The sequence below is a fragment of the Martes martes genome, assembly GCF_963455335.1.
Source record: "Martes martes genome assembly, chromosome: 3".
In the NCBI taxonomy this organism is placed as follows: domain Eukaryota; kingdom Metazoa; phylum Chordata; class Mammalia; order Carnivora; family Mustelidae; genus Martes; species Martes martes.
This window is the reverse complement of record NC_137890.1, coordinates 86637266-86709354: the sequence shown is the minus strand read 5'-3', so window position 1 is coordinate 86709354 and position 72089 is coordinate 86637266. Positions and strand designations below refer to the sequence as shown.

The 72089-nt window shown below is 43.6% G+C and overlaps 1 protein-coding gene across 1 annotated transcript; it reads right to left on the bottom strand.

Annotated features, from left to right (window-relative positions):
- Nucleotides 1–30805: 30805 nt before the first annotated feature.
- Nucleotides 30806–51554, bottom strand: CYP27C1 (cytochrome P450 family 27 subfamily C member 1; the record flags this gene model as incomplete). Its single annotated transcript, XM_080799654.1, has 9 exons — nt 51258–51554; nt 45265–45455; nt 43670–43869; nt 42156–42365; nt 40196–40359; nt 36655–36821; nt 35370–35448; nt 34877–35080; nt 30806–30922 (listed from the first exon to the last, which is right to left on the bottom strand). The coding sequence occupies exons 1-9, from the start codon at nt 51537–51539 to the stop codon at nt 30806–30808; spliced, it is 1614 nt and encodes a 537-aa protein (XP_080655780.1). The 5' UTR covers nt 51540–51554.
- Nucleotides 51555–72089: the final 20535 nt, after the last annotated feature.

Sequence of the window (72089 nt, the reverse complement as noted above, 5' to 3'; positions counted from 1 at the left end):
ACACATTCTAGAAATCGTAGGCAAAACCCCAAAACAGAAGAACAGGAAAGAACCACAAGGCACTCAAACATATTTCATGAATTAGGAAAAGTTTTCAATTAGCAATAATGGCACGTCGGATAAACGTCATTGGCTATGATACTGTCACTGCGCAAAGCTCATATTTCATGAATTAATATGATTTTCTTTATAAGTTCGATACTGAAATACTTACCTGTTGTGCTGCTAAGGTGGTGGGGCTCTGGGGCCCCCAGTGGGAGGCCTGGAATGGGGCTGCCAGGGAACCCAGCTCGGCTAGGCCCAGACTCCCAACCACAGGCACTGGGGGATAATCAAGGTGTGTTGTTTTCCTATTAAGTTGGACTTAATTTGTAATGCAGCAATGGATAACTAAGACAGAGATCCTCTCTATATGATCCTTATGCAAAAAAATATTTTATTTTTAATTCTTTCCATTGTCAAATTGATATATACTCTTTAAGAACATTTTAGGAGGAAAGACAAATTAAAATCACCACATTTGTCACCATGCAACTGTCTTCATATTAATCATTTGATTCTATATCTTTTTTTTTTCTACTTAGAAGGTATTTTGCCTAGTTATCAACATTCAGTATATATTACTTACCACTTAGGGGTTATTAACATTCATCTTTATTAATTTTATTTTAAATGAATATATGAGGTGTTCTGAATCTGAGACAGATTTCTCACTAATGATCTTACAGTAAATAACAAGCCGGTGGCCCCTCCCTGCTCCAGCCAGTTGACACGAGGAGAGCCATATGGAAGATCTCCAGGGAGCAGGTGACATCCTTTGGCTGATGGGTGGAGAGTGATGCATCATCTATAGGCCCTCTTCTCCTACAAGGAGGGGAAACACCCTTGCCCCTTAGAGATTGTATGGTGGGTAACCTGGAGTGTAAATATAGCTGAGCTTTGCACAACACCAGTGTTAGGGACACTAACTCCCAAACAGTTAACAATCACCATATAATTTTTGACTCCCCCAGAATTTAACTAACAGCCTACTGTTGGCTGGAAGTATATTTTATATACTATATTCTTAAAGGATATAGTAAATATACAGTAAATACTCCATGTACAGTATATTATAAACAAAGTAAGTTAGAGAAGAGAAAATATTACTAAGAAAATCATAAGGAAAAGAAAATACATTTATAGAACTGTACTGCATTTCTTGGAAGAAAACGCACACATTAATGGACCCATGCAGTTCACACCTATTTTGTTCAAGGGCCAGCTGTTTACCCCTCCAGGGCAGATAACCTAGAGTCAGTTGTCTCCAAGCCCAGGCCTCATTCCTGGCTGAAATGTAAACACATACCCCTAGCTTAGAGAGGTAAGCCTCTCTAAAGTCTTCTCACTACCTTCACAACTATAAATTAACTTCTAAGGCTTGTCTTATAGACAGACTGCTTGCCTACCCTCCAAATTCCTGTGTTAAAGTCCTAACTCACAATGTGATATTTGGAGATGGGGCCTTGGGAAGCTGTTTAGGGCCAGATCAGCTTGCTCGGGTGGGGCCCCAGGTTAGCATTAGCACCTGTATAAGGAGACACCAGCGAGCTTGCTCACTCACTCTGCCCTGGGAGGACACAGCAAGATGGCGGCCATCTGCAAGGAGGAAGGGAGCCCTGGCCAGAGACCAAATCAGCCACCACCTGGATCTCTGACTCCTAGCCTCCAGAACTGTGAGAAATACATTCTTGTTGTTTAAACCATCCAGCCTGTGGTAGTCTGTTACAACAGCCTGAGCCCACTAAGACAACCAATTCCAAGTTTCAGCAAAATTTGTTCAGAAAGCCTACAGAAACACAAAAATGTTTTCTCTACATGCCACAACATTATAAAATAATGCTAGTTTTCTTACAAGCCCATTCTGCGATCAAGAAACTTGGTCCTCAAGATTTCATATACTTCTTTGGCATTGATCACAGAAAGACAAACATAATCAATGAAATTGTTAGCCAAATTTTAACTACAGTTCTGGCTTACTGATCTATATAGGTAAACTGCATAGAAACATACTTGTTTGTTTTGTTTTGTTTTGTTTTGTTTTATTGCATAACCACATGTGGGGTACATATCTCTGGTTTCCACCTGGATCTCAAAATAGCTTCCCTAGTTTTCCTACTGAATAATCAATATTGAAGAATGAACAAACAAACACACAAAACCAGGTTCTCCCCCTGGCCACGCATTAGAACCTGGGAAGGTTTTTAGACATGCAGCCCCAAATTGCTCTCTGAAGGGCACAAGACACTTGCAAAAAAAAGAAATTATAAGCATCACCACGAACAAAAATAGCCTCTTCACAGCCACAGAAATGCGCTCAGGAGGGAGGCTCAGAGATGTATGGTGGAGTCTGCAGGGCTCCAGGCCTGTGCTCGGACAGAGAGTGCCCAGGGCTAGAGAGCAGGGATGCTGCCCTGACGTGGGACAAGGACACAGAATTAGAGTCACTCCCACTTGGGTGACTTGCTAAGAGTCCCTTGGGAAGAAGTAAGGCCAAAGAGATGGTTCTTGGACTTTTGGGGAGAACTTTCTCAGAATGAGAAGAGCAGACAGACCCCCAGCGGAGGACTAGAGGGCAGAGCTGCATAAACAGCACCTTGCCCGGCATGGCTCCAAAATCTGTGGCAGAACCAAGACATCTGCCCTGGGGCCCCATCCGCTCCTGGTACAAGATTCCATCCGCCTGTGATTCCAATAGCACCCTGAGGAGCCAGCACCCCAGTCCCTCCAGGGCCTCTGAGAGCCCACCTTCTTCCCTCTTACCCCTCTCCACCCATTCTGCAGGAAGGCCCTGGAAGTCACCTGACAATGTCCAAGACTGCATGGTCCAAGGTCAAGATGCTCTGTCTTGTGTTAAGCAGAAGGGAAGAGATCCCTATGGGTTTCTGCCCCTTATAGTTAGGTTGCCTTTCTGCTCTTGGCCTGACAGTCCTGGAGTTAGTTCTCTTGTTGCAGGATTTTTCAGTGTTTTAAATATTTTAAAAATATCAATGCCTGGGGTGCCTGGGTGGCTCAGTGGATTAAACCTCTGCCTTCAGCTCAGGTCATGATCTCAGGGTCCTGGGATGGAGCCCCGCATCCGGCTCTCTGCTCAATCAGGCTCTGGGCATGAATGACATGTACCCCCACGACAAGTACTTTTTTTTTTTTTTTTTCATTTTCTAAAATATTTATTTTATTTTATTTTTTTTTTTTAATTTTTTTATTTTAATAAACATATAATGTATTTTTATCCCCAGGGGTACAGGTCTGTGAATCGTCTGGTTTACACATTTCACAGCACTCATCATAGCACATACCCTCCCCAATGTCCATTTCCCCACCACCCTCTCCCGTCCCCCTTCCCCCCCGCAACCCTCAGTCTGTTTCTTGAGATTGAGTCTTTTATGGTTTGTCTCCCTCCCAATCCCATCTTTTCATTTTTTCTTTTCCTACCTCCCCCCAAACCCCCCCACCTTGCATCTCCACTTCCTCATATCAAAGAGATCATATGATAGTTATATTTCTCCGATTGACTTATTTCGCTAAGCATGATACCCTCTAGTTCCATCCACGTCGTCGCAAATGGCAAGATTTCATGTCTTTTGATGGCTGCATAGTATTCCATTGTGTATATATACCACATCTTCTTTATCCATTCATCTGTTGATGGACATCTAGGCGCTTTCCACAGTTTGGCTATTGTGGACATTGCTGCTATAAACATTCGGGTGCACGTGCCCCTTCGGAGCACCACGTTTGTATCTTTAGGATATATACCCAGGAGTGCAATTGCTGGGTCGTAGGGTAGCTCTATTTTCAGTTTTTTGAGGAACCTCCACACTGTTTTCCAGAGTGGTTGCACCAGCTTGCATTCCCACCAACAGTGTAGGAGGGTTCCCCTCTCTCCGCATCCTCGCCAGCATCTGTCATTTCTTGACTTGTTAATTTTAGCCATTCTGACTGGTGTGAGGTGGTATCTCATTGTGGTTTTGATTTGTATTTCCCTGATGCCGAGTGATGTGGAGCATTTTTTCATGTGTCTGTTGGCCATCTGGATGTCTTCCTTGCAGAAATGTCTGTTCATGTCCTCTGCCCATTTCTTGACTGGATTATTTGTTCTTTGGGTATTGAGTTTGATAAGCTCTTTATAGATTTTGGATACGAGCCCTTTATCTGATATGTCGTTTGCAAATATCTTCTCCCATTCTGTCAGTTGTCTTTTGGTTTTGTTAACTGTTTCCTTTGCTGTGCAAAAGCTTTTGATCTTGATGAAATCCCAATAGTTCATTTTTGCCCTTGCTTCTGTTGCCTTTGGCGATGTTCCTAGGAAGAAGTTGCTGCGGTGGAGGTCAAAGAGGTTGCTGCCTGCATTCTCCTCAAGGATTTTGATAGATTCCTTTCGCACATTGAGGTCCTTCATCCACTTTGAGTCTATTTTCGTGTGTGGTGTAAGGAAATAGTCCAATTTCATTTTTCTGCATGTGGCTGTCCAATTTTCCCAGCACCATTTGTTGAAGAGGCTGTCTTTTTTCCATTGGATATTCTTTCCTGCTTTGTCGAAGATTAGTTGACCATAGAGTTGAGGGTCTATTTCTGGGCTCTCTATTCTGTTCCATTGGTCTATATGTCTGTTTTTGTGCCAGTACCATACTGTCTTGATGATGACAGCTTTGTAATAGAGCTTGAAGTCTGGAATTGTGATACCACCGACTTTGGCTTTCTTTTTCAATATTCCTTTGGCTATTCGAGGTCTTTTCTGGTTCCATATAAATTTTAGGATTATTTGTTCTATTTCTTTAAAAAAAAATGGATGGGATTTTGACAGGGATTGCATTAAATGTGTAGATTGCTTTAGGTAAAATAGACATTTTCACAATATTTGTTCTTCCAATCCATGAGCATGGAATATTTTTCCATTTCTTTGTGTCTTCCTCAATTTCTTTCATGAGTACTTTATAGTTTTCTGAGTATAGATTCTTTGCCTCTTTGGTTAGATTTATTCCTAGGTATCTTATGGTTTTGGGTACGATTGTAAATGGGACTGACTCCTCAATTTCTCTTTCTTCTGTCTTGTTGTTAGTGTAAAGAAATGCGACTGATTTCTGTGCATTGACTTTATATCCTGACACTTTACTGAATTCCTGTATAAGTTCTAGCAGTTTTGGAGTGGAGCCTTTTGGGTTTTCCACATATAGTATCATATCATCTGCAAAGAGTGATAGTTTGACTTCTTCTTTGCCGATTTGGATGCCTTTAATTTCTTTTTGTTGTCTGATTGCTGAGGCTAGGACTTCTAGTACTATGTTGAACAGCAGTGGTGATAACGGACATCCCTGCCGTGTTCCTGACCTTAGCGGAAAAGCTTTCAGTTTTTCTCCATTGAGAATGATATTTGCGGTGGGTTTTTCATAGATGGCTTTGATAATATTGAGGTATGTGCCTTCTATCCCTACACTTTGAAGAGTTTTAATCAGGAAGGGATGCTGCACTTTGTCAAATGCTTTTTCAGCATCTATTGAGAGTATCATATGGTTCTTACTCTTTCTTTTATTAATGTATTGTATCACATTGATGGATTTGCGGATGTTGAACCAACCTTGCAGCCCTGGAATAAATCCCACTTGGTCGTGGTGAATAATCCTTTTAATGTACTGTTGGATCCTATTGGCCAGTATTTTGGTGAGAATTTTCGCATCTGTGTTCATCAAGGATATTGGTCTGTAATTCTCTTTTTTGGTGGGATCCTTGTCTGGTTTTGGGATCAAGGTGATGCTGGCCTCATAGAATGAGTTTGGAAGTTTTCCTTCCATTTCTATTTTTTGGAACAGTTTCAGGAGAATAGGAATTAATTCTTCTTTAAATGTTTGGTAGAATTCCCCTGGGAAGCCGTCTGGTCCTGGACTTTTGTTTGTTTGGAGATTTTTGATGACTGTTTCAATCTCCTTACTGGTTATGGGTCTGTTCAGGTTATCTATTTCTTCCTGGTTCAGTTGTGGTAGTTTATACATCTCTAGAAATGTATCCATTTCTTCCAGGTTGTCAAATTTGTTGCCATAGAGTTGCTCGTAGTATGTTCTTATAATTGTTTGTATTTCTTTGGTGTTGGTTGTGATCTCTCCTCTTTCATTCATGATTTTATTTATTTGCGTCCTTTCTCTTTTCTTTTTGATAAGTCTGGCCAGGGGCTTATCAATCTTATTAATTCTTTCAAAGAACCAGCTCCTAGTTTTGTTGATTTGTTCTATTGTTTTTTTAGTTTCTATTTCATTGATTTCTGCTCTGATCTTTATGATTTCTCTTCTCCTGCTGGGTTTAGGCTTTCTTTGTTGTTCTCTCTCCAGCTCCTTTAGGTGTAGGGTTAGGTTGTGTATTTGAGACCTTTCTTGTTTCTTGAGAAAGGCCTGCACTGCTATATATTTTCCTCTCAGGACTGCCCTTGTTGTGTCCCACAGATTTTGAACTGTTGTGTTTTCATTATCATTTGTTTCCATGAATTTTTTCAATTCTTCTTTAATTTCCTGGTTGACCCATTCATTTTTTAGAAGGATGCTGTTTAGTCTCCATGTATTTGCGTTCTTTCCAAATTTCCTCTTGTGATTGAGTTCGAGCTTCAGAGCATTGTGGTCTGAAAATATGCAGGGAATGATCTCGATCTTTTGGTACCGATTGAGACCTGATTTATGACCCAGGATGTGGTCTATTCTGGAGAATGTTCCATGTGCACTAGAGAAGAATGTATATTCTGTTGCTTTGGGATGGAATGTTCTGAATATATCTGTGATGTCCATCTGGTCCAGTGTGTCATTTAAGGCCTTTATTTCCTTGTTGATCTTTTGCTTAGATGATCTGTCCATTTCAGTGAGGGGAGTGTTAAAGTCCCCTGCTATTATTGTATTACTGTTGATGTATTTCTTTGATTTTGTTATTAATTGGTTTATATAGTTGGCTGCTCCCATGTTAGGGGCATAGATATTTAAGATTGTTAGATCTTCTTGTTGGACAGACCCTTTGAGTATGATATAGTGTCCTTCCTCATCTCTTATTATAGTCTTTGGCTTAAAATCTAATTGATCTGATATAAGGATTGCCACCCCAGCTTTCTTCTGATGTCCATTAGCATGGTACATTGTTTTCCACCCCCTCACTTTAAATCTGGAGGTGTCTTCGGGTCTAAAATGAGTTTCTTGTAGGCAGCATATGGATGGGTTTTGTTTTTTTATCCATTCTGATACCCTGTGTCTTTTGATTGGGGCATTGAGCCCATTAACATTCAGGGTAACTATTGAGAGATATGAATTTAGTGCCATTGTATTGCCTGTAAGATGATTGTTACTGTATATTGTTTCTGTTTCTTTCTGATCTACTACTTTTAGGGTCTCTCTTTGCTTAGAGGACCCCTTTCAATATTTCCTGTAGAGCTGGTTTGGTGTTTGCAAATTCTTTCAGCTTTTGTTTGTCTTGGAAGCTCTTTATCTCTCCTTCTATTTTCAATGATAGCCTAGCCGGATATAGTATTCTTGGCTGCATGTTTTTCTCGTTTAGTGCTCTGAATATATCATGCCAGTTCTTTCTGGCCTGCCAGGTCTCTGTGGATAGGTCCGCTGCCAATCTAATGTTTTTACCCTTGTATGTTACAGACTTCTTTTCCCGGGCTGCTTTCAGGATTTTCTCTTTGTCGCTAAGACTTGTAAATTTTACTATCAGGTGACGAGGTGTGGACCTATTTTTATTGATTTTGAGGGGCGTTCTTAGCATCTCCTGGATTTTGATGTTTGTTCCCTTTGCCATATTAGGGAAATTCTCTCCAATAATTGTCTCCAATATACCTTCTGCTCCCCTCTCTCTTTCTTCTTCTTCTGGAATCCCAATTATTCTAATGTTGTGTCGTCTTATGGTGTCACTTATCTCTCGAATCCTCTCCTCGTGTTCCAGTAGTTGTTTGTCTCTCTTTTGCTCAGCTTCTTTATTCTCTGTCATTTGGTCTTCTATGTCACTAATTCTTTCTTCTGCCTCATTTATCCTGGCAGTGAGAGCTTCCATTTTTGATTGCACCTCATGAATAGCTTTTTTGATTTCAACTTGGTTAGATTTTAGTTCTTTTTTTTCTCCAGAAAGGGCTTTTATCTCTCCGGAGAGGGTTTCTCTAATATCTTCTATGCCTTTTTCGAGCCCGGCTAGAACCTTGAGAATTGTCATTCTGAACTCTAGATCTGTCATGCTACCTATGTCTGTATTGATTAGGTCTCCAGCCTTCGGTACGGCCTCTTGTTCTTTTTTTTGAGGTGAGTTTTTCCGCCTTGTCATTTTGTCCAGGTAGGATTTGCTTTCTCCTGCTGTGGAATTCCGCTGTTCTTGGTGACTGAAGTTGGTTTTGGATGGTTTCTTGTTGATCTTCTGGGGGAGGGGCCTGTTGTAGTGATTCTCAAGTGTCTTTGCCGCAGGCGGAATTGCACCGCCCTTGCCAGGGGCCAGGCTAAGTAATCCGCTCGGGTTCGCTTTCGGGAGCTTTTGTTCCCTGAGCGCTTTCCATAGAGTTCCGGAGGACGGGAATGAAGATGGCGGCCTCCCAATCTCTCGGGCCCGGAGGAGCCGAGAGCTTGGGGTTCCGCTCCTCAGTGCACTCTCAGAGCAAAGCGCCCAATAGCCCCGCCTCCCTGGCTTGCGGTCGCGCCTCGAGGAAAGCAGTCAATTGTTGGAGCTGGAGAAAAGCGCCGGGTCGCTTTTGTCTCCGTGGCCTCCGGCCGCGCTCCGAGCCCACCCAGCCTGCGACCGGCACAAGGTAACCCCGGGCTTAGAGCTCACTCCTCGGCTTTGTCGCTATAGCCGGCTTCCCCGCTCTAATACCTGCGAGCTCTGCGGCACTCAGACATCCCCAGTCCTTCTGTGACCCTGCGGGTCCTGGGGTTATGCTGACCCCGCCTGGGTTTCCCCCCAGTTTAGCCTCTGGAGCGATGTCTCCCAGTGGAGCCGACTTTTAAAAGTCCCGATTTTGTGCTCCGTCGCTCCGCCGCTTGCCGGGTGCCGGCCCCTCCCCCCGGGGTCTATCTTCCCGTCGCTTTGGATTCACTTCTCCGCAGGTCCTACCTTTCAGAAAGTGATCGATTTTCTGTTTCTGGGATTGTTGCTCTTCTTCTCTTTGATTTCCCGTTGGATTTGTAGGTGTTCACAATGGTTAGATAAGCTATCTAGCTGATCTCCTGCTACCCGATGTCGTCTCAGCCTGCTACTTCTCCGCCATCTTGACTCCTCCCCCACGACAAGTACTTTTATCCAGACTCTATTCCCTAACCTTGCATCACAGAAATGCCAAACATTCAGCCAGCAAGCATTAGTGGAACTTCTGCTGGGTGCCGCCACAGGGACTTGGAGCCGGGGTTAAGAGAGATGGAGAGAACATACCCATCACTGGCATGAAGATGATTCCATCTACAGGTGTTCAAAGTACAGTCCAGGCGGGCTGGAAATCCCACGAGACCTTTATGAGTGTGCAAGAGGTCAAGATTATTTTATCAGCATTTGCGTTGATGATCACAAACATTGGTGGGTAAAGCTGCAGGGCCTTAGCATGACTCACCCAGTGGTTCTGAACTATAGTCATTTCCTTCTCCACCACTCACACTCACAAATTTTTTAAAAGTGCCCATTCTCCTTAAGATTGTCCTTCATAAAGCAGTAAAATATATCAGTTGTATTAGGTTCCGTTTGGCACAGAACACCTGTAGCACACACACAAGGGTGGTTGTTGTCCTGAGGAAAGCACCTGTGGGTTTGTGTGCCTTGCAAGTCTATTCAGCCTCTTTTTTTGCATAGAATACCATTTTTACTTGAGAGAATGAAATCTCATTTTATTTGAAAGAATGACAAACAAACAATGGTTATTCAGAGTTGGGCATTTGACAGACATTTCTTGGAAAATGAACAAAGTAAGCCTGTCATTTCCAGGGAAACAATGACAGTATTTGTTGCCAATGATAAAATTTGAGCATTCATGCAAAAATTAGAATTTTGCAAAACTGTAACTGCCATCCTAAGCTCGTCAGCCTCCGAATATAGGAAGACTTTTCTGATCCGATCAGTGGCCGTGTTATCCATTTTGATTTTTTGATATTGCGTGACGGTTAAAAAGGTCAACAGTGGGGAAGCACTGTGTAGCTCCATGAATGTTTCCAAGGACTCATGCTTGACGGTGTGTGCCTGGGTAAGAGATCCTTTCACAGAGCCAGTTAGACCAGTGGGTTAAAGGCAAACAGAGGATAAATGGTTTCAGATTCCACGTGGAAATTAACCTTTAAGAAACCACTACGTGTCACGTTTTGGCGCAGTTGCAAGGAAGCAGATCTATAACTACCTGGAAAGGCTATGAAAGAAAATCCACCCCCAACTCCAGTGGCACATTTTTCTTGACACCTTCAACCGGAACAACCTACCACACCGTATTGCCTGCAGAGGCTGCTGGGAGAACCCAGCTGTTTCCCATTAAGCCAGATATTAAAGAGACTTGGCAAAACTATTTTTAAAAATGCCACTAAATTTATTTTTGAGACATGTAGTTATTTTTCACAAAAAAATGTGTTTTTTGTGTTTATATGCAATGGCTTTGTTTTTTTATGGATTAATAAGTAGATATTTGAAACTTGCTCAGGTTCAAATGGGAAAAATACGGATATAGTCCACACACAAAAAAGCTCATTGGAGTCTTGAATCATTTTGAAGATTGAAAAGGAACCTAGGACCAAAAAGTGTGAGTCCTGCAGCTTTAATGCAAACTGAAACCCATGAGGCAAGAGGTGAAGCCTGGCTGTGCCCTCCTGAGTGTCCTGACTTGCGACAGGCACTTGGTTCGTCCACTTCCTGGCTTAGGTGTTGGCATGGTGCCGACGGCAGCACATCCATTCATGACTAGACACACTGGGGGCTCCAGGCCCCAGTGGGGAAAATCATTTTAAAAGGGCTTAAAGTGGAAAAGTAGAAGCAGCTCTGAAGAGCAGAAAGGGTCCAGGAAAGTGGAGTCTGAAGACGCCCACAGAGGTGGGTAGAATGTTCATTCCATTGTCCTATTGCTGGAAAAGCCAAAGAAGGAGAGAATTATTTGTATTAACCTGACCCATTTTCTGATCAGGTTCTTCCTAGAAGGTCTGGTGGCTGGCAGTCACGTACACCTTAGTAAGACTTCCTGAGGAAAACCATAGCTTTCCCACCCTGAGACCAGCTGCACTGGCCGAGGGAGACTTTTGCTACAGGCGCTCACGTGGAGAAGGGGCAGATCGTCTTGCAGCCTTCAGCCTTGGACCGGGGAGCCAAGGTACCGAGCGCCAGAGAATAAAAGCACTCGATGGAGGGATTCATATTTCTAAATGTTCTCTTTTAATTCCTAATATGTTAAATACTATAAATACGATCAACAGGAGCTGACGCTCTTCAGGCCTTTTATAACTTTTAAGAGTTGAATAAGCTCCTGAGACCAAACAGCTGGAGGACCGCTCCTTTACGGTGGGGCCAAGCACCCCTAGGTCTCACTTTGGTGCCATGACCAGCTTGCTCACCAGCTTCTGAGCGAGCATCCGAAGGGGAAGACTACCCTTCCCAGCAGTCAGTTCCCCACCGGACCCGAAATTCCATCACGGCCAGGCTCACCAATACATGGATGCAGGAAAGCTTGTTCGTGAGCTCTCTGCTGGTCGGCCCATCCCACGTGGAGGGCAAGAGTGAACTGCGGTGTGTTTCCAAAGAAGTTAGGGCAGGTCTGCAAAGAAAAGGCAAGACACCAGCTGCTCTGTGTCCCTGGGACTATTTCTTACAGAAAGGACCCCGGAAACAACCCTGCGTCCAGAGCACAGGGGGACTCTGCTCAAACGGCACATACCAAGAGACTCAGGCCTGTGTCCTTACAGGGCGTCCCCCAGGAGAATACCAGGGTGGAGAGGAGACCAGTGAAGGCAGGCTGGGGCATCGAAGCAGGAGGACCAGGTACCCCAGGGCACTGAGAGTCTAGTGAGGCCCATGAGCTGGGCACACAGGCCCCTTCGTGCTGTGCACTCTGTGGCTGAGACACCTCCTAGGCCCCTCCCCACATCTGAGGTGTGGGATCTTTGCCAAATATCTATGCTCTATTAGTCTGGAATAATTCTTGACAGTTTTATAATACCTGGGTGCTGGGCTGAGAGTATCTATGTGTTCTTTATTTTGAGAACAGTTTGAGTGTGTGTGTCTTCCTTCCCAGTGTGGCAGGGCCAGAAGAAGCCTGGTATGTGTTCAGATGTCAAGACAGCTGAAAACCAAGCTTGGCCTCATGGTGTGCAGTCAAGCACTGCCCAAGATAGCTTGAGGGGTGTGGGCAGAAACTCAGAGATCCTTCCAAAGGCCACTGAACATGCAAGCAGCAACCTAGAGAGGGTTCCTGACCTCCCAAAGTTCTGCCTGTCCTCCAACAAGGACCAGCTTTCTGTAATAGACAGTCTTCTTGGTAGGGCTTTGGGCAGTGGCCCCTAGAAGCTTCCACACAAGCTGGGGTCTACGTGTTCTAAATGGAAGTTTTCCTTCCCAACAAACAGCAGCTCTTCCCTGCCCCTCATGTGCAGGCCAGCAAGAGCTGAGTCTGGAACAGTGAGCCCTCAGCCCAGCTCTGCACCCTGCCTTCTCCCCCATCCTCTCCACAGAGAAATGTGGTGACAAGCCCCCTCTCCAGAGCTCCCACTCCCTTAAGGAGAAGCAGTGCTTGGCATGCCATGATCCCAGTTCTCTGCTTTGGAAAAAGACCTTTCCTCAGTGCTCTGCCCCAGCCTCCACTTCTCTGAGAATCACCCTTCCATGTGCTTTTTCTGGAATCCTGGGACAGCTGAGCCGCTTCCTGCTCCTGGAACTCTCAGTGGCTGTGCCTCTGCTTTCAGACCTCCTGGCCTCTGGGTCTGTTGGCCATGTGGTAGGCCAAGGCTGGGCGGCTGCCATATCCACCATGCACAGAGCTCCCGCTTGCAAGGCCCCAGGGGCTGTGTCTTTTGTAAATCCACCTTTTGGTTTGGGTGGGGGGTGGTCAGGCACAAGCCTGTCCTCGGGAACACCCAGTCTAATCCATAGCCAAGCCTAAAAATTTCTCTCAAAGCACGTGAGGGAAGGCTGAATCTTTAATCTAGCTTCCTAATGTACTCATTCTTGGCAACCAGATCTCACTAGGGATTATTCAAGTTCTTAAGCCAAGTACATTTTCCCTTCTTAAAAAGTAATACCACCAAGAACAGCATCAGGGTCGTGTCAGAGAATGTCCTTGTCTTTGTGGGAGGCAGGTTGAAATGTTCAGAGTAGAAGTCCCATTTTGGCAACTGACTGTTGTGTGGTACACATAAACAGACACACACACACACACACACACACTCACACAGTATGAGAAAGAGACCAGCCAGGCGTGGCCACATGTTACCAAGTAGTGAATCTTGATGAGATAGAAATGGGTGTTCACTGTACTACTCTTTAAACTTTTTCTATGGCTTGAAATTTTTCAAAATTAAGTCTGCAGGAAAAAAAAAAAAAAAACACCTAAAAAAGTAATCCCACAGTTCCAGGGTCATCTCTGTTGACCTCCTGTCAGTAGAAGTGTAGCTCAAGGTCTATCCTCCAGCGTCTTCTTGGCTCACCCACCTTCCGGAGTCTTCTGGAAACTTCTAGAGCTGCAATTTATGAGAAATCAAAATGCATGTCCTGAGACAGGGGACTCCAAGTCCCCTCAGCCTCCAGCTTTTCAGATGCAGTAACTCTCTTGGTGGCTTCCTGACCGCTTGAAAGTGCTCTCCTGGCATGACTGGAGTGTCCCTGCTTCCAAGAACAAGGAGGGCAAAGGGAGGGGTTGAGCATGGACCGCAGTTTATCCATCCTTAGCCTCGGCCGGTTGGGCCACCAGCTCCACCTAGTGGTGAGACCGGGCCAGCGCCTCCTTGAGGGCGGGGTTCCCACCCCAGGCCTCCCTTCCCCAAGGGTCCTGCTGTGCTGCGCAGACAAAGAACGTGGGCTTTGGAAGGAGCCTGCATAGGTGCCCAATAAATACCTGTTGACTAGACCCTCGACTTACCGTCTGTATAATTTTTGAGCAAGCTATTTAATATCCCTGAGCTTCTGTTTTCTTCTCTGAAGAGTGGGGATAATAAACACATTCCAGGTGGCAGTGGTGAAGACTAAGAGAAAGATGGAAGCCCTGGAAAAGGCAGTCATTTTTCAGCCGTGATTGTCCAAACGAAGTACAGCCAGAGAAGCCCCCAGACAGTGAAGGAGAAAGCTTGTGCAGCATCCCTGGGGACAGAGGCAGGGGAGACGTGAGCCCGGTGTCTGTGCACCATCTGCAAAGGCTCAGGGTGAGGGGCCAAGACAGGCTCTGAGTGGGGGAGAGGAGCCTTCTCCCCAAGTCCACACTAATCCTGGTAGAGCTCTGCACAAAGGGACAGCTAGAATGCAGGGTGGGGTCTCAAAGCTCAGGCAGCCAAGGGAGATGACATTTGAGGCAGATGGGGCTCGCTGTGCAGGCCAGCAGCCCCCTGCGCCTGGAAGCATCCAGAGGGCAGGGAACCTAAACTGAGGTTGGAAAGAACAGTAACCCCAGAGAACTGGAGACAGAGGAGAAGTGCAGATGCTCACGGGGTCTCCAAGCAGTGAAGTGTGGGGAGCCATGCACTAGAGCCAATTCCCACCCAGAGGCTGAGGATGTCTACTACAAGCAGTTCCATGTGTTTTTGTCAGTGACTTGCACGAACACAGGGTTTGTGGTGGCCAAGATTGTGACCCACACAATGCCAGCCCAGCCATTAAACATTTCAGTTAACAAAACCAGGATATAAAAGTGATCCAATGAGCTAAACAGATTAAAACCAACAAAGATCAAATCTGTCAGGGACAGATGAGTAAGGGGTGAGGGGAGGACTCCTGGTGAAGGGTGGTTCCTGTAGGAGGACAGACTGGGCTACATCTTTTTCAGTCTCCCAGAGGGCTGACAGGGACAGGGTATGGAGGAGGCTAACCACATTCTGGCTGGATCAGTGGGTGTACCGTACTCCAAACAAGGTAGGTATTGGCCATCCTGATCTTGGAGTTGGCCACATCCCAGGCTTCCCCTGGGTCCCAGGCCCAGCTCTGAAAACCACGCTTTATGAAGGACAGGCACGCATCAGATGGAACATATATGAAGGAAGAAGGAAGGGGCCATGGTGGCAAAGGGGCTGAAAAGCTACAGCATGTGTCATGGACAAGAAAAGACCTGGAGAGGAAAAGACTTCTCAGAGACAGAAGTGACAGCATCCACACATGTTGAAAAATAGGCAGAAGACATGAACAGACATTTCTCTGAAGAAAACATATAGATGGCTAACAGACACATGAAAAGATGTTCAACATCTCTCATTATCAGGGAAATGCAAACAAAACCTCAATAAGATATCACCTCACATCTGTCAAAATGGCTAAAATCAGAATTTCAAGAAATAAGCAATGTTGGCAAGGACGTGGAGAAAAAGGAATCTTCTTGCACTCTTGGTGGGAATGCAAGCTGGTGCAGCCACTGTGGAAAACAGTATGGAGATTCCTCAAAAAATTAAAAATAGAACTACCTATGATCCAATAATTGCAACTACTGGGTATTTACCCCCAAAATATAAGAACACTAAGTCAAAGGGATACACGTGCCCCTGTGTTTATTGCAGCATTATCTATAATAACAGAACTACTGAAGCAGCCCAAGAGTCTGTCAACTGATTAAGTGGATAAAGTGTATAAAGAAGATGTGGGATATATATATATATATGTGTATATATATATATATATATATATATATATATATATATATATATCAGCCATAAAGAAGAATGAAATCTTGCCATTTGCAATAACATGGATGGAGCTAGAGAGTATAATGTTAAGCAAAATAAGTCATTCAGAGAAAGACAAATATCATATGATTTCACTCATATGTGGATAAAAAAAAACAAACAAATGAGCATAGGAAAAAAGAAAGAGAGAGACAAACCAAGAAACGGACTTTTTTTTTCCCCAGGGGGTGTAGGGCAGAAGGAGAGGGAGAGAGAAAATCTTAATTAAGCAGGCTTCACACCCAGCATGGAGCCCAACTCTGGGCTTGATCTCATGACCCTGAGATCATGACCTGAGCCGGAATCAAAAGTCAGATACTTACCAGACTGAGTCACCCAGGTGCCCCAAAGCAGATTCTTAACTATAGAGAACACACTGATGGTTACCAGAAGGAAGGTGGGGAGGGCGTATGTAGAGTAGGTAATGGGGATTAAGGAGTGCACTTGTCATGATAGGAAAAAAAAAAAAAAAAAAAACAAGTTCCCAGGAATGCTGGTGCTGCTGGTCTGTGGAACCCTACCTTGAGTAAACATGGCTCCGCTGTGGAGTGCTAAATAAATATTTAATGAAGAATGTAAGAAATAAAGTTAAAAAAAAATGTGGAGAAACAGGAACTCTCATGCATTACTGCTGAGAGTGCAAAATGGTTCAGCCACTCTGGAAACAGTTTGGTAGTTTCTTATAAAGTTAAAATTACAATTACCATATGACCCTAGAATCCCACTTTTAAGCATTCACCTAAGAGGAATTAAACTTCTGTTAACACATACACACACACTATATATAGACATTATATATACGTGGGTGTGGCAGGAAGCCTAGAAAGGTGTTTCCCATCTCTCCTTTAGATGTTCTGTAAAAAAGATTACATGGTCAAGTACATTTGGACATATCCCACTTTTAGAGATTCATAAAGCCTAATATGCTTACATATTAAGGTCCTGAGAAGTCCTGCAGTAAAGAAACCTGATTGTTCCCCAAATATATTTGATCGCCGATAATTCTGATACATTAACAAGCTTATACAGACAGTCCATGAAGTGAGCTAACTTCAGGGGAGCTAACACACTGGGAAGCCTTAGCCCATACAACAGACACTGGTCTTTGTCAGCTGGATACAAACTTATGATTTCCTCACTAGAATTCTGGTCAAGCTGGGTCAGGAGCCAACTTACCATCTTCATTTGTGTCACTGCTTCAGGTCTCTGAGAACAGAGAATAAGCTATTTATTAATCATCTGCTCCATGCCATGTGGAATCTCATTTACCCCTCCCAACCATTCTGTGTAGGTATTTTTATCTATGTGCCACTGAGGAAGAAACAGTAGCTCTGGAAGACTGGTAACTTGCCAGGAAGCAGTGGGGCATATACACACATGTACAATATATGAAATATAACATAAACACATTAAATATATTAGAATACATAGTATTATATATTTATAATATATAATACATATAATATATAATATATATCTATATATATAATACATATAATATATTTATATATATATATACATATATATATATATATATAAAATAAACATGTAGTTGTGTTTCTAGTATGGCAGCCACTGACCACAGGAGGTTGAGCATTTGAATTGGGGCTAGTCCGCACTGATAGAAACATTATTAATGTGGTATTTCACAATTTTTTTCAACAAAAAATTTTTTTCACTAAAAATTGTAAAATACGGGTGCCTCGGGTGGGTGGCTCAGTCAGTTAAGTGTCTACCTTCAGCTCAGGTCATGATCTCAGGGTCCTGGGATCGAGCCCCATGTCAGGATCCCTGCTCAGTGGGAAGACTGCTTCTCTCTCTGCCCCTTGCCACCCCCCCACCCGATGCTCTCCTTCAAAAAAATCGATCAATAAAATCTTTAAAAAATTATAAAATACCAGATTAGTAATGTTTATATCAATGACATGTTAAAAAGACAATATTTGGGAATTAGTATGTTCATATCAATGTTCTTATCAATGACATGTTGAAAAGATAATGTTTTGGGTATATCAGGTTAAATAAAACACATTATTAAAATTAATTTTGCCTGTATCTTTGTACTTTTTTAGCACAGTCATAGAAAATTTTAAATTGCTCGATAAGTTTTACCAAAACATCTACTTAACTTCTTTCATTTGTACCATTCCTTCAGATGTAAATGGTGCCAAACAAAAAAATCCAAAATTGCACGCATGGTTCACATGTTCTTTCTCTCAAACAGCACCATTCTGGAGTTTTATACACCTCTTCCTCTGTGTGACCTGCTGCATAGCAGGTAGTTCATAATATTTGCCATTTTTGAGACTAATGTTGATTGATGTCTTGATTTCTGAAAATACTTTTGGTCCAGTCTCCTTGGCCTGGTCCTCAGAAGAGTGAACGGCAAGTAGGAAGGAGGCCTCACAGACCGGGCTGTGTGCAATGTGCCGCAAGACTGGGAACACTCATGAAGAAATTTTTAAAAGAAGGACATGTGCACACACTCACACTCACACACATGCAGGATCAGCCTCCCCTGGGAGAAGAGTGTGATGTCAGAGCCCTTTAAGAAGCCAAAATGAAAACCACCCCCACCTGATCCCTTATCTGACATTTCTTCCCTAAAGCAGCAAATACACCAATCAGGGAGCCCTAGTGATGGGGAACCAGCCACTCCGTAGCTGGAGCTGAAGACAAGGGCCAGGTGGTCACGGTTTATACCCTATGACAGTCTTCCCCTCTCCCCCACTCGCCCCCCTGATTGAACCAGTGACACCTGGTCAGAGGCTTGCTGCCAGCTTGAGACATTGCCTGGTGAGGAAAGATCAGTCTGGTCCGTCCAGTGCTTGCTCTTAGAAACACGGGTGAAGAACCACGGAAAGGGGCAGTGGTTGGAGGGACAGGCGGCACTAACTGGGAGTGTATTATAGGTAATAAAGAAATGGGCTGGCCTTTCTCTCCAGTCCCCGAGAGGCAGCCCCTAAACACTTGGAATTTCCCAAGCGTTATTCATGGCGGATCCCTTGGACCATGCCTGATGGTTTATGCTAACAAGGTGGCTCAGGAAGGAGGCTGGTCACCTCAGAAAGACCAAGCACATGGTTACAGGATTGGGACTTTGAGCAGTGTGATATCAACCTCGCCTTGGGGCTAAAGGAGTAGGAGACGGAGTCCTATGGGCCCCAGTTCAATCAATCATGACTACATAATAAAATCCCAATAAAAACTCTGACACCAGAGCTCAGGTGAGCTTCCTCAGTGGGCAGAGCTCTGCATATTGTCACACTTCTGATTAGCATCCCTGTGTCCTAATAAAACTGTAACGGGAGTACAGCACTTTCCTGGATTCTGTGAGTCTTCTAGTAAATTACTGAACATGAGGGGGTTGGTGAGCGACCCCAAATCTGTAGCCAGCTAATCAGAAGTGAGGGTGGCCTGGGGACCTTTGAACTTGGGGCTGGTGTCTGAAGTAAGGGCAGTCTTGTGAAGGACAGTGCCCTTAACCTGTGAAGTCTGGCCCATCTCCGGGTGGCCGGCTGAGACTCAGGGACAGAAGCCATGAGGAGCATCAGGGCCATGCGGGAAAGCCAAGGTGCTGCGTTGTCAGGAGCTGCAGGTCAGCCGAGGCTCTGGTAGGGACAGGATGTGCAGGGAGGGGAAGGGAGGAGGGAAGACTCCGAGAGAGTCATGGAATACAAACCTTCTTCCCATGGCCAGGCAGCCGCAGAGGAAGCTCCTAGGGGTCAATACTGTCACCAGAGGGGAGCCGACAGGGAGCTGGGGCACAGGGCAGTGTGGGGAGATGGGGTCACTTCACAAGCTCTGCGGTGTCAGCTGGGAGCCCCGGACTGAAGCCCAGGCAGCCCACACTCCGTGCTGTGCACTTCAGTGCTACCTGGCCTTCACCTCAGCCATTGTGCCCTTTTCCATCTGGGCCATGACTTTGTAATGGCTCAGTCCCCAAGGACCAACCATAATGGGACACACGGTTCCTGTCCTCAGAGCCAGCTTGCTAACCTGTGGCTCAGAACTCAGACTGAGTCCCACTCCCCGCAGCAGGCAGTACTGAGTGGTTGCCCCAGGAGGCCTGCTTCCCGAAACCCCACGGGAGAAACCACACCGTCACCCTTTCCTGAGTCCCAGCTATGTGCCAGGGGCTTCATGTACATGACCTAACAAATCCTCACCCAGCAAAATAGCCATGACATCCCTCATGTCTATGTGAAGGCCTCAAGATCCCTGAGTGCTTGTCAAGGTCAAGTGCCAGACAGACCTGAGGTATAGACAAACCCTACCTGCCATGTGTCTGCATCAAAGCTCAGAGTTGTTTCCAGCATCCAGCTACTCATCTCAGGAGCTTCAGGGCGGGGTGAGGATGGCAAGCATTTGGGGAAGCCTCCCCTGGCAGTGGTGTTCACGACAAGAGCAAGGAGACAGAACTCTGGGACCGAGCAGAGGTCTACCTGCCAAGATGGATCACATTCATGGCACTCTGTCCCCTGAAGCAGGGCTCACCAAAAGTCATTTGTTCAGGGAGCCCCATGCTGCTTTTCCGGAAGAATCTATTTATGGAAACTGTTTCCACACCCTGGAGGAGGGTGTTACTTATCTCTTTCTGTCTCTACCAAAAGCCAAAATGCTTTGTTTGTTTTCATTTTAAAAACTTAGTTTTAAGAGAAATATGTTCTGGCCCTATTTTCTGTCATACAGAAGGCACTTTCACACATTCCTGGGGGTCCCTGAGAGCTGTCTTAACATCCTCTTCCAGGGACGCCTGAGTGGCTCAGTTGGTTAAGCGGCTGCCTTCAGCTCAGGTCATGATCCCAGTGTCCTGGGATCGAGTCCCACATCGGGCTCCTTGCTCCGCAGGGAGCCTGCTTCTTCCTCTGCCACTCTGCCTGTGCTCACTCTCTCTCTCTCTCTCTCTCTCTCTGAGAAATAAATAAATAAAATCTTTAAAAAAAAAAAAAAAAAACATCCTCTTCCAGGAGCAGCCCACTTGCTCTGGCCCCTCTGATCCCACTCAGGCTCTGTGGGATCCAGGAGGGCCTCTGCAAAGAATGCAGTAATCCTGTTTTCACTGAGACTGTAATTTAAAACCCATATGGGTGGTAATATTAACACAACCACCTACCACATGTCTGACATTTAAAAGCCCACGCTGGGCACCCAGGGAGCACTCATGGTTTTACCACGCCCACAAATGCAGACCTATGGTGGCAGCCAGCATTCACTCACAACAACAGGCTCGCTCTCTGGGGGGGCCTTCCACTCCTGCTGCCCAGCCCATCCAACGGCCAAAACAGGACCAGCTCCTCGGCAAACAGCCAAAGGATGAAACAAGCCAACAAAGTTCTAGAGAAGGTTTTTTATTATCCAAAAGCTAAATTTGAACCTTTAGAGAAAACAAAGCATTTGTCAGTGGCTAAAATCTGCCTCTGCTATAGGTCACCCTGAGAGATGCGCACAAAGGAACCCAAGACCGTTCTTATTCAAGGCCTCACTTCCTACATTTGGCGTTTTTTCCAAAATGTGCCCTGTATGGAGAATGGAGCCATCCTTCTTGCTCTTATGGTCCAGGAGCCTAAACAAGACACACCGGATTGAGAAGGAGGAGTACAAGGAAGGGAGTCCTCCTGCTGTGAAGGCAGAACTATGTCCTGAGCACAGAGTTAGAACTGAGCCCTCCACCCCCAAAGCCAGGGGCCCTGAAGGGCTATGCTTTCAGAGATAAATAAAAATCCTCCCAGTGGCAAAATGACACAGAAGATTGTCCAGACTGTCTCATAATGTTCCCATGAGAATAACACAGCCATGGGGCTGCCCTCATGCATTGTTCAGGAACCCCACGGCTGAGAAATAATAGCTGTGCCAAGCTGTTAATATCCTGGATGCGTCTGGTGAACGCAAATGTAAAGCTCCTTTGGAGGAACACACCCTCATCTGGGCCGCATGTGCTCTACAGATGAGACACAATCGACGGGAAAGCATGATCCAAAGCCAAGAAGCAAGTGAGAAAACTAGCCATGGTGAGCAAGAGTCAAAGGAAACATGGAGCCACTGAACTGGACTCCTAAGGACTCCGGATAATAGGACAAGCTGATCTGATTATAAAATAATTATCTTGGCATTTATTTAAGAATTACAGAAGGAATCAAAGCATGACAACGAGCAACATATTATTAAAATATGTTATGAGGGGGCACCTGGGTGGCTTGGTCAGTACATCTGCCTTCAGCTCAGGTCAAGATCTCAGGGCCCTGGGATCAAGCCCTCAGGCTCCCTGCTCAGCAGGGAGTCTGCTTCTTCCTTTCCTGCTGCCCCCTCCTCCTGTTTGTGTGCTCGCTCTCTCTCTCTCTCTCTCTCTCTCTCGTGCAAATAAATCAATAAAATCTTAAAAAATAATGTTACCAGGCATGCAAGAAAATGAACTAAACAGTGTTTACAGAATGGTTACAGAACTGGAATACTCCATGGGTGTGCTCAGTAGCAGGTAGAACAGCTGAGGGAACAATGGTAAGCTGAAAAAATAAGTCTGAAGTGATCCCCAAGAATGCCACTCAGGAGAGACAGAGGCATAAATCCTGAAAGAAAAGATAAGAGATGTGGGAGGCAGCATGAGAAAAGCCAACTTACATTTCATAGAAACTCCTGAAGGAGAGTACAGAGAGAATGGGAAAAAAGAAAATTTTCTAAAAAAAAATCACTGAGAATTTTCCAGATTTGATGAGGGACACAAACCTTCTAGTTCAGGGACTGTAATGAGCTGTAAGATCAATAAAAATAATGAAATTGGAGGACTCAAAGGCCAAGGCCAAGGCCAGCTGGACAGAAGAGATAAACTGCCTACAAAGTAGGAAGAGACTGACCGCAGACTCCTCAACAGCAATAACCAAAGCCTGATGACACCACGATAATGTCTCCACAGTGTCAAGAGAGAATAATCCCCAGTGCAGAGTTTCATACGCAGCTGAGTTCTCCAAGGGGGAGGGTGGCTCTAGATCTAACCACAAATACATAGGAGTAGGAGAGGACGGAAGAACATGCTAAATGATACCAAAAGGATGAGATCAGCCACAGTCACATCGGGGTCGGGGGGGAGCGAATTTCACAGGACAAAAGACTTGGTTACTTCAACACACAAATCATAAGGAAATTTAAGGAAGAAAGAAAAAGAGGAAGAAGAGAACCCTAAAAAAGACGGAAGAGACAAATCACCCAATCTCAATGAATGGATCTTATTCGAATTGATTCAACATCATCATCAATAATGTTAAACATTATATTCATGAGACAATTGGAAGCCTGAACACCAAGTGGATATGTCATGATAATAACAAATCATTGTGAACATTTTAGGTGTTATTATGGTATTATGGCTATCTGTTTTAAATAATCATTATGTTTGAGAGATGTACATTGAACTATTAACACATGTAATGATATGAAATGTAGTGTTTGCTCCAAAATAACCTAGTAAGTGGGGATACACATAAAACCAGACTGGCTGTGAGTTGGTGATTGTTGAGGCTGATACAAGGGGACTCATTACTCTATATGTGTGGCTGCTTGAAATTTTTCATAATAAAAGTATAATAGTAATAGTGGTGACAAAATAAATCATTAATTGAAAAAGCATCTTTCAAGTATATGGATAAACACCTTACACTATATTAATATAATGAAATATTATGGAGAGTTAAAATTAAAGAAACAGGGACTCCTGGGTGGCTCAGTTGGTTAAGTGGCTGCCTTTGGCTCAGGTCATGATCCCAGTATCCTGGGATCGAGTTCCACATCGGGGTCCTTGCTCGGCAGGGAGCCTGCTTCTCCCTCTGCCTCTGCCTGCCACTCTGTCTGCCTGTGCTCACATGCTCTCTCTCTCTCTCTCTGACAAATAAATAAATAAATAAATCTTTAAAAATAAATTAATTAATTAATTTAATTTAATTAAAGAAACAGAGACATGTAACAAGATGAGTACATAACATAATGTTGAAAGAATAAAATAGACTGTGGAGTATGACACTATTTATATAAAATTTGAAAACATAAAACAAGTGAGCATGAAACAAAGACCTCTCCAGACAAAACTGAGTTTACTACCAATAGATTTGTTTTGTTTTGTTTTATGTGGGGTTTTCTTGGATTTTTTTCCAGTTTTTATTGAGATATAATTGAAAGACAACATTGTATGAGTTTAGATGTACAAAATAACAATTTGACTTACATATATAGTGAAATGATTTCCACAATAAGTTAACTTAACATCCTTATCTTTTATACATACAAAAAAAAAAGAAAAAGGAAAAAAAAAAAGATGTTTTCTCCTCGTGATGAGGACTCTTAGGATCTACTCTCTAACAATTTTTGAATATACCAGATGGCAGTGTTAACAGCAGTCATCATCCTGACTGACACTGACATCCCTACGTTATCACTAAGGGATTTTTCTGGCTACAACTTCTAAATGACGTACTTCAGGAAGAAAGGAATTAAAACCAGAGGAAGATCTGAGATGCAAGAAATAAATAGATGGCAGAGAGACAGTTAAATATGTGGGTAAATCTAAATGATTGTTTATGCTATAAAACTATAGTTACAATAGTAGTAATATGGAGGGTAGAAAAGGTGAACCTCAAAGACAGGGCAGGAGAGATACGTAAGACAGAGCAGGGGGGCAGGGGCTTCTGGATGGCTTAGTCCGTTAAGCCTCTGCCTTTGGCTCAGATTGTGATCCCAGGGTCCTGAGATCTAGCCCCAGTTGGGTTCCCTGCTCAGTGGGGAGCCTGCTTCTCCCTTTCCCTCTGCCTGCCACTCCCCCTGCTTGTGCACACATTCTATAAATAAAGAAACAAATAAATAAATAAAATCTTTAAAAAATTAAATTAAATTTTAAAAAATGACAGCGTAGGGGGCTCCTGGGTGGCTCAGTGGGTTAAAGCCTCTGCCTTCAGCTCGGGTCATGATCCCAGGGTTCTGGGATCGAGCCCCATATCAGGCTCTCTGCTCAGCAGGGAGCCTGCTTCCCTCTCTTTCTCTGTCTCCCTCTCTGCCTACTTGTGATCTCTGTCTGTCAAATAAATAAATAAAATCTTAAAAAAAAAAAATGACAGAGTAGGAAAAGAATGCATCATTGCCAAGCCAGTGGGTTGGGGAAGGGGAAACTCAATTGAATCAGAAAGAAGTCAGGAAAGGAGAATCGAAGAAGACAGAGGGAGAGAGGTTAAAAAGAAAATACGTAATTAAATGTAAGACAAATTCAAATGTATCAGCGGTCGCAATAAATATTAAGAGGTAAATGACAGAGATCACCAGATGAGATTTTTTTTCAAGCCAGCTATGTTCTGTTTACAAGAGATACATCTGGGACATAAGAACACAGCAAGATTGAAAATAAAGAACTGGGGCGGGGGGGATAAAATGCGAATAGAAATGCCAGGCAAATAAAATAAAGCTGCAGGAGCTAAAGAAATGGCAGATGAAAACGGACTTTGAGGCATAAGCACCTGCAGGGGATCAATGATAATGACAATGGTAATGACAAATGGGATAGCTCCCCAGGACAATAAAGCAACACTTTACTTGGATGCACCTAATAACACAAACTAAGAATATATTAAGCAAAAACTGATAAATCCACAATTACAGGGGGAATTTTTAACACGGCAATTTCAATAACTGGCAGGCAAACATTAGTAAGCAGACAGATGTTCCCAACAACACAACACCAAGCCTGGCCTAATGAGACATATGTTGAGCCCTGCACTCAACAGCACACATGCAACATTTTTAAAAAATTAACCCTGTGTGAGACCACAAAGCAAGTCTCAACAAAGTCATGCAGATCACAATACAATCGAATTAGCAATTTAAATCAAAGGAACGTCATAGAGGGGCAGCAGGCTGGCTCAGTCAGGGGAGCATGTGACTCTAGATCTCGGGGTTATGAGTTCAAGCCCCATGTTGGATGTAGAGATGACTTAAAAACAAAATCTTTAAGAAGAAAAAGAAGGTTGTAGAATTAGCAGACACGACAACAGGTGGGGCTCTAATGGCCCCCTTTCCACCCTGAGCAGAATCATATGGCCCATTCCAGGCAACAGCTCTGACCCTTGCCCAAAAAAGTAAGAAAGCCCTAGCACGGACTTCCATGCCTACACTTTGTCCAGTGTGGACCTGTCCTGTCCCTGGGACCAGGCCTCTGGCTTCCTGGAGGCCAGAAGGAGGAGCCTCCCAAAGTGTCCCCCGCACAGCAGCCATGGCCAGGGCAACGGGACTCTGTCTCTCCCAGCTGGGGCAGCATGTGGTGCGTACCCCTCATTCACACTCAAGCAACCCAGCCTGGGGTTACTTCCTCAGCCCAGGTTGAGTGAGCCACTCAGAGGGAGCCTGAACCCTCTTTGCCTGCAGGCTGTGGGGCATAGGCACTGGTGCCCAGCTCACACCTGAAAGGCCCCGCACAAGCCTGGGCCCACAGGGAGGCAACTAGAATCACTAAGAGTGGGGACAACGTAGTCGGGCAGGGGTTTAGAGTCTGCCCAAGGGGAGAACTTGGATGGGCCATGGGACCCAGACAGAAGTGGACCCTGGATGCCCCATGGCTGGGGGAGAGTCATAAGAAGCCACTTGGAGGAAAGGCACTGCCTGTTTCTTGGAGGTACAGCTGGAGGTTTCTCATTTAGAAAAACTCCAAAGGAGGGAGAGTCAGCTTTGCATGTCTGCTCTGGCCAGAGCCTGAAGCCAGATCTGCGGCCATCAGGAGCCACCCTTCCCCTTCCTGCCACGTCCTCTTCCTTTGCCAGCTCCAAACCCAGGGAGGGCGGGGGAGGGCAGAAAAGAGACACCAACCTGTCCCTCCCTCCATGGGCTTCCCTGAACTGCCCAGAGCTGAGGGGACTGAGGGGCTTGTCTGGGAGGGAGGCTCCGGGAGGTTTTATTTATAGAACACTGGATATCTTCATTATTAAATGGGAGGGTTATGATGGCTAAGGGTAACTGGAGACTTTTCCAGTGGTGACCTTGAATCAGGATGCCTGTTTCAAGCCAAGCCTGTCAAACACCTGATGGAAGAGGAACCGGGGGCTGGGAGGGAGTCCCCTACAGATCCTGCAGCCCAGGGCCCTGGCCTTCCTGGTGTCTGGCAGTCCAGCTCTCGCTCACCGTAGAGGATGGCCAGCGTCCCCCCCATTTGTCTGCACCGTTGGCCCTGCTACCTTGGCCTCGAGCTGATTCTCACCACACTTCCGGGACTTCCCTGAGCTCTCAGACCTGCCAGATGTGCACCCCTTTCTCTGGACTGGCACATTTTTAGAAATGGAGTCTGGGGGCACCTGGGTGGCTCAGTTGGTTAAGCGTCTGCCTTCAGCTCAGGGTACTGGGATCGAGCCCCACGGCAGGCTCCCTGATCAGTGGGGAGACTGCTTCTCCCGCTCCCTCTGCTACTCCCCCTTTTTGTGTTCTCTCTCTCTCTCTCTCTGTCAAATAAATAAATAAAATCGAAAGAAAGAAAGAATTAGGAAGGAAGGAAGGAAAGGAGGAAGGAAGGAAGGAAGGAAGGAAGGAAGGGAGGAAGGGAGGAAGGGAGGAAGGAGAAAGAAAAGAGAATGGAGTTTGGAGTTTGAGAACCCTGAGGCAGGGAACAGACTGCGCAGGGCCCACGGCTCTGCTGTCCCACACCCAGGGCTCTGTCCCCCTTCCAGCTTGCCTGCAGTGCCCGCCTGGCTGCTCCCTTCCTCACCCCTGTCTCTGAATCTGTCCTCAGCTCTGAAGGCCAGCTGAACAAGTCGGCAGGTCCCCCGCATCCAGGTACCCCACATCCTCCGAGGCTGTCCCATAGTCAAATTGATCATTGCTAACAATTACTGAAAGAAAAGGTGTAGCTCCCAAAAGAACCTAATTTATAGTCAGTTTGGCTGGTTAATGAAGAGTAATGAAAAAGAAATGAATGATGAGGTTATTAATCAATCCTGCCTTTGGCTTTTGAAGACACGTTTTATTATGGAAATGCACACACGTACACAAAGCGGAGAGAATGGCAGGAATCCTCCCTGCGCCCTTCACCCAGCTCCAACACTTCTCAGCCCTGGGCCAGTCTCGGTTCACCTCATCCTCCCCACACCCTCCAGCACCCACACATCACCCACCCCCCACAGCAACGCTATTTTAAGGCAAATCCAAAGTGTTTAAAGCAAATCCAAGATGTCCTAGCAGCTCATCGGCAAACATGGCTCATTGGTATCTCTAAGAGCTGTCTCCAAGAGATAAGATCTCTCCCTTTTTAATTTAATAACTACCACTAGCACACACACACAAAAACCAATAATTCCTTAACGCCATTCAAATACACAGTGTCCAAATTTCCCTAATCACCTCTTAAATGTCTCTTTACAAGTGGTTTATTTAAATCTGGATTCAAACCAAGTCCAGCATTATGTATAGTCAATACGTCTCCTTCCTCTTTTTGTTTTCCCTTGTCACTTACTTGCTGAAAAAAATGGAGTTCTTTGTCATGTAGACTTCACTGTATTCTGGATTCTACTGAGGGCTTCTGCATGGAGTTGTTTTGTTTTTGTTTCTGTTTTTGTTTTGGGGTTTGTTTTTTTTTTTTGAAAGCTGTTGTGTATTTTGTAATTTTTCCATTTAGGGGCACCTGGGGGGCTCAGATGGTTAAGCGTCTGCCTTCAGCTCGGGTCATGATCCCAGGGTCCTGGGATGGAGCCCCGCATTGGGCTCCCTGCTCAGCTGGGTGCCTGATTCTTTGTCTCTCTCTGCCTCTCCCCCTGCTTGTGCTCTGTCTCTGTCTTTCTCAAATGAACAAATAATATCTATAAAAATAATAATAATTTTTCCATTTAAAAATCACTTTATTTTTTTTCATTTCAAAACCATTTTTTTTATTTGAGTATAGTTGACACAGTATTACCTTGGATTGGACAACTTGACACATCATGTTACACTCAGCACACATGTAGCTACCCTCACCACGCCTTGCACTACAATACCACTGACTGTATTCCCTGTGCTGTGCCTTTCATTCCCACAATTTAGTCATCCCAGAACTGGAAGCCTGTGCCTCCCATGCCCCTTCACCCATTTTGCCCAACCCCCACCCCTTCCCTTAGGCATCCAACAGTTTTTTCTCTGTACTTATAGTTCTGGTTCTGCTTTTTGTTTAGTCATTTGTTTTTTTGTTTTTAGATTCCACTTATGAGAGAGATCATATGGTATCTGTCTTGGAGTTTTAACAAGTCCCTCTATAACCTGTGTTTCCTACAAACTGGTAGTAGATCTACAGACTTATCCGGTACAACTTCCATTTCTTCCGTAAGAACAGCGTAGTTGGTGCCACGTGCTTCCTGTTGCATCACATCAGGAGGCTCCTAAGGTCAGTCTGTCCGTCTGTCCAGTGAGACAGAACAGCAGGCTCGGGTGTTACCACCGTCTTCACCGCAGACCCATCGCCAGGCGGGGACACGCTGCCGGAGAGGGTTGCGTTGTAGAGCAAGAGGTCGCTTCAAGTCACTTCCTTCGTCTCAGTACTTTTTAATTTTAGTTACAAACAGAAGAAAATTGTAGCGAGCTTATAAAAGTTTATAGATCTCAAAGTAATACAACATCTTGTCAGTTATTATGACATAATTTCATATTTAACTGTACATGTTTCCACAGCGCTCAGACTAGAAGTATGCTGTCTTCACACACAGATTTAACGTTGTTACATACTTTAATAAAGACGGGATGTGAAATGGCTATTATTTCTATTTTATTTAAGGGTTATTTTGCGACATGACTAACTAAAGTGCAGGGGGAACTGTGTGGTATGTATTAGTAGGAAAGTGATTTGGGGGAAGGATTGTGTGAAAGATTTGTGGGATTGAGAAGAAGCCATTTCAAGCATGACTATGCAGGGGGAATGTTACAAAATGGTGCTTTTTCTTATTAACAATCAGCAAATAGTGTGAAAGGCAACAGACCTTGGCATGAGCGAACAATCCTGAGGCCCTAAGCATCTGGTTGGAGCCTTACATAAGCACCAACAGCTGGATCCTATTTCCAGTTCAGATATTTAAAACAACACCATGAAGATCAAAATATTATTTTATCTATAGCATGTCCACTTATATATTTATTTTTCCTTAAAATAAAAATGTTCTAAAGTTATACAGTTTTCCATGCTGCTTGTCTAATTCATTTTTCTCAACTGAGGCAATGAAATTCCACAGTCAGATTTTCTTTCTTATACACCTTTTTAGTGTTTATACTTGGTTAGAAAACCCAAATATTCTGGATTCCACCAGGAGTTCTATTTTTTATTGATTATTTCTTTCAAACAAAAGCTAATCTTCAACTTCTTCAGGAGCTCTTACTGGAAAAGGAAGCACCAGTTTGGAGAGAAAAATAAGAATATGGTCCTGTTAATTTCGAGCCCTTCTGCAGGATCTAAAACCAGTACTCAGGATAAAATGTTGACTCTGGTGCTTTCCTTTCATACTTACAGTATTACAGAGACATTCGTATGTTCCCTCTTCAAATTAGAAACAGTTAGTTGCATTGGTCTCCTGACATAGAGTCCTGGTACAGTATTACAGGACATATGTTCAAGCACGGAATTTGTAAGTAAACCAACACTTCCTTGCACAAATGCATAGGAGACTATAATTAATTGAATATCAAGTATAGCACCAGGGTAAGACCACGGAGGAGACACCAGGAATTCAGTGCCCCTCGTTTTTAAACAGTTGTTTCTCCAAAGAAAAGGCTACACTGGTTTGCCAAAGTCAAATAATCTTTTCAAATTACTTTGCATAAAGATGTACAAGTCTCCCAGAACCTGGGGGTGGGGGGCAACTTTTCACCAAGACAGCCTGTAAAAGTGATGGTTTCCCTCCACTGCTATCATCAGTGACACTGGAACACCGGTTTGTATCAGGCAGCTGGCTGAGTTTAAAAATCCAGGCTCACTTTCTGTTAACAAAACGCACATGGATTGGTCCCCCTGGCGTCAGCAGCCCATGGGTTTTTGCAGGAACAGCTTTAGTCCAAGAGGATGTTTTGATCTCGAAATGTTGAAGCAACTAAGAAGAGAAAGAGAGAGGTGGGATTCAAAATGGGGTCGGCAGAGGACTCATAGTGCTCTGAATGAGAGCCTCTCCTCTTCCTGCAGTGGCCACGGGCTGCAAGGAGCTCAGGAAGTGGGCATGGCCATGGTGCGGACACCAATCACCGGTCAGGGGATACAGGGGCTGCTGCGGGTTTGAGAGCAGCACTAGGTCCGCACGGGAGCCCAGCCTGTCCGCTGAGCAACTGGGAAGCTCACATGACAAAGATATGCAGACACAATGTTCAAATGACTTCCATTTTCTCAGCCATTTCAAAACTCCAACTCCTCTGCTTCCTCTTTAGGTCAAGGTAAAGAAGGAATCAAAGGAGGAAGGAGGACAGAGGGACAAGGTGAAAGTTCCAGGTTTCCCACCGGCTAGGAACCCAAGGTGATAGAGGCCCGGGAGAGCGCACTGCTGTTGGCAAGTGAATCATCCAAACAGGCTTCAGTGATGTCCTCAATTTAAATATTCTCAATCTGTACCTTTGATTGCATTTCTCATTTCTGCAGCTCAAAAAGAGAACCAGCTCTACCATTCAGGGTCAGCCTGGAAAGTACCTCAACAATGAGTTTTAGAGAACACCAAAGTATCCATCAGCTTAAAGCAATAACATTGGCCACCTACCGGCCCTGGCCTGATGTTCAAGGTCATGTTGGCTTAGGGAACTCAAGGCAACCTGCTCTAAAGGCCTGAGTCAGAGCACACATGGGTTCCTGGAGGGGAGGAAGGGCTCACCAGCGCACTAGCTACTGCCCCTTACCCTGCTGCCCACTGGGTCCAGAATAAAGTCCAGCCTAACAAAGTGTCAGTTTGGGAGAACATAAAATGTCACATGGGATCCAGCTTGCCCACCCCCACCCAGCCCTGACTCCCTCTCCAGCCTTGTCTCCCAAGCAAAGAACCGGGACCCCTTGACAGGTCCTCAGGTGGGCTGGGGCCCACCTGAGGGGAGGTCTGCAGGGGGAAGGAGCAGGGCTGACTAGTAACACATGTTGGACCTCCTCCATTGTCACATTTCAAGAGCCAAGCTGAATGACTGTAGTTAGGCAGCTCCAACATGTTATAGCATCAAGATAGCTTCAGCAAAACACCTAACCTCTGACCTTTGGTTCTGACTTCTCAGAACTGCTTGCACATCCCACATAGCAAAAGAACTCATGTGTAGATCTCCTCCACTTCCAGGCCAACGTGCCACATGGCCTTCTTCCCTTTCTGAGTGGGCAACACTATGCTCACTAAAAGAAAATCCAAACTACACAGGAAACAAAGCAAAAGCAAACAAAACAAAACAAAGCAATAAACAAAGCCCCTCTTGCAGCTCAAGTCCCAAGGAGCTAAAGTGTATCTTCTAAAAGTTCTCTGCATGATACAAAGATCTTGCTCCCATTTGACAGTGCACCACTAAAGTCCCTTCCCTTCCTGAAGCCACAGGCATGTTCCCCATCCTACTGGGGGAGACGCCATTTACCTTGTTAAGGAAAGCCCTTCTGTTACTGCTAAGAGATTTTCTTCATGAATGTGTGTGGCATGTTATCATTCTTTTGGGGGGAGGGGTCATTTAATTTTTCTCCTTCAATTAGCTACTGTGGCAAGTGATACCAACAGATGTCCCTAAGGTGGGCCATCTTTGCACTTCTGAATAAACCTGATGTGCTGGGGATGCATCTCTGTTGCCTAACCAGCAAAGTTCCATTTGCCAAGTTTTCACTTAGGATATCTTCCCTCTTTGTTAATAAATCTGACTGGCTGGTGGTTTTCCTTTCTTATATTACCCTCTCCAGGTTTTGACTATTGGGTCCATGCAAGTCTCATAAAAATGAGACTTCCTTTTCCTAGCCTCTGTTTGTATAAGATGATGATTACCCATTCATTGAAGGTTTGATAAAACTTGCAATGAAACTGTCTAGGTCTGGAACATCTGGGGGGCAAATCTTCTTACCACTGACTCCATGCATTCGGTATCTGAGGTCTATTCTCTTTCAAGTCAATTTGGGCAACTTACGTTTTCTAGTACATTGTACATTTTATCTAAGTCTTCCAATCTATTAGCAAAAAAAGTGATTTGTAGTATTTTCTTGATTTAAAAAAATCAGCAACTGCATTTTCAGCTTTATCTCTTTTCTCATTCTTAGCATGGCTTATCTGTGCCTCCTCTCCCTCTTTTTTTTTCCCCCCTTGACAATTACAGATAATGGTGCTCCCTTTCTCTATTTGCACAAGTAGAAATGAGGACTCTAAGGAAAACTCCAGCAGGTACAGTTGTATGTTAATAGCACCAAGAAACAAAACCCCAACACGGCCACCAAACACCCTGTTCCTGACCCTCTTCCAAGGAAGCGCCATGCAGGACTAGAAAGCCCCATGGCCACCTCAGTAGCAAGCCTCTGCCTGTCCCGGATATGGCTGCAGAATCTATGGCAGCACTTCATAGCGTGAGACCTTCCCCAAACCCAGGGGCAGACACTCAGAGCGGGTGCGTGGCCAACAGCAGCTTCCACTTCTCCAGCACAGACTGTGTCCTCACACACGCAAGAAGTAGGTATTTGGCCCATGTCATGAATAAGGAAATAGGCTCCTCATGGCTGAGAAACCTGCCCAGAGTGTCAGAACCAGCAAACAGCAGAGCTGGGATTTGAGTCCACTTGCCCCAGAACTCCCACCTCCACCACACTGAGCTGCCTCTCACCCCAGATGCAGCAGGATGGGTCAGTGTCCGCAGGGCCGACCGTCCCCAGGAATGGCTGCACTGGTGGCAACCCCACTGAGCCTGGCCAGCAGTCACCCCCACCCCGACCGAGTTGGGGATGACTGTTGGACACACCGGTCACCAGTCTTTCTCCACCTGCGCCGCCCAGCTCGAGAGGTGCTCTGCTCCCACACCTCTGCTGCCCACTCCCCAGCTGAGCAGAAGCCTCTCAAGTTCTCCAGCTCTCAGAGCTGTCCCCAAGTGCTGACCATCCAGAATCCCTCTCCACCCTCCCAGGCTGGCCTGGCTTCCATAGCGCCTTGCACTCACTCATGCCATCTTTCGAGGTCCTAACCTCTCAGAGTTCTGCTCTAAGCTCTGTGAGGCTGCAGGAAAGCACCTCCATAACATGGTGGAAATGTAGAAAGGAGTCAAGACACCTGGATCATGCCATGTACCTGCCACTCTGTGACCGGGGCAAGTGGCTCCAACTCTCTGAGCCTCCGTTGCCTCCTCAATAAAATGGGGAGCCTGGGTCACCAGGTAATCTCTACATGCAATGTAGATGTCAATGGCAGTAGCTCCCAAACCTTGGGCCAACGTCTTCCATGGCTAAGACATGTTAATAGTAGTCTTCCTAAATTCGCAGGGAAACCTAACAAGTAGAATTTTCTCTACTAAAGTCTCTTCTTCTTCTGCCTGCTGTTCCCCGTTTGTGCTGTCAAATAAATAAAATCCTTTGGAAAAAATTTTTTTAACTCTTTCATTTTATAAAATTTCTTTCAAACACAATTTAGCCACCCCGGACCCACCAAATTACTATCTCTGTGGAGGCTCAGGAACCTGCATTTTAAGGAGCCTCCTAATGCCTTTGCTTCTCCCAAACCTTTTGACATGTGTGTCACCTTCCCATTCACTTCTGTCGAGAGCTCCTCGTGTGACGAAGAGCTGAGCTCTTGGGCCCCTGTAGACCCAGCACAACATGGACACTTCCCAGTCCTTCAGGCCTCCAAGGGCCCAAACTGCTGCTCCATGGTTCCAAGGAGAAGAGGCTCAGTGGGTGGTCAAGGGACCCAAGGGGGTGGCATTTTAAAATGTAAAAAGGATTTAACACGAAGCTCTTACTTTGGAGTTTTTCAAATGTTCCAAATGCATCTCCTTTCCTACTCAAGTCTTGGTCTGATGGAGCCCAGGAAACAAGGCCAAGGCAGAAGGCTGATGTCTGGCTCCCACCCGCCTACCTGGATCACAAGGAGATGGATCTCCAGCTCTGCGATTCTCCGCCCGATGCAGCTCCGAACCCCATACCCAAAGGGGATGGACCCAAAGTTGTCAACTCGGTCCAGCCTTCCCTTCCGCAACCAGCGCTCCGGCCGGAACTCCTTGGCCCGAGGGAAGTTCTCATCCGCATAGGACGTGGCATAGTGGCAGAGGGCCAGCTGGGTCTGAGGGCACCATTTGCAACAGAAAAGGAATGAAGAATAGGATCACACAAAAGCAGGGCAGAGGCAAGAACCCTGTTGGCAGGTCCCTCCCGAGATACTTCTGGCTAGGAGGAGACACGTAAGGGTCCTTGCTTCCAAAGCCCCATCTTCATCATAAAACACGTGCAGAAGGAAAGGAACCTAGTGATACTTGCTAGGGCGCAAGGACTTCCTAAACATACCAGCAGACTTCCTGCTCAGCCACATGGCAGAGCCCAATACCCCACACCCTGGCACCCCCAACACTCACGCCTTTGGGAATCAGGTACCCGCCAATGACCAGGTCTTCCTGGGTCACTCGGCCATTCCCCGGCAACACTGGAAACAGCCTGGAAAAGAACCAACAGGAGCAGGATTGGGGTAGTCACTTTTAAAGTATTTTACTTCACTTCCAAAAATCTGGACATCTTGTCATTTTCATTTTTCTAAAATGTAACACGAGGTCCAGTTTCACCTAAACAATCTTGTGAGGACCTGCGTGGTTCCTTAGCTTTGGCCGGTGAGTACCCTGAGGAACGGGAAAGCAGGTCCCCTGGTCAAAAATGTTCATGAAACACAAAGCAGAGCTTTGAACGTGCTATTGTGTTCCCAGGAGGGATAATCCTGAGTCTGGGAAACTTACGTGCACATGGGACCCCCTTCCTCAGGGAACAGGCCACAGGGCTCAGGGACCCAGGAAACACATGTTCAGAAAAGCTCTACTTCAGCGTTTGGATTGTCTCTGAGAGTCAATCTGGAGAAAACTCTGAATAAAATTGCAATTGACAAATACCAGTAAACACACAGCTAGCTTTTTTCCCCCCGAGCTTAAACAACATGCTATGGATTGAGGAGGTACAACTTGAAACACCATGATCAAGTCAAGTTTAAAAGAATCACTGTAGGGCATACCATGAATCCATCTCAGCTCCTCTGCACGGCGGTCCTCCACAGAGGAACGCGGGGTTCAGAATCCCTGAACCTCAAAGGAGGAAGAAATTTCATTGGCCGCCTGATCCTACCTCCCACCCAAACCCACTCAAGGCCACCCACGTCCCTCACGTCCGCCTTTTCTGAATGGTCAGTAAAACCCTGTCATGGAGTGAGTGAGTCCACTCGGTGTTGCCAGTCCGACTAGCATATCCACACAAGAACCACAGTAAGCAGGTTTGGTAATCAGCCAAACAGCCCAAAATATTTTCCTGATCAATCCCTCTTGCTCTGCTTTACATTCAGAGGAACGGGAACCACGGAGTACTGCTCCAGAAGCATGCTGGGGAACTTGGTGAAACAAATGACTAAAGCAGATACAATGTCGTGGGGTGATGGCTCCAAAGAACTTTATGAAGAACAATTAATAGTTCAGACCATAAAACAGAGCAGCAGCCTTTCTGCTATTCTGACAAGAGCAGAGAGGAAACAAAGATGGTTAAAACTATCTCCTTCGGCCACTGGAGGTTGTTGGTGCATTTGTTTTGAACCCAATTAAATCATGATGATAAAGCATCAGAGACTTACAAGACAGTTTTTTACATGAATTTTGGTGAGCCTTTTACCTCAGTGTTTCCTTCAGCAGAGCTCTGACCAGTGGGACTTTGGGGACGTCGGCTGCCGTTGGGACGTGCCTATCCCCCAAATTCTTAAGGATCTCCTGGTACACGGTCTGCTGCACTTCTGGGTGCCTCGCCAGGAGATACACTGCCCAGGATAACGTGAAGGATGTCTAATAAAGAAACCAGCAGACACAGCCACATGGGTAAAACCAAGGATTTAAGCAACAGGCAACGTCGGCCAGGAAGTCAAGTGAGCATAAGCACATGTGCAAAGTCATGTTCATAGGCCTTACCAAAGCAAAAGCTGATTTTTCCTAAATCATGCCAGAAAAAAAAAACCAACAAATATTTTTGGAAAGTAACATCAACTGTGTGATTCAGATGCTCTTTCAATGAAGGGCTGCAGAAGACATTATTTTGGAACTTTTTTGGATCACATAAGAGCAGTCCCCTTCAATGGCATCTGAGAGGACCTAAGGATGCTGGTCAAGCCTGGAAGTTGTGAATGGAACTTTCTGTGACCTTCTTTGCAAATGTCATCTGGTTTTTGCTAGCAAGGGCCAGAGCCTGCTGGTCAGCATGGGAACTGTTCAGTCTGGCAATGCCCAGGGCCACAATGACTGGGCAGGACTTGCTCATAGGGGGCAGGGGGTAATTTGTTCACTGTTTCCATGACCTTCTCAAGTAAAGCAACCTATAAAGATTTAATAGATCATTTATTCAAAACAGTACCATTTTTATTAATACCATGTCTCAGACTGAAGAATTACATTTCTGGTTATTGAAAATAATTCTGTCTTATTCTCCGAAGCTCCAAGACTTTCACTACATTTTCTCTATTATCTATGTGACTGTATTTCACTCTCATAAACAAGTAAAGTTCACAATATAAATGCCTTTACTTTTACCTAAAAAAAAAATCAAAATCTGTAGGCTATCTGATATCATTTCCCTGTGATAGGTATCATATGTTTTTAGAGAGCAAGCTCACCTATAATATATATAATGTGCAAGTTCTTCCTTATAAATGATAAGGAAAAAATTTAGAAATTTCTATTACAATCACATTTCTGTGGAAAAACCAAATGTGGTATATGCATACAATGGAATACTATAGGCATACCTTGGAGATAATCTGGGTTGGGTTCCAGACTACCACAATAAAACGAGTATCACAATAAAGTGAGTCAAATGAACTGTTTGCTTTCCTAGTGCAAATAAAAGCCATGCTTATACTTTACTGTAATCTCCTAAGTATGCAATAGGATTATGTCTAAAACAACAACTTACCCACCTTAATTTAAAAATACTTTATTGGTAAAAACTGCAAACAATCACCTGAGAGTTCAGCAAGTCCTAATCACCCACTGAGCACAGACCAGTGATTCTATTATTATATGTTACTACATATAATATATATTTATGTTATATATAACAATATCTAATACAAATTATGTATATAATATGTGTTGTGTATTGTTATAATGAATATAATAATAATGAAAATGAAATATCATGAGAATTAGCAAAATATGACTTGGAGACAAAAAATGAGCAGATGCTATTGGAAAAATGGAGACAACAGTCTTGCTCAATGCAGGGTGGCCACAAACATTTAATTTGAAAAAAAAAAAAAAACAAAACAAAACCTATCTGTGAAGCGCAATAAAATGATGAATAAACTACTTTCATATGCAACTATCTGTGAATCCTGAAATCATTCGCTGACTAAATGAAGCTGGATGCAAAATACACATTGTATGATTCTATTTCTAAAAATTTCTAGAAAAGTGAGAACTGATGTTGAGCATCAGAAAGCAGATCAGCGGTTACCTGGGGCAGGCGGGTCAGGAGAGATGGACTGAAATGGGAGTAAGGAAATTTCAGGGGTGGTAGAAATATTCAGGATCTTGATTAGGGTGGTGGTTTCATAAATGATCAGATTTGTGTTTATCTTGTATCTGCCAACAAGTTATAATAAATTGTATGGTTTAAAAGGGTGCCATTTCTTTTGCATAAGTTATACTGCAATAAAGTTTTTTTAAGTAATATTTTAGACAATGAATATGAATTATAAGAACGTGTCTGCTGATGTTCCTTTCAGGGGCCTCTGGTAGGAATGGTCCTTTCTGTGCTCCACCTCATGTGATGCTCTTAGTTACCACCAGGGGGCAGGAGGGACAATACACCCAAATCCTCTTAAGAGGCAAGGCCAACCATTCACTCCGCTCATCCCCTCCCCATTCAAGCAAACCCACACCACTCATCACATTCACGTGGCTGATTAGGATTTTCAGTGATCACATTGATTCCATTGGTTAGTTTTATACATGTCTTTGTTTTATTGTTGTAGAAGATCCATAAAAATAAGGAATTTATACTAAGTTTTTTGCTTTTACATGTTTATGTGACATTATAATAAAAACGATGTCAACCCTGGGGTGGGACGGTTCTCCCTTTAAACAGGAGGTCTGTGCCTTATTCAAGTTCAAGAAGCACTCCTGTAAAGGAAAAGCTTAGTTGTTTAGTTTTGAAGGGCTTTGGAAATAGTGAAGCATCAGGCAAATCTTAATTATTTCACTCAACTAACTTTTCCTCCACCAAATACTAAAAACCTAGCCCTGCTTTTTCCTGTTTCACTACTTCTTTTTAGCAAATTTTTAAATTTCTCTGTATATATACCCACATGTATATCATTTTTCATACATGAATAAATGTATCCCATTACACATATGTTTTGGAGGGAAACTTGGCTCCCATTTCCCCAGGCAGGTAACCCACGTTAACAACCCAGTGTGCTCCCTCCACCCCTTCCTCCACACTCATAAAATCATGTACAGATATGGACACGCACACAGACGAGCAGGGGCTGGGCCACTGTTTGTTTTACCAATAGGAGCAAAACATACACAGTTTTCTACGTCTTCATTTCTCACTTAACAACATGGGATGCAATTCCCACCCAGTCTCTTGGCTGTGCTTTGTTCATTCTGATAGTCACCCTTCCTTGGTCATAGTAGATTACTCATCTGCCACAATACATCTATTCATCAGCATCTTACTTAAGACCGATAGACACACATATTCATGAGTCAAACTGTTTATTAAACTTTCTTTTCTTTATGCTCTCCTTAGCACATTTGGGCTTAAAAGGGATGGTGGCTTTATAAAATGAATTGGGGAGTTCTCCGTGACCCTGTAAAACTTTAAATGATAAATAATAATATTTCTAATGTCTGTGCCTTCTTCATTTTTTATATTATGAAGCAAAGGACCAAGGTTTGTCAATCGGGAATGATTTTTAAGCTTTAAAACATATTGTTACTTTGTGTGTGTGATAACTTACATTTTTTGCAGAATTATGGTTTTATGTTTTAAAATACATGTATATTATTTAAAAGTTGGAGTTTTCTCCTGGAAACTTTCAGCAGTGAAGCAGAAGTTGTTAGCACCAACACGTATGCACGTATGAGATTACTCAGGAAGGCTCCTGGCTTTAGCTGTGCTTTGCTTATCAAGAAGAGACAAAGGCCAAGACACTCACCGTGTCCACGCCAGCCAGCAGCATCTCCGTCATGTTGGCATAGATCTCCTCCAGCGTCAGCTCCTGACTGAGGAAGAGGCATGTGAGCAGCCCCCCTCTCACGCTCTTCCCGCTGTCCATGTGGGACTGTATGTCCTTCAGCTTGTTGTCAACGTGGATTTGGCCTGTTTGAAAAAAGTTATTTCTTTCGAAAGAAGTTTTGGTTGAGAATAACCTCTTCATCTTCCCAGTAACTTAATCTGTGGCAGATTCCAAAGCTAAACGAAACCCAGGTCGATTTGCTGTCAACCTGGGAAACTCATCCACATGCTTGTTTGTATAAATGAATGAAAAGTTAAAAACAGGGTGCACCTGCACAGCTCAGTCAGTTACCTGCTGCTCGGGTCACGATCCCAGAGTCCTGGGGTAGGGTCCCGAGTCAGGCTCCCTGCTCAGCAGGGAGTCTGCTTGTCCCTCTCCCCCACCTCATGCTCATTCTCTCTCTCTCAAATAAATAAAACTTTTTAAAAAAATTAAAGACAAGCTAAATATCTCTTCCTCTCTGAAAATAATGCAGAAGATACTTGCAAATGTTTCCTTTACTCATCAAAGAGCCAAGAAAGCTTTGGGGTAATAAGACTGCAGATCCTTCTTTTTACTTTTTTCTTTTTTTTTTTTTTTTCCTACCATGTTTCCAGAAGGGAGAATGGAGTGAGGGTAAAGGCTATGTTACCCTAAAAAGATAGTGCCACGTTCAATCCATCAGAACTTACATATTCAAATGAATGTTGGTCTTCAAAAGACACTATGGGACACTTCTTTCAACATTAGTGTTGTTCTAAAAAACATCACTCTAACAAACATTTTGCAAATCTTTGCTTTTTGGAAATCCTTGGTTAGCTATGTAGGAAAACTAATCTCGCTTTGCTGGGTTTGAACAAAGTATAGTTTCCTAGTTTGTTTCACCAGGTAAGAAACAGAGAATTTGTCTCTTTCCAAAAAGCTGCAAGTGAGAATGTTTGAGTGAAAGTGCACAGGCCCGCACCCGAATGTTTATAGCAGCAATGTCCACAATAACCAAACTATGGAAAGAACAGATGAATGGATAAAGAAGATGTGGTGTATATATATATATATATATATATATATATATATATATATATACACATATACACTAGAATACTCTGCAGCCATCAAAAGAAATGAAATCTTGCCATTTGCAACAATGTAGATGAAACTAGAGGGTATTATGCTGAGCGAAATAAGTCAATCAGAGAAAGACAATTATCATATGATCTCCCTGATATGAGGAATTTGAGAGGTGGTGAGGGGGTTGTGGGGGGCAGGGAAAGAAAAAACGAAACAAGATGGGATTGGGAGGGAGACAAACCATATGAGACTCTTAATCTCAGGAAACAAACTGAGGGTTCCTGGGGGATGGATGGAGAGAGATGGGGTGGCTGGGTTATGGACATTGGGGAGGGTATGGGCTATGGTGAGTGCTGTGAAATGTGTAAGCCTGATGATTCACAGACCTGTACCCCTGGGGCAAATAATACATTATATGTTAGTAAAAATTATTTAAAAAAAAAAAAAGAAAGAAAGAAAGAAAGAAAAAAATGCACAGGCCCAAAACGCTGTCTGCACTTCAAGCACTGACAGAATCATTGGACCAAAGACATCATCTCCCTTTTTTTTATTGTGGACAACATTTACTTGCATATATCACCGCTAGCATGTTTGTCACAATGAAAAGAATTCAAAAATGGGAAATCGGTCGCGTTGCTGATAGTAGCAACCCACATGCGTCTTTTCATCTGAGAAGCCGAGCCAGATAACAGGTCCAAGTAATAGCACACAACCACGCCAGGCCACCCTCCGCAGCGTCACCCCTCCAGCGGCAGAAGCCTCAGATACGGCCACAAGCCGCGCAGCTGGGTCAACCGGTGAGACAACAGGGGCCCCTCGATTCTTCTCTTACTGAATCTGAAGAGTCCGTCCCAGGACCTGCAGAACTCCCGCCAGGGTTTCGGGACGAATGGGCGGAGCCACCTGGGGATGGCGCCCGCATACATGGAGGTCTTGAACATGCTGAACATGAGCCCCAGGGCCTCGATGTAGTCCACGGTGGCCTGCGGGATGCTGTCCTCCAGGCAGCCCAGGCGGCTCTCATAAAGGATGGTGGCCACTCCTGCACGGGAAAGTGAGTTGAAAGACCCTCTCCTTTTTCCTTACGCACAGTATCAACAGGCAACATCTAGCCATAAAAGTTGCAAAAGCAATCAAGGGGCCTTCCTCCAGCGAGGTTCTGCTGTATCACCAGAGGTTTTCTCTACCAGGTCCTAAGCTCCAGGGCTTGAGTATTCAGGGCTGATAGGAAGCAGGTTGGCCGGTCATTCTTTTTGTCTGGCAGGGCTCAGCCGTATAGCAGCCCCCACCGCCCCCTCCCCCGACCCTCCTAAGGGTTTGTTCAAGACCCAGGATGCAAAGGCCCTAACCTTTTGGCCACTTGCCCAACATTAGGGAATTGAAAGGTGGCTCCTCTGGGCCATGAAGGGGGGAGCCCCAGGCCCAGAGAGTCACAGGAGCAGAGGAAACAGTCTCAATGAATCAGGAAAAAGCAAGATTTTCCACTGTGTTTACAGCTCTCTGTTGATTTTGTTACTCTGTTCAGAGAGCATTAACAGAACTTTAAAAAGTTAACTTAAAAATTAAATTTGAATTAAGGTAAACTCTCTTTTAAAAAAGGAGGATGCTGATAGAGTACAAAAGTACAAAACAAGAAGTTTGGTTCGCTACTATTATGTTTTGGTTTTGTTTTGTTTTGTTTAAGTGAAAATTAGGGACATCTGGGTGATTCAGTGTGTTAAGCATCTGCCTTCAGCTCAGGTCATGATTCCAGGGTCCTGGGATAGAGTCCTGCATCCGGCTCCTTGCTCAGCAGGGAGCCTGCTTTTCCCTCTGCCTGCCCCTCCCCCTGCTTGTGCTTTCTCTCTCCCTCTGAGCAAAAAAAAAAGAGTATTCACATGTATCCTTTAAAGAAACTTGTGACCTCCCCAGGTCAGGAGAGAGAGAGAGGGTGGGGACTTTTCAATGACTACATTTGGGGTTTGATTTTTTATTTTAGGACATGGATGGGAATACCCTACCCATCCCACATGAATTTTAAAAGCTAGAATGACTGCAGTAGAGGCCCTCTAAACTTCTACTGTTTTCTACAAACTGTGCTAAAGCAAAATATGCAGGAATTAGGAGCATGATTCTTGAGTTAAAAAGACCTGGATTCGAAATTAAGTTTCTGCCACTAAAAATGGGGGCGGGTTTTCAATTTCCCCACTTGTAAACCAGCGGTGACAGTACCCCTGGCTAAGTCAGCACCATGAGAGATATGGGTGTGTACGTGCAGGGCTCAGCCCAGTGCCTGCCAGGGACATAGGGCATGCCCAGAAGATGAGAACTACCATTTCCGCCATCTACCCTCTGACTTCGCCTCACCTTCCATTGAATATTTGAAGAAAAGGTCATTGACATTGGTCACTGTTTCTCCATCTTCTGCCTGGCTCTTGAGGACGTAGATTCTTTTAATTAAATCAGCAATAACTTGGTTGATTTCGCTTGAAAAAATGGCCACATCTCTTGGTTTCAGAATTCTTTGTCTCAGTACACGTCTCATCTTGAGCCACTGTTCACCCTCCCTAGAAGAGTAAAGTGAGTTTCAAATCATCTTACTTCCATTGACTTCCTGGAAAAGAACTCAGGGAACCTCTGAAAGTTTCCCCAGCAATAAAAAGCCAACAAGATCTGCCGATCCAAATAGAATAAAGATACTGCGCAAGAGGAGGGGAGAACTTCAGCCTTGCAGTCTGTTCCCCTCGAAGCAAACTTGGAAGGGGAAAAAATCCCACTGGGAATCATCTTTATGAAAGTGAGATGAGGGGCGCCTGGGTGGCTCAGTGAGTTAAAGCCTCTGCCTTCGCCTGAGCTCATGATCCCAGGGTCCTGAGATCAAGCCCTACATCGGGCTCTTTGTTCAGCAGGGAGCCTGCTTCCCTGTCTCTCTCTCTCTGCCTGCCTCTCTGCCTACTTGTGATCTCTGTCTGTCAAATATATAAATAAAATCTTAAAAAAAAAAAAATCTAAAAAAAAAATAAATAAATAATTAAAAAGAAAGTGAGATGATATCCTTTGAAAAAACCCTGCAGAAATATTATAATAATGAGACATGAGGCTGTTGGGATTAGCAAAAGAGAAAAAAGTTTATGTGTATGAACTCCTGAACCCTGAACTGAGCTCCTGGGTGGAGAGTGGATAGTGGATGCCTCAACTAGTGGCACAGAGAGTGAGAGCTTTTACAACATTTGACCACTCCCCTCTGGGGCTGGACCAGTGGGGAGGAGGTGTTTGATTTTTCCCTCAGAGCCAAAGTTGAGGGGCTCTGGTGATACCCAGTCCCAGCTTTTATTTACTTCATTTGAGAAACCTATAGTTGTATTTCTCTTCAATTCATGTATAGGGCATGTATATGAAAAAAGAATCACAAATGGAATTTCTAAACCAAAGGGATTTGGACCTGGGGATACACAGGTGCTCTGTGTTCTCCTTCCTGCCTGGAACTGTGCTTATTAGCACTTAGGGGCACAGAGGTGTTGGTAAGCCTTGTTTACAAACAATAATCATAGCTTGTTATGAGATGGGAACAGCATCACATAGCGATCCACACAGGAAGGCTCTTAGCCCCTCTTCGATGTCTCCTAAAGCAGCTGCTCCTTCCCCCTCTGCCCACAGATCTGCTCTGTGAACCTCCCTCCCTTCGTTGTCACAGAGAGGACACTGACAGCCTTGGAGCACTGCTTGAGAAACAGTTCCTCCCTTCTTCCAGGCTAGTGCAACCCGACCTTGTCCCTGCCATCAAATCTCTTCCCAGAGGAGAAGGGATGGGCCCTCTGGCACCAGTATTTAGGAGATCATGCAAAGAGGCCGTTTTGCCACTACGCCACTGGGAGGTGTGCAATTTATTAAAGACTGGTTTTCGAAGCCAAGTATCCAAGCAGGGGCCTCCCAACCACAACCCACCGGGGCCACATACTCACGCCGAGATGAGCCCGGTGGATCTCCCTCGCAAGTGTCGGTACTCCTGCCAGGACCCCATGTTGGCTCTCTGGGGCGCGGCCCCCTCTGCCCGGAGCACCTGAGCCACCATGTCTCGGTCTGCAATAGATACTACAAACTGAGGACCAAAGTGAGACTTGAAGATTTTTCCATATTCTCGTGTGTGCTTCTGCTGCGATACCATGGAGAAACCAAAAAAGGAAAAAATACAGATATGATATACCTTTTTTATAAACATTTCTGGGTGTTAGGGGAGTAGAAAATTGGGGCAGAGGAAAGCTCTACATTAAACAGAGCTGAATCAGAGTTGTAAATTTACATATTCCTAAGATAAATGTACTTTCACGTCATTAACCAGATTCACATAAGTTTTCTTATTCTTTAGAGCATGATTTTAACAATACTTAGCTATGTGGAGCAACAAGAGAGAAATGTCATTATGGATGCAGATGAACTGCAGAGCCTTCAATGGCCAGAGCCAAAAAGACTGTGCTAGCCTGTCCCAGACCCTCAGCAGCTCTGTCACCCTGTTCTGCAGAGAGAGAGCCCTCTGCAGGCAATCTGTAATGAACCTATAAAAATGGCCCCCATCAAGAAAATGAAAGAAAGGGCATCTAGATTAGAAAGTGAGAACAAAGCTACATTTAATCACAAATGACATGATCTCCCATACAGAAAATTCTGAGGAATCCACTAAAAAACTATCAGAACTAATAAGTTCAGCAAGCTTGCAGGATATAAGATCAATATACAAAAGTCAGTTGCAATGAACAATACAAAAAGAAAATTAAGAAAACAATTCCATTTACAATAGCATCAAAAACAATAAAAAACAATAAAACAATAAAAGCTTAGACAACAAAAGAAGTACAAAACTTATACGTGAAAGCCATTGAAAGAAATTAAAGAAGACCCAAATAAATGGAAAGCTTTCCCATGTTCCTGGATTGGAAGACTTAAAATTATTAAGATGGGAATACTCCCCAAATTGACCCATAGGTTCAACACAATCTCTATCAGAATTTCTTTTGACTGCTTTGTAGAAAATTGACAAGCTTAAAATTCATACGGAAATGCAAGGGACCAATATAAAAAACAACCCTGAAAAAAAGAACAAAGTTGAAGGCTTCCCTTTTCTCTATTTCAAAACTTGCTACAAAAGCAACAGTAATCAAGACAGTGTAGTACTGGCATGAGGATAAACATCTAAACCACTGGAGTAGAATTGAGAATTCAGAAATAAACCCACACATCTCTGGTCAACTGATTTTCGACAAGGGTGCCAGTGCCAAGACAATTAATTTGGGGAAGAATAGTCTCTTCAACAACTGGGGGTGCAGGGACAAGTGGATATCTAAGGCAAAGAATGAATTTATACCCTTTTTCATACCAGATATAAAAATTTCCTCAAAAGCGTTCAAGTCCTAAATGTAAGAGCCAAAACCATAAAATCCTTACAAGAAAAGATAGGGGTGAATCTTCATGACCTTGAATTTGGCAATGGCGTCTTAAGATATAAAATCAGAACCATGAACAACAAAAGAAAAAGTAGATAATTAGACTTCATCATGATTTAAAACTTTGGGTTTCAAAGGACACTATAAAGAAAGTAAAAGATAATCCCCAGAATTGAGAAAATATTTGCAAAGTGCATATCTGATAAGGGACTTGTATGTAAAACATATAAAGAACTATTACAACTCAATAAAACAATGAACCAATGAAAGACCGGGCAATTATTCCAATGGACATTTCTCCAAAGAAGATATACAAATGAGTAATAAGCAGATGAAAAGAAGCTCAACATCATTAGTCATCAGGGAAATGCAAATCATAATCACAATGAGATGCCACTTCACACCCACTACAGTGGTTATAATCAAAAGAATAGGTACGAACAAGCCCTGGCAAGGATGCGGAGAAATCACAACCTCTTACACTTGCTGGTTGGAATGTACATAGTGCAGCCACTTTGAGAAATAATCTGGCAGTTCCTCAAAAGTTTCAACTAGAGCTGCTATTTCACCCTGCAATTCCATTCCTAGATATATATCCAAAGAAATGAAAACATATATCTATACAAAAATAAACTTATAATGAATGTTCATAGCTGCATTTTTCACAATTAGCAAAAAGGTAGAAATGATCCACGTGTCTGTCAGCTGATGAATGGACAAGCAAAATGTAGTATGCCCCTATACTGGAGTATTATTTGTCCATAAAAAGAAATGATGTACTGGTACACACGACAACATAGATGAACCTTGAAAACGTGATGCTAAGTGAAAGAAGCCAGACACAAAAGACCACATGCTATGATTCCAGTTATATGAAATGTCCAGAATAGGCCAGTCTACAAAGACAGAAGGTAAGTTAATGGTTGCTTATGGCTGGAGGGATGGAGAGTTGGGAAGTGATAGCTTAAAGAAACAATATGGGGTTTCTTTTTAAGGTTATGAACATGTTCTAAGATTGACTGTGGTGACTGTTGTATGGTATATGAATTATATCTCAATAGCGCTAGTACCAAAAGACAAAGAGAAATCACAATAAATGTGAATGGGTTAAATAAATAAATAGAGAGAGAGAGAGAGAGCATGCGCCTCTAGACTTAGGTCAGCATGGCAGAGCCAGGGCAGAGCATATGGAGAAAATGACTTAAGTCTCTCTTTTGCATCTGCCAACATTTCTTATCACCCCCTTCTTAACCTCAGAAATAGCAGGCCAAAGGGGCTGTTGTCTCTCCATTCTTCTACTCCTCAGATAGAAGATACTTACTTCCTTATCAACCTGACTGAAGTCCTCCCACCCAGATATGAGGAAACTCAGACTCAGCTGAAAGGTGTTCCCCTGGGTCTCTGAATGGGAACCATGGATGAGATGACTGTACTACTGGGAAATGGGATTGAAACTACTGGGAAATGGGTCACTCCCCAAACAAATTCAACTATCAAACGGGCACCCTCAGCCCAAGGAAGCAATCGACCAGGCACAAGAAAGAACAAGATGCATGACCCAGATAGTGTACAGCACTTTTTTGCTAGCAGACCACAGAACCATACAGTCAGTCCCAGTACTTAGAATTTGTCTGGACATTAAAAGCACAGACACTGGAGTTTGAATCTTAGCTCAGCGTGCATTAGCTAGGCAACCTTACCCACTGTACTTCAGTTTCCTCACCTGAGAAATGGACAAATAATAGAACTTGCCTCATGTGTAGGACTTTGAAAAGAGTTCTAGAAATGTTCATTATTAGTATTTACATGTTATGATTATAGCTTACAAAGCCCTTCCACAGCCCTAATCTCATTTGACCTCACCATAACTTGTGAGATGGATGAGGACTGTCAGACTCCTGTACAGACAAGGAAACTAAGGTCCAGAAAGAATAAATGATTGGTCAAGATTCCACAGGTCCCTGTGGAGGGCTAACATTTGAACACAGGGCCCTCCTGCTCCATCACATCTGAAACCAGTCTTTGGCAACACAGGCTAGGATGTCTGTTCTGCCACTAACTAGCTGTGTGACCTCCAGCAAGTCACTCAACCAACACCTGGGTCTTTTCCACCTATACAGGAAAGACTTGAACCATACAGATGACTCGTGAGCTAACACTGTATCACAAGTGTGATCACAAGTGGAATAAAGTATACTGGAGGTAATAGTAACAGAGTAACTGTCTTCCTCTTACAAGTGCCTCAGGAACAAGCTGGAGAACAGGGCAGATGGGCTTGCTAAAACCTTATTCAGTCTAGAGCAATCTGAGCACTCCTGCAGTGGGGTAACCCAAGGCCATCAAGCACTCCCTGGGGTCCTCAGAGGGGTTTCAGGAGGATTCCAGCTCTTGCAAATGAGTGCTATTTGGAGAATAAAGGAAAAGGGGAGCCCAGAAGGACAACAGAGCTGGGAACAGTTGGGGCCTGTCTACCCTGTTTCAGGAAAGCTCAGGTGAGTTAGTTCCATGACTGTCCTCTGGCAGGTGGTGCTACCACTCAGGACCTATCACAGTGATAGGCGGGGTCTGAGCCTTGGGCAGGAGGGCTGCCTGTAGGGTGATGGGGGGAAGCAGGGCAGATGCAGAGAAAATGCCCCTCTGAACTGAGACACTTTGTAGTTGTGGAGAGGTGGCTCCCTAGGTGGCTCCTGCTAGAGAGGCAGGTTTTAAACCTGGTCAGCTTCTGGAAGAAACCTGTGCTGAGGAACCAACTGTGGGTTTATACTGTGAGGACAAAACCAGATGGCACCAGAGGCAGGTAAAAGGGGGGGGGGGGGGAACCAGAAACAAAAAAAATCCAGCTGCAATGACTTGCCCACAACCAATAGCAAAACATATTTTATCCCATTTGAAAACTACCATCCTGATAGCTTATGTTCAAATTCCACACGGAAAAGAGAGAAAATCATTTCTGACCCCTAGAAGCATGTCAGGCAGAATACTGTGTAGGTGTGGGGGATGGAGAGGAGGGGCTGGAATTTCAATCAAATTAAACTTGCTCCTGAGTTCCACTGTTGTTTTCTCCCAATGAAGTTTCTGCTTCTCCAACCCAATTAGGGCCTCTGCACCATCACGCATGCTTCTCGGTTGAGGGAATGAATGAATGACCATGACCGCAGCCGGGGGCGGGGCGGGGGAGGGGGGTCGGGTCACAGAAGATTTCCTCTGAGAAGTGCTTTGAAGGATGACAGATTTGAACAAAAGGAAGTGGGGCTGTGGGGAGGGTGTTCTTGGAAACGGTCATAAGGCCCAGGTCCCAGAAATAAGTGTGCGCTGGGGTGGGAGCCCTGAGAAAATGAAGAAGTCCAGCGAGGAAGCAGCTGCCAGAGCGAACGAGAGGAAAGGAGATCCCATGACCCTTGAAGGTGGAGGGTCGCCTTGCAATGAAGGGCGCAATGTGCGATGAGGGAAGAAAGGCAAAATTCAGGGTTGAGATAAGAAACTGTAGACTGATGGGGCGCCTGGGTGGCTCAGTGGGTTAAAGCCTCCTGGGATCGAGCCCCGCATCGGGCTCTCTGCTCAGCGGGGAGCCTGCTTCCTCCTCTCTCTACCTGCCTCTCTGCCTGCTTGTGATCTCTTTCTGTCAAATAAATAAATAAAATCTTTAAAAAAAAAGAAAGAAAGAAAAGAAAAGAAACCGTAGGAAAAAAAGAAAAAAGAAAAGAAACCGTAGACTGAGCCGGTCCCCAAACTCCCACAGGTTGTTGGAACGACTGGGTTCTTCCTAGGTCCCTGCCTGAGTCCTGGCTTGCAGCCAAGGTTCATTTACATTCGTGTGACGACCCCATCACTTAGAGGCTAAACAACCTGTGGCCTCTGGACCTCGGCTCTTTGGGGGAGGGGGGGCGTGTTTGTTTTCCATTTACAAAACACAAGCAAAAGGGACCAGAAACGGACTCAACATGACTTCGACCGCGTAGACGCGGTGCTCTGAGAGCTCAGAGCTGTTCGCAGCGCTCCGGGGCCGGGCCCCAACGCCCCCGCGGGAGAAGGAGCTCTTCTGGGCCCCCCTCGGGGCCATCCCGGGGCGGGACGGCGACTCCCTCAGCTGGGCTCCACACGTCCCAACCCCGCGCGAGGTCTCCTACCCGGGGACTGCTCCCCGGCACCCCTCCTCACGCTCACTCCCCAGAGCCCTCTCCCCGGCTCGCCCAGTCCGAGGACCCCGCCCTGGCGCCCTTCCTTGAGGCCACTTTTCTTGCCCCACCCCCGCCCGGCGTCCCCCTCCCCCGCAGCATCCGCTGCCCGGTGCCTCCTCCTTGGGGTCCCTCCCGGGCGACCCTCCTTCACGTCCCCTTCCCGGCAGGACCTGGCACCGCCACCCTCCGGCGTCCCCTGCCCGGTGCCCCCTCCCTGGAATCCCTTCGGGCCCCTCCGCGGTGCCTCCTCCCAGACGCCCTCCGGCGCGCGCGAGCTCTCCGCGCTCAGAGGAACAGTGCCCTGGCCCGCTCCCCTCCCGGCCCTGCGCGCGCCGCTACCTGGATCTCGTGGATGCGGCTGAAGCCGTCCTTCCAGAAGAACTCCACCAGGTTGGCGAGGGTGCGGGGCCCCGGCATGGCGGCGAGGCTGCGGGGTCCCTCGGCCTGGCCCCCGGCCCGCGGCGCTCCCCGCCGCCCCGCTCCTTTGTCCTCGGCCCGCGCCCCCGCCGGCAGCCGGGCGCCCTCGGGCCGGGACGGCCGCGGGGCCCCGGAGCCCAGGAACCCGCCCCGCCCGGGCGCCGGGCTCACACGGGCTTTCAGGATTCGCGCCAGCAGAGCCATTGCAGCCGTTTGGGTGCGTTGGTTGTTCGAAGCAATTTTTTTGTTTGGGGAGCTGTTGTCCTTGGGGGTTGCTCTTTGCTCCGCTTCAACGTGTTCGAGCAGCGCTTCTTCGAACTCATACCGCCTGGGCATCAGTTTACACAGACCATTATTAAAGGCTCCCTCCCCTAAGGCTGGAAAAAAAGGGGTGGTCTGTGATTAGACTGCTGGAGAATGAGGCGGTTAGCTTTCCTTCACATCACATTAATTCACCACTTAAGCGTTCTTCGAAACCACAAAATTTTACATTCAACCCCACTTCCGACCATGCCCCCCCCAAAAAAAAGTAAGAAAAAGAAAAATCTACTGGGATTTTTAAAAGTACTTTCTGCCTTAAAAATTACTATGGAGAGTACACCCGAAAAATCTAATTCACTTTTTATGTATATATATTTTAGAAACAGCTCTTCATGATTTCAAGCTGTACAGTTACAATTCAACATACAAATATGTTGATCATGTGTGCACGTAGTTCGTGACATTGTAAAATGGCCACACTATTATTTTACCACAAGTTTCCATAAGGATAATTGTGCAGTCTCCATTTGGCTTTTATAAGTCTCCTGGATTTTATCCCAGCTCTCCACTGCAAGGAGTGAGGAAGTGTGGTGCTTGAACAGTGGCTTGGGCATTTGACAAGTTTCCGGTTTCTGGCAAGGATTGGTCCTGTTATGCAATGCTTAGGAGAAAGGAACACACCTCCACGGGAAGGTGAGAAGAGAGGGGAGTTGGCCAGCTTGGGTTCAGAGCTCAGTGCCTTGCTGTAGAGAGGAAGTGGACCACTGAGGGAGGGACTTGGCATGGGAAGGGCAAGAAGTGTGTCATCTGGTTTCAGGAAGGGAGCCGAGACTCTGAATGAGCAGTTCAACAACTTACTCTAAAAACTGAGAACATTACTTAAAGATTTCATACGGTTTGTACTCGTGCACCTGAAGAAGAAAACACACACACACACAAACCACAAACACCAAGTATTGTTACTAATCAAAAATTGATCTACTTTTTGATTTATACCTTTACAGCTCTGTTTTGATTTATGCCTTTACAGCTCTGTTAAATCTACACAATTATGATAATACAATTATAATAATTGTAAGTAAGTAAGTGAAGCAAAGATGGCCACAGGTATTCAATTTCTAGAACTCTTATTTAGAAAGCACTGTAGCTGCAAGGGGTTCAAAGAGTAAGCCATTGAACCTGGCTCTGAAGTCTCATACCTAAAAGAGGAATACAACAGTTACATAAATCCAAGCAGGTTTAGCATCAGTGTCATAAAGCTGGTACAGAGTATGACTAGAATTTGTGGGAAGGAGCAATCACACCTAGTTGAAGGGCTGGTGCGGAAGAAAGACCTCCCAAGAGAAGTAGCATTTTCCGCAAGGTTTGAAGCCTGGGCTCAATTTCAGTAATCAGAAGTGGGGCAGCAATTGTGCCAAGGGGAGCATGAAGAATGGCACAATGACTTTGTTCCAAGAGACTTTAAGTATTTCTGAGGGTTACTGGTCCTCCAAACAAAGATCTCATCAAAGGGACCTTGTGTATAAAAGGCAATTCAGTCCATTCTAGACAAGAAACTGTTGAATATAGATTTATATATAAAGTGATTTGGGACGCCTGGGTGGCTTAGTCCGTTAAGCATCTGCCTTGGACTCAGGTCATGGTCCCAGGGTCCTGGGATAGACCAGGAGTTGGGCTCCCTGCTTAGTGGGGAGCCTGCTTCTGCCTCTGCCCCTCTCTCCACTCATGCTGGCTCTCTCACTCTCAAATAAAATCTCTTTTAAAAAATAAAGTCATTTAAAATGTGGCTACATCTTTATTAGGGCTAACTAAGAAAAGCCTGTGGTTGAAGACAGGAAAGTAGAGGAAAGTGAAAGAATATAGAGAGGGTGCCTGGGTGGCTCAGTGGGTTAAGGCCTCTGCCTTCGGCTCAGGTCATGATCTCGGGGTCCTGGAATCGAGCTCTCTGCTCGGCGGGGATCTTGCTTCCCTTCCTCTCTCTCTCTGCCTGCCTCCCTGCCTACTTGTGATATCTCTATCAAGTAAATAAATAAATTCTTAAGAAAAATAAAAAATAATAATAATAAAAAGAATATAGAGAAAGACAAGGAGGAAGAAAGATTTAATCACACACAGAAACGGGTTTTCAGGGAGCACCCTTGCAATCCTGTGTCTCAGCATGTCATCTCTGGTGATGTCTAAAGCTGATTCCATAACTGTGGATACAGGTAAGGTTATCAGTTCTTCATATTTGCCTCAAGCCCTAATGAAACTAAGCTGAAGGCTACTTTAGAATCTCAGTATGGTGGTATAAATTATCAATCTGAAATTCTGCAGTAGAACAGTATATCATTTACTTTTTTTTTCCTGTTTTCTTATTACTCTTTTGTGGCTAGTTATTATTATTAGTGGAAAACGTGTATGAGCCCAGGAATAGAATAAATCATTCTGACTGGGAGAATTTCTTTCATTAATAAATAAATAAATAAATATTACTAAGTAACTGTTACTTTGGTCTTTGTGCAGTTTTTTTCAATGAATATTACTTTTATAATAAAATGTAGTTTATTTGAAATAAATGATTCTTATAGTTACAGGGAAGTTTAATGGGAGAAAATAAAGGATGGAATGTTATAATAATCTGAAACACAAGTAAAAAAATAACTGAAAAAAAAATTTTTCAAATAGGAAAGTACTGTTCAGGTGTTTGTTCCTTTCTCCCCCAGTGAGCAAGAGAAACAAAAATGAGACTGATTTCAAGTAGACAGGACAGTACTATCTGTCCCCATCTGACCTGAAACCAGGAGACTTCACACAGCTGTTTTCCCTCAATAAAACCAGCTTATTGGCAGTACATAGGGAAACAATGAGGTGCCCTTACCTAAAAGCAAAAAAGCGGGGGGAAATAAAGTTGCCCTCTAGAAGTTGGAACAATAAACTCTACACACATTAACTAGCCATCTGTGGGTGTAAAATCAAGATATAGTCTTTAAGAGCTCCCAGAACTCAAATCAAGGTCACCTCAGATGAATCTCTAGGATGCAAAACTGGAATGTGGGGGCTGATAGGTAACCAAAGCTTAATGAAGTATATTCGTGGAATAGAACAGGGATGATCAAACAATCTCAGAAAAGAGAACTAGTGTACAAGACGTTCTAGGAAGCAAGGCTTTCCATTCCAAAACCCAAACTTGCCAGTCACAGTGAGGCAGGAATTGTTTCCCAAGCTTCCCATGGTCTGGGGGAATATCTGTCCCCCATGCCGGCTTCCTGTGCTCTGATTCCTTGCCCCTGACTGGTTTCATTTTCCATCTGAAAAATTAATGATACCTCAAACAAAATTAATGGTATGATCTTTCTACTTCCCCACACCCATCAATTAAAAGACAAAACAGAAAGGAAATGAAACGAAGATATCCTGGAAGTCAGAACTGGTAGATCTCATATCTTCTTTCTGTGAGTAAGCTGGGGTTCTTTAAGACACCACTGACACGTAGCCCCAACAATCCCCATCAGCTGAGGCAAAGAGAAAAATTCCCCTCTTCCTCACAGCAATGTGGGAATTCTCCAGTGGGCTTGGTTAGCCAGCAAAGCTGTAGAAGCAGTTGTCTAGCTGCCAAAATAGCTTTAACTTCCTAGAATGAAAACCTGTTGATTGCACTAACTAGCTTTATGAAATACGGGTTTGCCTATTCACAAACATGTATCAAGCACCAGGCTCTATCCTAGGCACCCTTTCACCCATTCCATTCTCACCGCTACCCTACACAGGTACACCGTCTTCATTTTCTTTGAGGAAACAGGCTTCAGAGACTTGCTCCAAAGAGCTGAGTCTTGAATCCCAATCTGCTTCTACATTTGCTTTCCCTACACCTACTTTAGTGGAAGTGAAGAGGATTCAGGCCAGTTCTCCGCGCATCGGCAGGAGGCAGGCTTCATAGCACTCGTCACTTCTTAGACACTAGTGATGCGAGAGATTCACAAGGAATGACTGTAGTGAATTCAGAAAGAAAGGCAGAGGCAGAAGTCTCCCCCATGGTCTCCGGGAAGATCCGTAGGAGATGAGAATTGTATGCTCACTCTCCTTTTCTTGGATAGCCACCTGCTCCTCATTTCCCGTATGCTCTGTATGGTCCAAGTGGCTTGGATAGGGCCAGCTGCCCTGGGCCCCTTGCTCCAGGGTGATCAGAGTCCTCAAGGGACTCTTCTAGAGCATCAGCCAAGGTGCCCTCTTGTTTGGGGACTGCAATCTGGAAGGCCCTGTGAGCCATCCGTCCCATCATACACAGATAGCACCTGACTGAGGGCCTTGCACACAACAGACAGCCTTGACACCCTCCTTGGAGACACCGGATCCAATTGTGCCCAGAAGAGATCTACCACCCTCTCCCTGATTTCTCAGGTGGCTGAGTCACACATTCTTTCATTTTCCTTTACGAAGCAGCTTTTACTTGGTGAATGAATCACCGCTTGAAGTGAGGTCTTCGTCTTGTAGATTCAGAGAGCCCTCCTTACTAGAATGTTAGAGCCCCGTTTATGAGAATACCTGCCCAAAGGAATGGGCACTTCCAATTAAATGATTACTTCACAATAAGAGGGAGAACTATCTAAGTATCAAACATTTCCACTGACCTTACCAGCCTATTTTGTCCCTGTGGACACTGAAAACTAAACTCTCAGAACTTTGCCTGGTGAGCAGGGCCCAGTCCTCCTGTCTGCCATAGATCCCCTTAACCCTTGATTGGGCATGTGTATGTAACAGTTTCCCAGCCTGAGTCTAGAACTATAAACGTCCTAAGGGCTGGGATTGTGGCTGCATTCCCCCAAGCCTAACTCAGAGCTGGCCCACAGTGACACAAATGTCAAAACCAATTTCTGTTTCAGTTAGCAAAATGAAGAATCCAGTCCCTACTACTGAGATACAAACCACAAAGCATCTTCTTGCTTAAGTAGAAACTTTCCCTGCAATGGCAAAACATGACTTTGACATTTGACAAATGAACTTCCAGTAGCTATATGAATTCCTGAGCCCACTGTCCACTGAGGGAGACTTATTATAGAACAGCTGGCTTCGGCACTTCCCTCTACAGTCCTCTGGGACACCAGGCAGTTGCCCCAGTGCCCAGGAGCTCTGTGGACCATTGCCTCCACTCCACCCCCCACCCATGGGCGCTGAAACCCCACATCAGCCATGGGGCACAGGACACAGAGACTTCATATAAATTCCCTTGTAACAAATAGGAAAAGAGGTATGTATGGATTAAGTAGCTTGTAAGTTCATATCATGATGCCTTCTAAATTGTCTAAAATAGCTCTTCCAAGGCTTGTTTTTCATTTTATTTTGAGAGCACCAACTTTTCGTTTAACTTGAGAAGTGTTTAGGAAGGAGTTTCACATTAGGAATTTTTTTGAGTGAGCTCTATGCCTCACATGGGATTTGAACTCAGGACCCTGAAGCAAGAGTCATGTGCTCTGCCAGCTGAGCCTGCCAGGCACCACTTTAGGATTCTTATCTTGGATATTTCCCTTAAATCCTGGTACTTACACTCCCTATTTGAAATTACAATAATACTACTAACTGGGTTCAACATTTGCCTGGGATAGTGCTCATGTTACATAGCTTTGCAAACATATTTGGTGGCATTCATTTGCATGCTTTAAAGTCTTGCCCAAAGATTTTGATTTCTTTTTAAAGTATTTGAATTAATAAATGAATGAAGATAATAATAAAAATAATACTAATATCTGAACACACCTTATTTTCAGTTGACCCTCTCCACGACTCTTGGTCTAGACGGCTCAGTGACAGGTCATTGGAGATGAGTCAAGTGGCGCACCCAGAGACACTGCTGGCCAGTGGCCAGGAGAATTCTGGTTTTCCCAATTTGGAGGCCAGCTTCTCTCTGCCTACCTACCTGGCCTCTTCCCACACATGCTCTGATAGCTGCCACAGTTAGATCCGGAATTATCACACTGCTGTATTCCATCAACACCAGAATTTGATGAGGCTGAAGTTCACTTGTGGTGATCCCCAGTTGTTGAGTTCCTGTGTGTGGAAGCCAGCAGGCAAGGAGCTGTGGGGGGTGCCAAGCCAAGCTGACCAAAATGGGAGCCTCTCTGCCTGGGCGCCAACTCCAGTGTCCTTCGTCCACTGAGGCACAATTTCAAGTGGACACTCTCTGGGATACAGTATGAGAAGCACACAATCGTGTGACTACCACTGCAGCCGAGATTCCAGTCTCATCACCTCAAAGAAATGCCCTCATGTTCTTCTACAGTCAACCAGTTAAGTTGGGGGTAGACCGCTCCAGTTCCGCCTTTTCCAAAATATCATACAAATGGAGTTGTACAGAAGACAGCTGGCTGAGTCAGGCTTCTTTCACTTCACACAACCAGTTGTCTGTTCCTTTTCGTTGCTAAGTAGTCTTCCAGTATAGCTCTTTCAGTCATTCTGATCACTTGAAGACTTGTGGGTTGTTTCTAGACTTGGGGATTATGAACCAACGCACTCTGAACATTTATGAACAGGTTTTTTTGTGAATAAATATATAGGAATGAGTATGTGGGATTCACGATGCTTTTTTATGCCCTCAAAGGTCTTCTGCCCTTTTTAGGACTGATTATATCATGTTTTCATTTCTTCCTAGTAGGCAAATAATTAGTCAGCATAGAGCTCACAGTAGATTACATGGTTTTCCAGTAAAGGGAGGTACACCTGGAAAGTCCCAGGACAGGGTGTGCTACTTCTAGCAGAGCTTTTCCTCCTTCCCTGCCTTCCCGCATTGTCCCTCTGCCCACGACTGATGTCTGGTCTCCTCTACCTTGGAATCACTTTCTCCATTACAAGAACCAGCTCAAGTTCCATTCCCCAGGGAGGTTCTATTGGCCATCTCACAGCACAGAACCTTCCCTCTTTCCATGCCACTTTGTATCTGTTTTCTACCACAGCATCTTGCCTGTGATGACTTTAGATTGGCCGCTGACTTCTTCTATTAACAGTCTCTGAAATCTCCGTGGGGTTGATCTCAATTTACAGATATGGAAACTGAGGCACAGGGAAACTATGTGACTAAGAATAAGGTAAAATTTCTGGTCACACACCACCATACACCTGAAGGTCCCCATCAACACTTCATTGCCTCCTCTTCTTCAAAAGAGAAACTACGTGCCCGCATCACACAGCTGGGAATGAGAGCTTGGCTTTATGTGTGGGGGGGGCCAGGCTGGGCTCCCAGTGCTATGCTGCACAACGCTATACTGCATGCAGCAGGTCTTAGAACGGGGGGGCCTGGCCCTGTGCACCCAGGCAGCACAGCCAGTCAGCTTTCCGGCTAACTCCTGACCTGTGCTCTCCGGCCTTCCAGGCCAGAGAGTGAACAAAGGCTAAATGATGTTCTAGGCATGGGCAAGGGTTGCCCAGTGGTGATCGCTAGGTGTAGGAGGCAGCCTCCTGTCACCCCTGGCCTTCCCTTTCTCATGTGCCCATGGACAGGGCTTCCAGAGGAACAAAAGGGTAGCCTGGAAACCTCAGCATGTTGGGAGGGTGGTGAAGGCTCCTGGGACAGGATACCCACTGGAAACAGGAAGAGAAGCAGACATCTGGTTGACTCTCAACTCAGTGAGGCCTTGGGTCTGTCACTGCCTTATTGCTATTTTACTTCTAATCCTTTTTAAAGATCCACAGTTCTCCCTAGACTAAGAATCAGTATTTTGCCACAAAATCACCTTAACTTCATGGAGGCCTGAGGCCATTATCAGGCCAGTGAGAAGAGTGCATGGGTTTCCATTGTCCATGAAAGTCTTCTCAGCATTAAAGCAGGCTCTGAAGTATGAAGAGTGCAGGCACTGACATACACCCTGATGAAAGCGGGCCACCAGCAAGGCGTTCTGTACAAGACAGACCTACTCAGAATCAAACTGTCCTCCCTTCACCAGTGGAAGGAATAATGTTAATAATTGTAATTTATTGAGCATTTACTACATGCCAGGCATTACACAGAGATCCCCATGCAGCTTCTCAATTCTCTCAAAAATCTCCATTTTATACATGAAAAAAAAAAGACAATTACAGAAGTTCAATAAGCCCGTGGCCATCCAGCAGTAAACAATGCAATCAAGATTCAAACCAGGCCTTGGGCTCTATGCCTACAAATTTAGCCAAGCACTATACCCTCTCAGCTAAGCCTCCACACCACAGCATCAGAGGGCAAACCAGCAGCAGCAAACGGTCTCCAGAAAATGCCCTAGCATGTGTGAAGCAATATTGTATGGAAAAACAGTACTGTAGACATCTAATGTCCCAGATCTGACCCAGATCTGAGTTTTGACCAAGCCTGTACCTTACTACTTGACCTTGGGGAATTCACCCAAACCTCTTACCTCTGTGTCAGATATGTCTATCTCATTTATTAGGTGAGAACAACGGATGGCCTGAAGAAATAGCTGAATTCTAAACTGAGATCTTAATATATCTCAGAAAACCTTCTTTAAGATGAGAAATTTGTCAGGGAGCAGTAGAGTTTATTATTAGTGAAGATCCTCTATGGAAATCTTTTAAGGGAAAACAAAAATTCCAGATAAGAAACCAGAAGAAGAACAAGCAAAAAGTAAAAGATCATTTATTTGCACCCAGCACATTGTTTTCCTAGCGGGCATTCTTACCTGGGACTCTCCAGCCTCAGGAGACAAGACAGAGATGGTGGACAGGACCCATCTCAAATGGCACTGATGTTGCCAGTGCCACTGACAAAAAAGTAGAGAGGCCATACACAAAACTTGCCTCTGTCTTGGGCTAGGAGGGCCTGGTGGGACATAGGCAAATTATGTGAATGGGTGATTCCCAAAGTCACCTGTAGGGTGAGGAAAATCCACTCTTAACCACAGAGCTCTCACTGTCTCCCTTCTCTTCCTGGGCCACTCCCAGGCAGAGAGGGAAAGTACCAAGAGCCTTTGGAGACCACCGACCAGGTTCAAATCCTGGGTCTTCCAACAACTTAATCAATCTCTGAGCCCCAGTGTTTTCATCTGAAAAAATGGAAACAATAATAATTGGGTGCCTAATAAAGAGCATCCATAAGAAAATCCATAATCTCATATTTAATGAAGAAAGACTAAAGCTTTCTCCCTAATATCAAAAATAAGGATCTCTGTTCTTGTCATTTCTGTTCAACATCGTACTAGAGGTTCTAGCCACAGCAATTAGATAAGAAAAAGAAAAGGGAGGGGGGGAGGAACCAATATTGGAAAGAAGAAGTAAAACCAGGTGTTTGCAAATCATAAGGAATCCATACACACCCATATTTAAGCTAATACCAATTCAAATGCACCGGATATTTAAGCTAATAAATGAGTTCAGCAAAGTTGCAGGACACAAGGTAAATGTACAAAATTGGCTGTATTTCTACATGCTAGCAATGAACAGTCCAAAGATAAAATTAAGAAACAACTCCACGTAAAATAGCATCAAAAAGATTAAAATATTTAAGAATAAATTTAACAAAAGAAGTACAAGACGTGGACACTAAAAACTATAAAATGTCATTGAAAGAAATTTTAAAAGAAATCAGTGGAAAGTCATCCATATACATGAGTTGAGAGACCTGACTTAATATCACTGAGATATTAATAATACACCCCCAAATGATCTACTGATTCAGTGTAATCCCTACCAAAATTGTAGCTGTCTTTTTTACAGAAATTGACAACCAAATCCTAAAATTGGTATAGAAATGCAAGGGGCCCAGAATAGCCAAAATAATCTTGAAAAAGAAGAACAAAGTTGGAGGATTCATACTTCCTCACTTCAAAACTTACTACGTAATCAAGATTACTACATAATCAAGGTGATAGTGTATTGGCATAATGATAGACACTTCATCAATGAGATAGAATTGCCCATAAAACTATGGACAATTTATTTTCAACAAGTGTGCCAATACAATTAAGTGGGGAAAGAAGCCTTTTCAACAGATGGTACTGGGAAAACTGGATATTCACATACAAAAGAATAGTGTTTGACTCCTACCTCATGCCATCTGCAAAAAGCAACTCAAATATAGGCCAAAGATTTAAACATAACAGAGCCCAAACTATAAAACCCTTAAAAGGAAACATAGGTGTGGGGCACCTGGGTGGCTCAGTGGGTTAAAGCCTCTGCCTTCGGCTCAGGTCATGATCCCAGGGTCCTGGGATCGAGCCCCACATGGGGCTGCCACCCCATACACTGGTGAGACCAACACGTGAGTACAGAGAATCGCCACATACCAAATACAAAGCCCAAGCACGGAAGCTCTGCAGCAAGCAGCACCAGCGCAGAGAAACTGAAACTGTGATGGATGAATTGCTGGAGGCTCAGTGTGGGCAAGTTTGAGACTAAAACACCAGGTGTCCATTCTTAGGGAAGACCTCAAACTTTTGTGAGTTTTACCTCCAAGAGCCCTACCAGGAAGATCAGAAGAAAATCCCACCATACTTCCAGAACTGGGAGGGGTGTTGGGGGAAGTCATTGAGATGTGACCACCAATCAACCTAAAGTGGAACTGGGCACTTGAAGACTCCCCACCCCTCCCCTGTCCTTTGGAATGTGTGTTCCACTTGCTTTCTGTGTTCCCAGAAGCTGCCCCAAGGATACAACCCAGAGAAAGAAATGCACTGTTGAGACTATCTGGATGGTATGCACGACTGTACCCAGTTAAGGCATCTGTAAAAACTTTAAGATTCTGGTAGAGCAAGTGCAGAAATCTACTCATTTTGTGGCTGCCCAAGACAAGCCCTGTAAGTAGGTTTTCTTGCATGTGAAACCTGCCACCTACCAATCTGCAGGGCTCTGCCTCTCACTTTGCTCTTTCCCTGTCCCCCATGTATTGCGGGCTGGTTTCAGATTTCACCCAGGAAGCTCCCAAAGAAGTTGCAAACTAACAAAAAGAAATACATTAGAACACTCAGTTTTTAATAAGACCAGCTTTCAAAAAAAAAAAAAAAAAAAAAGGCTATTTTACCAGAGCCTAAATAGCTGAGGTTTTACCGGAGCCTAGCCAACCTGAGGGAAGGCTGCAGCCCACTCTATCCTTCCTGTCCCACCTAAGGGGACAGTGGATTTGAGAAGCACTTGAAACAGTCACAGCACAGGCTCACTGAAAGACTGGGACCTAATCATGAGTTGAGAGAATGTTTCCCTTCCCACACATCTCACGAGGACATCAGTAGGGCTCCTGTGTGATAAACGGAGGCAAAAAAAAAAAAAAAAATCGGGAAGTTTAGCCTCTGACACAGCTACAACAAACATTGAACAAAGTCTAACTCTTAGGTAAACATAAAGCCTCACACTAATGGCCTATTTAGCTCAGTTCCTTTTACCCACTACATCATGTCAGGCTTTCAACAGAAAACCACAAGGAAATCCAAAAAGACAAAAAACACTTTGAAAAGAAAGAGCAAACATCAGACCAGACTCAGGTATGGCAGAGATGTGGGAATTATCATACTATGAATTTAAAATAACTATGATTAATATGCTAAGGGATGTAATGGAAAAAAGTAGACAACATGAAAGAATAGATGAGCAATGTAAGCAGAGAGATGGAGATTCTAAAAAAGAATTGGAAGTTGGGGCAACTGGGCGGCTCAGTCATTAAGCATCTGCCTTCAGCTCAGGTCATGATCCCAGGGTCCTGGAATTGAGCCCCACATCGGGCTCCCTGCTCAGCGGGAAGCCTGCTTCTTGCTCTCCCACTCCCCCTGCTTGTGTTCCCTCTCTCACTGTGTCTCTGTGAAATAAATAAGTAAAATATTTTTTTTAAAAAAGTAAAATTGGAAGTTAATGCTAGAAATAAAAAACACTGTAAAGAATTGAAGAATGTCAGGCTTATCAACAGACTGATCACAGCCCAGGAAAGAATCAGTGAGCTTGAAGAAATGTCAATAGACACTTCTAAAACTGAAATACAAAGAGAAATACAGGTGATGAAAAGAATAGAATATCTAAGAACGGTGGAACAATTTTAAAAGGTGTAATATACACATAATGGAAATACAAGAAAAAAATAAAGGAAAGAAGAAATATTTGAAGTAATAAGGACTGAGAATTTTCCAAAATTAATGACAACTAAATAATTCCCCTTAGTGACCAAACTACTGATCTGAAAACATCAAGCTCAGATAGCATCAAGGCTCAGAAAACATCACACAAAAATAAATACAAAAAAAAAAAAATCTATACCTAGACATATCTTATTCAAACTGCTAAAAATCAAAGACAAAGAGAGAATCTTGAAGGAGATACAGGGAAAAAACACTTTACCTATATAAGAGAAAGATTAAGTATTATACTGGACCTCTCTTCAGAAACCATGGAAGCAAAAGGAGAGTAGTGTGAAAATTTTAAAGCATTGAAAAAAAAAAAAAAAAGAAAGAAAAGAAAACCCACCAACCTAGAATTCTGTACTAGAAGAATTATTCCTTTTTTTTTTTTTTGAAGATTTTATTTATTTGCAGTCAAATGCTCTACCACTAAGCTATACCCATGAAGATTTTATTTATTTATTGACAGATAGAGATCACAAGTAGGCAGAGAGGCAGGCAGAGAGAGAGAGGAGGAAGCAGGCTCGCCACTGAGCAGAGTGCCCAATGTGGGGCTCAATCCCAGGACCCCAGGATAATGGCCTGAGCCAAAGGCAGAGGCTTTAACCCACTGAGCCACCCAGGCACCCTAGAAGAATTATTCTTAAGAAGTGAAAGAGAGGGGCGCCTACCATATCGCCTTAGCATGGATTTCACGTATGATGTTGAACAGAAGTTGTGATAACAGACATCCCCTTAATGTTTGGTAGAATTTATTGTATTAATTTCTGCTCTAATTTTTTCAAAGTAATCTCTACACCCAACTTGAGACAATATGGTAAGAAAAGGAAATAAAGGTATACAGATTAGGAAGGAAGAAATAAAGCCATTTTTATTTGCAGATGACATGATTATCCATGTGGAAAATCCCAAAGGATCAACAAACTAACTCCTAGAATGAATAAGCAATTACAAGGTTGCAAGATGCAAGATACAAGATACTGGAGTGCCTGGGTGGCTCAGTGGGTTAAAGCCTCTGCCTTCAGCTCAGGTCATGAGCCCAGGATCTTGGGATTGAGCCCCACGTTGGGCTCCCTGCTCAGTGGGGAGCCCTCTTCTCCCTCTTCCTCTGCCTACAGCTCCCCCTGCTTGTGCGCACTCTCTCTGTGTCAAATAAATAAAAATCTTTAAAAGAAAAGATACAAGATTAATATATGTCAGTTGTTTTCCTAAATACTAACAACGAACAGTTGGAAATTGAAATTAAAAACCCAATACCATTTACATTAGCAAATGAAATATTAAGTATACAGCTAGGAAAATATGTACAAGATCTATATGAAGAATACTAAAAACTGCTGATGAAAGAAATCAAAGATCTAAATAAATGGAGAGATATTACATGGATAGGAAGACACAATATTGTCAATATGCCAGTACTTCCCAATATCATCTATAGATTCAGTTCCAATCAAAATCCTAGGACATAATTTTGTGGCTATTGACAAACTGATTCTAAAGTTTATATGGAGATGCAAAAGACCCAGAATAGCCAATAAAACAGAAAAGAACAAAGTTGGAGGACTGGCACTACCCAACTTCAAGACCTACATAAAGCTACAATAATAAAGACAATGTGATATGGGTGAAAGAATAAACAAGTATTTTGATGAAATAGAATAAAGAGCCCAGAAATAGATCCTCACAATATCCACTGACCTTTGACAAAGGAGCAAAGGAAATATGATGGAGAAAGTCTTTCAACAAATGGTGCTAGAACATAAGAATAAGAAATTATTAATAACAATTTTTAAAAAGGTCCCTCCATCTGGAAATTAAATAACCTTCTATCAAATTCCTTGAGCATGGTATCTAGGCGGCTCAATAGGCTAAGCATCTGCCTTCATCTCAGGTCCTGATGGGATTGAGCCCTGTGTCGGGCCCCCTGCTCAGCAGAGTCTGCTTCTCCCTCTCCCTCTGCCTGCTGCTCTGCCTACTTGTACTCGCTCTCTCTCTTTCTGTGAAATAAAATCTTAAAAAAAAAAAAAAACTCCTTGAGAAAACAGGAAAATGCAAACCAAAATTATGAAATTGCTAAGAAAAAGTAATAATGAAAACTAATAGTATAATACATCAAGTTCATTTAAAGTAGTGATCAGAAGAAACTTGAACGTTTTTATCAATAAAATGAAAGAACTTCAGTTCTCAGCTCAAAGAGAAATTAATACAGCAAAGAATCAAGAAACAATAGATTCAATTAGTAAATTGAAATCCAGGTTTCTTGGGGAAAAAATAAACAAAACAGACAAACTGCTACTTACATTTACTCAAGAAAAAAAGGGAGAAAGTATAAATATGCAAAATAGGAAATATTAAGTGGGGAAATAACAATTGAAACAGAAGATATTTTTTAAATCCTAAAGGATGTTTTCTTAGGCCTCTATGAAAATACTGAAAACCTATATGAAGTGGATAACTTCCTATGAAAATACAGTTTGTCAAAACTGATCCCATTAGAGATGTAGACAGTTTAAACAGACTAATTTCCTAGAAGTAGATAAAATTATCAAGGAACTTCCACATTAAAAAAGAACCAAGTCTGGGGCACCTGGGTGACTCAGTGGGTTAAAGCCTCTGCCTTCGGCTCAGGTCATGATCCCAGGGTCCTGGGATCGAGCCCTGCATCGGGCTCTCTGCTCAACGGGGAGCCTGCTTCCTCCTCTCTCTCTGCCTGCCTCTCTGCCTGCTTGTGATCTCTGTCTGTCAAATAAAAAAAAGAACCAAGTCTTCAAGTTTTCACAGGATTATTCTACCAAATCTTTAAAGACTAGAGAGTCACAGTGCTTTACACATTTTTCCGGAACATTGAAAATGAAGGAAAATTTCTTAACTCTTTTTTTTAACTCTTTTTATAAAAGAGGAACACTACCAAAACCTGGTTAAGACAGTAAAAAAAGGATTATAAATATCATTGGTGAATATTCATGAAAACATTCTAAATAAAATACTAGTGAATAGAATCCAACACGACATTATAAAAATGATACAACATAACCAAGTGGGATTTATTCCAGGAATACAAGGTTGATTAAATATTAATAAATGAATACAATGTATTTATAGATTTAAGAAGAAGAATTAAATTTATTTCCACAAATGCTGAAAAAGCTTTTGACAAAATTTATCACCCAAAACTCATTAAAAACACTCAAGAAAATAGAAACTGGTGGATACTTTCTTAATATGTAAATAGACACGTGTGCATGGCAAACACACACACACAAACTTTTGTGCTACAACCAGCATCTCATTTAATGGGGAAACACTAGGAACTTTCCACTAAGATCAGGAACAAGGCAAGTTTGCCCACCATCTCCACTGCTATTCAACATTATACTGGCAACACTAGCCAGTAAAGACAAGAGACTCAATTACAGACATGAGATTTGTTAAAGAAAAGTAGAACTATCTCTACTTTATAGATAATATGAATGTATCTAGAAACCCCTAGGGAATTAGTGATAAAACTACCACTTTAAAAATTAGCAGGCTATCAAATTAGCATATAGAAATCTTCAGCCAGTGGGGCACCTGGCTGGCTCCTTCCTTAAGTGTCTGTCTTTGGCTCTGGTCATGATCTCAAAGTCCTGGGATCAAGCCCTGCATCCAGCTCCCTGCTCAGTAGAGAGCTTGCTCCCTCTCCCTCTGCCTGCGCTCCCCCTGCTTATGTGCTTCCTCTCTGTGTCTCTCTCTCTCTGTCAAATAAATAAATAAAAATCTTAAAAAAAAAAAAAAGAAATCAATAGCTTCCAACTTATATAAACAATAAGCAGTAAGAACATATAATACAGGAAATCCCACTTATACAAGAAAATAAATGACTTAGGAGTAAACATAATAAATATTTAAAAACTACATGAGGAAATTTTTTAAAATATAAAAGCAGACTTGAACAAATGGAGAAACATTTCTTGTTCTTGAATATAATGACTCAGTATTATAAAAACGTCATGTCTCCCTAAATTAGTTTATAAATTTAATACAAGCCCAAGAAAGACACAAGTGGGGGCACCTGGGTGGCTCAGTGGGTTAAAGCCTCTGCCTTCGGCTCAGGTCATGATCCCAGGGTCCTGGGATCGAGCCCCACATCGGGTTCTCTGCTCAGCAGGGAGCCTGCTTCCCTCCTCTCTCTCTCTCTCTCTTCCTGCCTCTCTGCCTATTTGTGATCTCTGTCAAATAAATAAAAATAAAATCTTAAAAAAAAAAAGAAAGACACAAGTGTTTTTAAATGGAATATACAAGTTGATGCTGAATTTCATATGGAAAAATAAACATGTAAATCAAGAATACCAAGGAAAACACTAAAAGAAAATGATATAAGGAGACTAGCCCTATAAATCATTAAAGCATGCTATAAAATTTCTATAATTAGTAAGTGTGGTGCTAACACAGGAATAGACAAGCAAGTCTATCATTGCTTATCAAGTCAAGCATGGAAAAACCAGAAATACTTTCAAGTACCTATTAAGCTTTAGTATATGATATAGGTAGCAACTCAAATCATTAGGGCAAAAATTGACTTTTTAATAAATGATGTTGGAACAAATGGTTAGCCATTTGGGAAAAAGATAATATTGAGCTTTACCCCAAACTATTCAAGAATAAACTCCACACCCTAATGTTTATAGCAGCAATGTCCACAATAGCCAAACTATGGAAAGAACCTAGATGTCCATCAACAGATGAATGGATAAAGAAGATGTGGTATATATATATAATGGAATACATTGCAGCCCTCAAAAAAAAATAACAAAAACAACGAAATGTTGCCATTTGCAAGAATGAAACTAGACGGTATTATGCTAAGCAAAACAAGCAAAACAAGTCAGAGAAAGATAATTATCATATGATGTCTCTGATATGAGGAATTTGAGGAATTTTATGAGGAATTTGAGAAGCAGGGCGGGGGGTCATGGAGAGTAGGGAGGGAAAAAACGAAACAAGATGGGATCGGGAGGGAGACAAACCATAAAAGACTCTTAATCTCAGGAAACAAACTGAGGGTTGCTGGGGGATGGACAGAGAGCGATGCGGTGGCTGGGTTATGGACATTGAGGAGGATATGTGCTATGGTGAGTGTTGTGAATTGTATAAAACTGATGATTCACAGACCTGTACCCCTGAAGCAAATAATACATTATATGTTAATTAAAAATAGATAAATAAAATTTAAAAAAGAATAAACTCCCATTTTAGTATACGTGCTGCCGAAGCGAGCACAATAAAATTTTAAAAAAGAATAAATTCCAAATGATCAGGATCTAAATATAAACTGAATCCATAAAAGTATTAGGAGAAAAGTAGATGAATAGCCTGCATATAAAAAAAGTCTTTCTAACTATGAATCGAAATCCAGATTCACTAAATGCACTAAACGATTGATAAATTTGATTAAAGCAAAAACTGTGGCTTTGCATGGCAAATATCACCATAAACAAAGTCATAAGACCATCAACACCCTGGGAGAAAATATTTGCAACATATATTACAGAGCAAGGACCAATATGCCAATGTATAAGTAACTTAAAATGAGGGGAAAGAAGGAGGGGGAAAAAAATAAGGAAAACCTGGCAGAAGATGTGAACTGGTAATTTAAAATTTTTATGTGGGGATGCCTGGGTGGCTCAGTGGGTTGGGCCTCTGCCTTCGGTTCAGGTCATGATCTCAGGGTCCTGGGATCAAGCCCCACATTGGGCTCTCTGCTCAGCGGGAAGCCTGCTTCCCCCTCTCTCTCTGCCTGCCTCTTTGCCTACTTGTGATCTCTCTCTCTCTCTCTCTGTGTCAAATAAAAAATAAATAAATAAAAAATAAATAAAATTTTTATTGGAAAATTTATATGTGAAAAGATTTTCAACCCCACTCATAAGAGAAAAGCAAATTAAAGCTTCATTAAAATTCCATATTTCACCTACCACATTGGCAAAATTTTAAAATTATAATACATTCTGATGACAAGGCAGTGGATAAACAAGCATCTCATACATTGCTGGAGTGAATGTGAATCATACATCCATCATAAAGGGTAATTTGGGAGTATCCAACAAAACTACTTTGCCTTTACCTTTTGAATTAGCCATCCCATTTCTAGGAATTTTTCCTGAAGATATACTTCCAACAATAAGAAAATATATTGCCCAATGTTTATTATTGAAGCATTATTTGTAGTTCCAGAATATTTTCAGTAATCTAAATGTCAAACAAGAGACAGTTGTCTTCGTCTGCTCTGGCTATTATAATGAAATACCATAGACAGTGGCTCAGTTCTGAAAGAAGGGAGGGCCAAGCAGACGCGATGTCTGGGGTGGACCTACTGTCAGTTGTTAAAAAAAAAAAAAGAAAGAAAAAGAAGAAGAAGGGAAGAAAAGACAGAGGACGATCTCCATGAATTGATATGATTTTCCAGAATTTATTAAGTTAAAAAAGAAAAAAATCAGGGGTGCCTGGCTGGCTCAGTCAATAGAGCATATGATTCTTGATCTCAGGGTTGTGACTTCAAGCCTCACATTGGGTGTAGAGTTACTTAAATAAAAATTTTAAAAAGCAAAATGCAAAGGATGATCTACAGTATACTACTATTGTGTAATAAAGAAGAAATAATAAGAAAGAAGGAAAAATAAGAAAATATAGATGTATTTACTCATTTGAGAAGGAAGCACATGCAAGATAAACTATAAGTTTAGATGGATGGCTATTGGGCATGTCAGGAAATGGATGGAAAAGATAAAGGAAATTAAGGGGGCAGGGGAGTGAGAAAGACACTTCTCAGAATGTAAATTTTTATAAAGCCCAGGCTTTTGGAATTATGTTAGTGTTTCACATATCAAAAAAAGAAAATAAGTAAAATCTACAAAGAGGGGGGAAATTTAATACAAATTAAAACTTAACAGCACTAATAAAAAAAACTCCAAATGAGCCAAACTGCATATCCAATGAATAACATAACCACACTGAAGGGAGATTAGGGAAAGAACCCAAATTATGCTTGAACACAGTATTAAGATGTATACCCTCAGATTAAATCCTCCAAATATCCCTGAACAAACATTTAATAATAATAATAATAATAATAATAGGCTTCTCTTCTACAGAGGTAAAAATTAACATCTCTGAAACGAACTTATGCACATTCTAGGACTGAGAAAATAGGAAAATAAACTATGTAAGATGGGAATCAGTTTTCTCACTGTCAGAGAAGGGAGTTGTAAATATGAAAGCTAAAATAAACCCTGTGTGTTGAACTGGAATTATATAGGTATCAATGTGAATTCATAGGGAGATAAGTAGGTAGGTGGAAGGAAGGAAGGAAGGAAGGAAGGAAAGGAAGGAAAGGGGAGGGGAAGTGGGGAGGAGGAAAGAGGGAGGAAGGAAAGGGGATAGATATTAGATACTACTGAAATGGATATAGATGTGTAAGGGTGTATACACACTCATATAATGCTATTTTATCATGAATCAGGTTCTTCATGATGAGTTTAGTTTTAACTAGGTTGTCTGTTCCATTCCATTGGTGTATTTTTCCATTCCTGTGCCTACAGCATTCTTCTTGCAAATTATCTTTAATATTTTGTTTCTTTATTCTTTGACATTTTACAATTAGTTTGTAAACTTCCATGGAAGTCCTGGTTAAGAACAAGTTTTCAGTTTTGCTGTTTTTCTGCATTGTTTCTCATCTCATTGATTTTCTGCCTTTTTTCTTTAAGATTTTATTTATGTATTTGACTGAGAGAAACACAACGACAGAGGGAACACAAGGAGGGGGAGTAGGAGGGGGAGAAGCAGGCCTCCTGCTGAGCAGGGAGCCCAATGTGGGACCCAGGGATCATGACCTGAGCCAAAGGCAGATGCCTAACGACCAAGCCACCCAGGTGCCCCTCTGCTTTAAAAAAAAAAAAAAAAAAAAAAAATTTCTTTTACTTGCTTTGTGTTTTATTTGCTCTTTCTTTTCCGTTTCTTAAAATGGAAGCTGACTTCATTGATTTAAGATCTTTCTTCATTTCTATTATAGTTCAATGCTATACATTTCCCTCTAAGAACTGGACTGGCTGTATGTCCCAATTTTTGATATGCTGGGTTCAGTTATGTCATGGTCAGCCAGGTATAGCTACAAGAGAAGACACAGGAGAGGTTTATTATACTCACAAGTCGTAGAAACACAAGGCATGGTACACCATGCCACACAGGACCACCTGGGGAAGTCTCAGGGTGGTCAGCGGACAGATAGCAGGAGTTGGGGGGTGGGGCTGGGGCTAGAATCTTTACTGGAGTTTCTGTGAAACAGGCAAGGCAAGGCAGGATAAACACTTCAGGGCTGGCTAATTTGAATAATCTCAGCGGGCTCTAAATTAGAGAGATGGTCTCTAGTTGTCCACATCTGGCTCTGGTGTGATTAATATTACCT